Source organism: Lolium perenne, chromosome 5 (genome assembly GCF_019359855.2).
Source record: "Lolium perenne isolate Kyuss_39 chromosome 5, Kyuss_2.0, whole genome shotgun sequence".
NCBI classification, from domain to species: domain Eukaryota; kingdom Viridiplantae; phylum Streptophyta; class Magnoliopsida; order Poales; family Poaceae; genus Lolium; species Lolium perenne.
In genome coordinates, this window is record NC_067248.2 from 218,039,460 (window position 1) to 218,111,548 (window position 72,089).

Consider the following 72,089-nt stretch of genomic DNA (forward strand, 5'->3'; position numbering starts at 1 on the left):
CACGCTGCTGCGCTCCTCGCCTAGCGCCGCATCTCAGGTGCAAAATATGACCCCACCGCCATTCACCATGGGAGGACCACCACCATCTCTTGGGGACACCGACCCGGATCCCATCCCTCGCTGCCATGACCACGCTATCCGGGGCGACACATCGATCTATGGGACCGAAGGGCTCCCCATAGGGAACAAGCCATATTGCGAGAACACCGCCCGGTGCCATTGTTAACCGGGGGGGGGGGCTTAAACCTCTAGATTCCTACGGTGGTAGAGGGGGGATGACAGAGCATTATATGGGGGCGGAAGCTAGGATGGCTTTGATGATCTTCAAAGGTTGAAGTTCGACATGTTTAAACATGGTGCAAGTTAGGTTTATAGATAAATTGGATCGTTTTGAATAAGTGTAAGAAATCGGGAGTGGTGTTTTGGAACATGTGAGCATATGCTATCCTCATTTTCAAGTGCATATTACAGATATTATGAAATTTCAAAAAAATTGAAGTAAAAATTTTGCACGTACATATTTACGTGCTACACGCTTACAAAGTCATTTCAGAAAAAATCGACTTATCATGTGGCCTGTGTAAAATTGAAAAAAATATCAGTGTTGAGAATAAGACTATTCACAAGATAAATTTTATCCTTTTTACATAGACCACACAAAATATTATTTTTTAATGAAACTTGGCGAACTCACATATATTATGGAGATGTACATGTAGAATGTTTTATAATTTTTTTGACACTTCCAAATATAGTTTTTTGGTAGAGGGACCATATACATCCGGGAGCCGAATTGAATTTCTGTAAGGAACCACACTATACACGATTAATGCATGCGGCAGTGCCAAGAATTTACATGGTTACCACCATAGATGGATTTGGAAAGTCGATTTGTACAAATGATATATTGGCATATTTCAAAAATATACACATATACAAAAAAAAATCGTTTATACAATAGCATATAACATTTGATCGCTCTATTTTTAAAAAAAGAAGAATAAATACAACAATGTATAACATGGTTACTTAACGACCAGATTGCATAGCATTCATAGCTTTCTTCTCAATGCTGAAATATTCAGCACTGGCGATTGTCGAGCTGGCCATGGGCTCGGAAAGCAAGCCTTCCATCTCTTCGGGGTTCTCTTGCGCCCATGGATGCTGCATCACCTTCATCAGTGCATCAAGCTTCTCTGTAACCTCCTTCATTGAGGGCCTGTTATCACCACACATATCCAGGCAGTGCTTTGCTATCTCTGCGATCTCTTCAAGGATCTCCATGTTGTCTTCACCTTTGACCTGATCATCTAATATGTTAGCCAGCCTATTCTCCTTCATTGCAGACATAAACATCATTGCTAGACTCTTTTCTTTCTCTGGGGCATCAAGATTGAACGGTATTCTCCCTGTGAGAAGCTCAACAAGAACAACCCCAAAACTGTACACGTCGCTCTTGTCTGTCAAATAGCATGTTTGCATGTACTCTGGGTCGAGATAACCACATGTCCCTTGTACAAGTGTGACGAACTGTGACTCATCAGTTGGTGCCAGGATGGAGGCGCCAAAGTCAGAGACTTTAGCGCTAAGGTTGCCATCGAGGAGGATGTTGGGGGACTTGACGTCTCCATGTAGGATCGGTGTTGAAGCCGACGAGTGAAGGTAGGTGAGCGCATCTGCAGACTCGATGGCGATCCCTAAGCGAGTAGCCAAGGAGATATACCGTCCATGGTTCCCGTGGATGAGATGGAAGAGCGTACCATTCGGGACGAACTCGTACACCAGCATGGGGACTTCCACTTCGAGGCAGCAACCAAGGAGCTTCACAATGTTTCTGTGGTTGATTTGGGATAGGATTGCCATCTCCTTACCGAACTCTTTCTTGTGTTGCTCGTCGATCGTCTTGCATTTCTTGACAGCTACTTCCACGTCACCCTTGAGAATTCCCTTGTACACGGTTCCATGTCCTCCGTGACCCAGAACTTGTTTTTCACTAAAGTTGTCCGTCGCCTGCTGCAATTCTTCCTCGTGGAAGATTTTGAATGCGTTGCCCTCTTTTGACTTCATCTCGTTAAATAATATCAGACCTCCATGCTGCCGAAAGTAACTCTGTTTCATTTTCCGTAGCTTCCTTTTCTCTTGGACCAAGCATGCACATGCTACAAATATCACAAGGACAACAAGCCCAATACTTGCACCTACAATGAGGTATTTGTTCGAATGAACAATCAGTAGCGACCACTTAATAGTATTAGAGTTTTTCCTTTTTGAAAAGCATTATATTAGACTTTACGCATGAGAAAGATACAAGTTACTACCGTTGAGGACTCAAGTATACCGTTTTGAACATGGACGTATTCTCCTAGTGTAAAACTTTGATCATCATCTTGCATAAATATATTTTTCTATCAAAAAATTATGCATTACAAATGTATACTTCATATTATAACAGATCTAATAGATATTTGTTTTTCTGAACAGACACTTCAGAATTCAGATACACAACCCTATTTGTGTTGTACTAGCTTGCCTCAAGATTTCCGTGTTGGCTCATTTATCTCATATGTAGCAAGCTTCTGTTTCTCGTTTTTCTCAAATAAAAAACATACTATATAGTTGAAACTTTGCAGGTCACTGAAACATCAGAAACAAAATGTGCAGAAAATAGTTCGGAATTTTTTTGATACCATGTAAATATAAATAATACTCTTTATTTAAATAAAGTGTTCTTTTACATATTCATTGCACGCTTAGTTTTTCGTGAATCTTGATTCTATTGTACCGTTCACCTACCAAATTTGAAGATTGGAGAAACAAAAAAGAACAATTTCAAACAATGTGAGTGTGTAGGAGAAGTCCCTGGCTCCCTGCCTAGACACATCTTTTCCAAAACATCAATTTTACATGATCAGTGTGGATCCATTTTTGAATAAATATTTGTCTGGTAAGAGACCGACCACGTTTGTGATCGGAGGGAGTAGAAATTCGGCCGAACACGGAATGTTGGTTCTAAAGAAAACAATCCAAGTATCACGCCGGTACAACTTTTTTTTTTCACGTGACATTCGATTAAGTGGAGTTACTTTAGTGCTCACGGAAGAAAGGAACTTACCAACAACGGGCATGGGCTGGAAACCGGAACCGGAACGCGTTTGAATTGGCACGCAAGCGCCATTCGTCATATAATATCCTGGGCTGCACGAGCAGCTGAAATTCCCCCGCGTGTTCTCGCAGATCATGTTATGGCCGCAACGATTAGCATTTTCGCTGCATTCATCAATATCTGTAACAACACGATTGCTAAGATATGCATACAGGGTGATTGGTGAGTTAACTGATGAAAGGAAGTAAATACAGTAGGAAGGAACCTGTGCATCCATCCTTTTCGTAAGGGTTGCCTTGGTACCCATCGGAGCAAATGCAGCGGTAACCTGTCTCCTTGCCGCGGGTGGTATCAACGCATTCGCTATAACCGCTGACACATGCGTAGGAGCTCGTGTTCTTCTTAGCTACCTCGCAAGTCAACGGCTGTGCTCTCCAGTTCAGGACCACTGGAACTCCACCCTTGTATGTATCAATAAACACCGTCGAATTGACATAGCTGGTGTTGAAACTGAATTTATCTTTTTCCATTACTACCACGTAGCTGCAAGGACTATCTTGCCATATTTCGGTGGTGTTGTAGTTTTGGTTGAAATAGCCACTATAATACCGAGTAATGTCTTTCGGGACATCGGCCTCGCAGCAGCCGGCACCAGAACATAAGCCATTCTCGAGGGTGACGTTGTTGGCGCACGTCGCAAAGCAACCTATTACATACTGCACGCGCGTACAAATATATACAACAAGTATCAATATCATAATATTAAACATAGTACTCCGTCCGGTCAATATTAATGTACTTTACTTTATCTAGATTCATATGAATCTAGTTAAGTTTTCTTTGACTAATGCATGTGTATCTAGATAAAGTTGAGTCCATTAATATGAATCGGAGGGAGTAGTATAATACATGAACCACCATAATATATATTTTATGGTGTACCAATAGATATCTCTATGACCAATATGTTTGTCTTTATACATAGTTTTTTTTTAATTTTACATAGTTAAATCTTACAAAGTTTGACTCTGGCCATAAATTATATGCAACATATTTTAGAATATAGGGAATTCCTCTTCAATAGGTAAGATGTTGTAAACACACATGAAGTGTTAATGTGGTCACTGTCCTTTTGTACAAATCTATACTTCTTATAAAACAAAATCCCACTAAGTACAATTAATATTTGTCTATCTCAACATGCAAGCTATCCACATCACCTATTCCCTTAGCTAATCATTTGTCCACCTCATCCCACTAATAGTTCTTATTTATTATCTATCTCTACATGCAAGATATTCATATTATCTATTTTTAACCATTAAACTAGCAATGTCATCTTTTGTTTCCCCTCGATTGATAATATCGCACCCTCGTGTTATATCATTATATAGTTAAGTGATGTACAACTTGAACACCGAAATAGTTTGACAACGAAAAGAACTCTTTGCGAATTAAACTCAATGTTAATTACGTGCTCTTATATATGTAACCACATATGACGTTTTTAAAAACATGCGGCAATGTGCATGCATTTTTCATGCAAGCCATCATTATCATTTGGTTTTTTACCTTATCTAAATCAATCACGTACACCTCTGAAATATAATGATTTTTAAATTTTCAAATACCTATCTATTTCATGGCTATTAAATTTAGTGTCTCAACTCCTATGGCCAACTAAATATTGCATATTCTATAAACCAAGTTTTATGTATTTTATTAGATTTCTTAAAGAGATATCTGCTGCAACGCGCGGGGTATTGTTCTAGTAAGGAAGTAAAGATTATACCATTAAAACAGAGTGCACAACTAGAAAATGTACATGTGTGTTGCTAAGGCGCTTCAAAATGTATTGTATTTTAGCGTGTTATCCTATGTAGTGGTGTATGTGAACATACAACCTCTCAAATGCATTATATTTTAAATTTTTTGTATGCATTCAATAATTTTGTAGACAGCCATGCATGATATTAGGCTAGCAATGAATTTTTTCCTATGGGTCAACACAAGTGTTGTATCTTAGATAAGATAAGATACAACACTAATCTCATTCTTAATTAATATAGTGTGCATACTCCATTGTGAAAGTTCTAATGTGTGATTTTCCTTGTTACAACACTAATTAGCTTGTTCCTGCTTGACGCACCATTGCCATTGTATCTTTTTGTCGAGCTTGATGAGTTAGTCAATTCATAAAAGTAATAGGTCTCTCATTTAGCAACAAACTATAGTCACGCTGGAAGTAAACTGCTGCTAGGGTCAAAATGGCGCGGCTCAAAAGTGGAAAGGTTTGCGGTGGATACCTATGTACCTAAAGACGTGGAAGGGCGTAGCAAGCCACGAAATGCTATGGGAAATTGAAAATAAGCATAGACCCGGAGATTCCTAAATAGGTCAATCTTTTAAACTTCCTGTTGAGATTAAGATCTAATAATTACACATCGAATATCATGCGCATGTTTGGTTGCTCGCAATCCCATTTCTCGCATCCAAGGAGCCAAAATTTCGTCACTTGGTTACCTGAATCGTTTGGAATCTTTGCATCCCACGATTTTTGAAACAACCCAAAACATGAACCATGAGGCACCCTCGGTTCATCTGCACGCCCTGGGAACCGCGGGATACGAGATGTTTTCCCTTAATTCCCGACTCCACTCTCCTCACCTATGAAACCTCCATTCTCTCACCCCATTAGGGGTTGCCCTCCATGGACGGTGTTCCTCCATATCCACCTCCGCCATGCCACTCCCTCCTCGTTCACCGGAAATAGGTGCAATAAATTTGAGCAGTGACCCAACTTGACAAGCTAGCGACTGACAAGGAGGACGATTTGCAAGGGTGCTCAAATCATCTTCCTTGGTCTGCTCGAGGCCTCGAGCAATGAAGGCAGCAACAACGATGGCCGCATCGGTGGCCAGGATCTCCAGTGTGGATGTGGGTAAGGCGCCTACCTTCGTCGGGATGACCCTTGCTGACTTTGCGGAGATTTTTTCTGCCACCGCGGAGGACACTACCCTTGCGGCGGGGGAATCATCGTCCACTGCGACAGCTCTATCTACTGCTTTGAGCGCTTCCTCAGTGCCTTTGGTACCTTTTTATGCGACTACAACGCCCTGATTTCTCCACTATAATTACTTCCAGCCATTGATTTGATTTATGGTTAGGATTTTTTTAGTGCGGTTATCAACGGTTGATTATGCACTTCCCGACGAGTGGCCGGAGTTGACATTATTGTTCGTGTACATGCATGTTGATTGGATATAGGTTCGATGACATCTAGATATTATGGATTCATCATTGCTTGATTTAGGTATTGCCAATGTGTGCACGTGTGATTTTTGCACTGCCCAAATTAGGAAATGCACTATATATGCATGATCAATTGTTGGTTTATTAGTGCATTTCTCAAATTGGACAATGCACTATTTGTGCATGGTCTATTGTAGTTGTAGTTGTACTTATGAGCTTGTGCCCTGTCATGATCTAGTTAGTCTGCATGGTTTCCCGTGAATGTTTTAGTACATTCCTAGGTGTGGATTGGCATGATATAGAACGTGTGCATTGGCATGATATAGAACTTGTGCATTGCATGACTCATAACTTGTGCATTTTCCATATCTATAACTTGTGCTTCCTAGTTCTACTACAACTGTGTATTGTTCTTAAAACTTTGTCTAACAAGGTTCTTAAGTTGGACTTCGATGCGGTGGGGAGGGGCTGGCGTCCACCACCTGGGTTGCAAGACGTGCGCACTGAACCGCTGGACTAGGGCGCTGAAGCCCGCGGTGTCGGGCAGGGTAGAGGTAGTGGTGGTGGCTCTTCACACCTGTGGCCGTCAACCGAAGCTGGGACACATCCCCAAGGCCCTAATTCCTCATTGTTGCTACGCCCAACCGGACGTCAGTGACTTTCACATGGTTGTCATTCCACTGACGTTCTGGCAGGACCTGAAGGAGTAGACCAGGATCCCTCTGCCCCATAGCGTGGCAGTGTTCTCCTGTTATTGGTGCAACGAGTGGGTGCATGTTGCCTATCACCGTGGGCAGATGGTGACGGGAAGGAATTGACAGAAGATCGTTCACAAGTACATTCTTGAGTACAACGACGTGGTAGAGTTCAAGATTTAGGCCTTCGGCTTGAAACAGATGATCTCAACAAGGATGGAAGCTCCACCGCAAGGCGGTACTCCTACCCTAACCAAGGCTAGGCAATGGCCAATGACGATGGTGCCTACATATTTATGCTCTAGTCCTATGTTTGTTGTATGTAGTAGCGGAATATTCTGAACTACTAAACTTCTTTTAAATGTGGGTGGCTTTTTATCAGGGGTTAAACCCTGATTTTCCAGGATCATGGGATGTCCCTGCTAATGGTGATTTTTGGCCAGTTGGTGTTAATTAGTCTGAACCCATGACTTTTAGATGCATGTGGATGATTAATGCCTAAGTGCACTTGTTATGGATATAAGTTTAAACATGCCTACTAATTTGAACTGTAGTTCTTAGCTATGAGACTAGTAATATCACCATATTCAAAGTAGGTAACCACATCACATATTTGCACATAACCAATCATAGTTTTTCTCTTGCAGTAAGTCGAACTACAAACATGGACAAAACCTCATTGCGGGCATCCAAATGAAATGCAGGAACAACCCCAAGCTCGATTTCCACTCATGTTGTATACGGCGGGCCAAAAGCAAAACACGGGAAAACCGAATGCGAGCAACCAAACAGGAGAATATAAATAATTTTTTTGAGGCATGCATAAATTTAGGGTTTGTGAAGCATCATACCGATGCAAAGTAACATAATACAAATAAAATCCGCCAAAGTTATTTAAGTTTGACTTATATATGCATGTACGGTTTCATACTATATTTTTGAGTTTCAGAGAGATTTGGTGCTTTTGTGTGATTAAAGAGCTAAACAATAAAACTATTATATGATATATGCATACTATGGAGCAAATATTCCATCACATTACAAAATAATAATGCACAAGTTCATGTTTCTTACCATATCGTGGTGGCAATAAAAATGGAAGACATTTTCTAAAAATAAAGTATACATAACCTTTGGCAGACTTTGGTGTGGGAGAACAAACTCCTAGTGTGCTACTTGTTTATACAACAAAAACATATTTATTGGCTTTGAAGTATACATTTTCTCAATTATTAATCATTTTTAGTAATTTATAGGTGAATTCACTATTAAAAGCCGGTAGCAGTTTTCTCTCTATGTTTTTAGGTTCTTTCAAAGGATAAAAATCTAAGAAAAAATAATAGATATTTTCAGATAGTATGAGATGCCACCCTTGAGACTTAAGGTTTCTTGCAATTGTAATCATAATCCTAGGTCCACTTAACAAGTATTTTCCACCATATGCGCAATGGGCCCGCTATACGAGCATGTCAGCCCACCAACCTAGCCTAATTATTGTTTAGCACAAACTTACAACATGTTTTTGGACCTCATCTCTAAAAGATTAGCCTGTTAGAAAAGGACACCTGAGACTTATAAGTCGCTTCTGATCTTTCTCCCACAATCGATGCGGTACTAAACCAAACAATTCTCTCGTGCCACATCAGTCATCACATGGGCTTGCTTAAAACAGCGTTCCATCTCACCAACCATGAGTGACTACCACGAGTACACACAAGATTTGTATTCGGGCCACGTGAGCTCTAATATTAATTTTTATTGCGGTAAACACAACATCAGTCTACCAGGATCAAGCAATCACAACACGACGATGGCAGATTTTATAACAAGGTCCAACAAACTTGGCTACTCCCGAAAATGGACGCTCCCGAAGAGGAAGATGGGGCACACATCTTTTTTAGATGCCCGCATGCCGTAGCATTCTGACAAGCTATGCGTGAAGAATGGTTGATCCCGAGAATTGACAACTTATCAGGCGCTCGTGAGAAGTGGTTGGAGGAGCTCCTCTTATCTCTGTCAAAGGAGTTATGTGATAAAGTGTTGATGATTCTTTGGAGAACCTGGTTCGTGCGCAACGAGATAACTCATAATAAGCCAATGCCACTAGTGGAGGGGTCAAGAAGGTTTATCTGTTGTTATATGGCGTTGATACGTCCAATTTGCATCACTATTTTGTATCATAATTTGCTGCTATTCATTGATATATTTCATGTTTGGGCACAATACTTATGTTATTTCATCTATTTTGCATGTTTCATCATTATTGGAGGATCAAGCACCGGAGCCAGGATTCTGCTGGAAAAAGAACCGTCAGAATGCAATATTTCGGAAGATCAAATGTAGAAGGAAATTATACCAAAAATCCTATTTTCCCAGATGACGAAGGAAGCCAGAAGGGGGAGCCGGGTGGACCCAAGGTGGGCCCACACCACAGGGCGGCGCGGCCCATGGCCTGGCCGCGCCACCTGGTGGTGAGGGGGCCCCACAGCCTCTTTCGCCTCCTTTTCTTCGCGAAATCCTTCGTCCCGAAGACCTAAGCCACAGAGGGTACCTCGCGAAGAGTTACAGCCGCCTCTGCGGGGCGGAGAACACCAGAGAGAAAAGAGCTCTCCGGCGGCTGAGATCCGCCGGGGAAATTCCCTCCCGGAGGGGGAAATCGACGCCATCGTCACCGCCATCGAGCTGGACATCATCTCCATCACCATCACCATCATCTCCACCATCATCACCGCCGTCTCCACCGCTGCACATCGTCACCGCCGTAGCAATTTGGGTTTGATCTTGATTGTTTGATAGGGGAAACTCTCCCGGTATTGATTTCTACTTGTTGTTGATGCTATTGAGTGAAACCGTTGAACCAAGGTTTATGTTCAGATTGTTATTCATCATCATATCACCTCTGATCATGTTCCATATGATGTCTCGTGAGTAGTTCGTTTAGTTCTTGAGGACATGGGTGAAGTCTAAATGCTAGTAGTGAACCATGATTGAGTAATATTCAATGTTATGATATTTAAGTTGTGGTGTTATTCTTCTAGTGGTGTCATGTGAACGTCGACTACATGACACTTCACCTTCATGGGCCTAGGGGAATGCATCTTGTATTCGTTTGCTAATTGCGGGGTTGCCGGAGTGGCAGAAACCTAAACCCCCGTTGGTATATCGATGCAGGAGGGATAGCAGGATCTCAGAGTTTAAGGCTGTGGTTAGATTTATCTTAATTACTTTCTTGTAGTTGCGGATGCTTGCAAGGGGTATAATCACAAGTATGTATTAGTCCTAGGAAGGGCGGTACATTAGCATAGGTTCACTCACACAACACTTATCAAAACAATGAAGATTAATTAGCCATATGTAGCGAAAGCACTAGACTAAAATCCCGTGTGTCCTCAGGAACGTTTGGTCATTATAAGTAAACAAACCGGCTTGTCCTTTGTGCTAAAAAGGATTGGGCTACTCGCTGCAATTGTTACTCTCGCACTTTACTTACTCGTACTTTATTCATCTGTTACATCAAAACCCCCTGAATACTTGTCTGTGAGCATTTACAGTGAATCCTTCATCGAAACTGCTTGTCAACACCTTCTGCTCCTCGTTGGGATCGACATTCTTACTTATCGAAGATACTACGATACACCCCCTATACTTGTGGGTCATCAAGACTATTTTCTGGCGCCGTTGCCGGGGAGTGAAGCGCTATTGGTAAGTGGAATTGGTAAGGGAAACTTTTACTGCTAGTGCTGATTTTATTTCTGCCTGCTGCTATAATTCATTATGGAGAGATCTTCTCTCGAATGTTTGTTTGGAAAATCTACTACTACTGCAAAGGTAGTGGATAAGGCGCCAGGTGAGGAAGAGATACCATACAAAATACCTATGAAAATTATTGAACGTGTAGTGGATAACCTTTATACAGGGGATGGAACTGTCCACCCTGGAGATCATTTACTGTTTTTACATGAATTATGCGGTTTATTCAAGTGTGCAGGTATTGCTATGGATGAAGTGAGGAAGAAACTATTCGCTATATCGCTGTCTGGTAAAGCGGCGCATTGGTATAAATTACTGGATAATGGGGATTCTCTTGAATGGAATGATATTGTGCCCCGGTTTTATTCTAAGTTCTATCCTCCAAGTGAAATTCATAAGGATCGGAACCGCATATATAATTTTTGGCCTCATGATGGAGAGAGTATTTCCCAAGCGTGGGGGAGATTGAAGTCTTTAATGCTCAAATGCCCCATTCATGAGCTTCCTGGTAATGTTATTATTGATAATTTCTATGCAAGACTTTCTTTTGAAGACAAGACCCTGCTGGATACTTCTTGTTCTGGATCATTCACGCGCAATAAGGAAAAGTTTAAAAGGGACCTTCTTAATCGGATCCAGGAAAATACTGAAGGATGGGAAATCGACAAAGAAAGAGAATCAGGTATAAATTATGATTACAAATGCATTGAAGCTTTTATGGATACTGATAAATTTCGTAATATGAGTGCTACTTATGGTCTTGATTCTCAAGTTGCTGCCAATCTTTATAAAGTTTTTGCCTCTCATTATGAATTGCCTAAGAAGAATTTTGATAAGTATCATGAACCGTATAAAGAAAAAATTGATGCATCTATTAATAAATGCGTTGTAATTGAAACTGTTGATCATGTTATTCCTGAAGCTTATATTGAAAAAACTCCTTTCCCTGCTAAAATGAAGGAGTACTCTGTTATAAATAGTGCGGTTCATAAAAGTGAAAAGAAACCTATAGAACCTGAAGAACAAATAAAAGTTGAACCTGCTGTTGCAATAGTTAAAGATCTTGTGACTGAAAATGTAGAGGATGGTCATATTATTTTCTGTGAAGATGCTTCTAATATTTTTTCACATCCTAATAAACCCAAGCAAGCTAGTGTTCCTATGCTATCTGTTAGAATTGGTGATCATTGCTATTATGGTTTATGCGATATGGGTGCAAGTGTTAGTGCTATTCCTTATGAGCTTTACACGGAGATTATGCACGAAATTGGTTCTTGTGAACTTGAAGATATTGATGTGGTTATTCAGCTGGCTAATAGAGAAACTATCTCTCCAATTGGTATTGTTCGAGATGTGGAAGTTCTATGTGGTAAGATTAAATATCCTGCTGACTTTTTGGTACTTGGTTCTGCTGCTAGTAATTATTGTCCTATCATTTTTGGTAGACCTTTTCTAAATACTTGTGGAGCTATTATAGATTGCAAGAAAGAGAAAATTTTGACTAAATTTGCTGGTGAATCTTATGAGTTTAACTTCTCTAAATTTACCAAAACTCCTTATAAAATTGATCCGCCTAATGATGATTTTAAAATGGAACAGTGTGCATCTATTGTTCTTGTTCCTACTAATCCTTTGCAGCAACATTTGGAGAATAGCGAGAGTGAAGTTTTTAGGAAAGAAAGAGATGAGCTTGAGGAAATTTTTCTTCGCCAACCTTTTCTTAAGCATGATTTACCGGTGGAAGATCTGGGTACAACACCGCCACCAAAGGAAGATCCTGTTTTTGATTTAAAACCTTTGTCTGATAATCTTAAATATGCTCATATTGATGATAAGAAAATATATCCTGTTATTATTAGTTCTAAACTTACAGAGTTTGAAGAAGAAAGGTTATTGGAAATATTGAAGAAACACCGAGATGCTATTGGCTACACTCTTGATGACTTGAAGGGGATTTCTCCCTCTATTTGCCAACACGCCATTAATATGGAAGATGATGCGAAGCCTGTTGTTGAACCTCAGCGTCGTCTAATTCCTAAGATGAAGGATGTGGTAAGAAATGAGGTATTACGACTTCTTGAAGCTGGTATTATATATCCTATTGCTGATAGTAGATGGGTTAGTCCTGTGCATTGTGTTCCTAAGAAAGGAGGAATGACTGTTGTGTCTAATGATAATGATGAGCTCATACCTCAAAGAGTAGTTGTAGGTTATAGAATGTGCATTGATTTTCGTAAAGTTAATAAAGTTACTAAGAAAGATCATTATCCTTTGCCTTTTATTGATCAAAAGTTAGAAAGGTTATCTAAAAATACTCATTTTTGCTTTCTTGATGGTTATTCTGGGTTTTCACAAATTGCTGTTAAAACTAAGGATCAAGAGAAAACCACTTTCACTTGTCCCTATGGAACCTATGCTTATAGACGTATGCCTTTTGGTTTATGTAATGCTCCTGCTACTTTTCAAAGATGCATGTCTGCTATTTTTCATGGCTTTTGCGAGAGTATTGTAGAGGTATTCATGGATGATTTTTCTGTCTATGGGAATTCTTTTGATAATTGTTTGCGGAACCTTGATAAAGTTTTGCAGAGATGCGAAGAAACTAACCTTGTTCTTAATTGGGAGAAATGCCACTTTATGGTTAATGAAGGAATTGTATTGGGACATAAAATTTTCGAGAGAGGTATTGAAGTTGATAGAGCTAAAGTTGAAGCAATAGAGAAGATGCCCTATCCTAGGGATGTTAAAGGTATTCGTAGCGTTCTTGGTCATGCTGGATTTTATAGGAGGTTTATTAAAGACTTCTCTAAGATTTCAAAGCCTCTTACTAATCTTCTTCAAAAAGATGTACCTTTTGTTTTTGATGATGATTGTAAGGAAGCTTTTGAAACTCTAAAGAAAGCCTTAACAACTGCTCCTATAGTTGAACCTCCTGATTGGAACTTACCATTTGAAATTATGTGTGATGCTAGTAATTTTGCTGTAGGCGCTGTTCTTGGACAGCGAGTAAATAAAAAATTGAATGTTATTCATTATGCTAGTAAAACTCTTGATGATGCTCAAAGAAATTATGCTACTACTGAAAAAGAATTGTTAGCTGTAGTCTTTGCTTGTGATAAGTTTAGATCTTATATTGTTGATTCAAAAGTTACTATTCATACTGATCATGCTGCAATCAGATACCTTATGCAAAAGAAAGATGCTAAGCCAAGGCTTATTAGATGGGTGCTTCTGTTGCAAGAATTTGATTTACATATTGTAGATAGGAAAGGTGCTGATAATCCTGTTGCTGATAATTTGTCTAGATTGGAAAATATTGCTTATGATCATGTTCCTGTTAATGATAGTTTTCCAAATGAACAATTGGCTGTAATAAAGGTGAGCTCGCGAGACAGTCCTTGGTATGCTGGTTATGCTAACTTTATTGTTTCCAAGTACTTGCCTTCGACCTTTTCAGCTCAGCAAAGGAGGAAATTCTTTTATGACTTGAGGCATTATTTCTGGGATGACCCACACTTATATAAAGAAGGAGTGGATGGTATTCTGCGAAGATGTGTTCCCGAATATGAACAGCAGGAGATATTGAGTAAATGTCATGGGAGTGCTTATGGAGGACATCACGCCGGAGATAGAACCGCGCAAAAGGTTCTACAATCAGGTTTTTATTGGCCAACTCTCTTCAAAGATGCAAGGAAGTTTATTTTATCTTGTGATGAATGCCAAAGGGTTGGTAATATCTCCAGACGCAATGAAATGCCTATGAATTATACTCTTGTTATTGAACCGTTCGACTGTTGGGGATTTGACTTCATGGGACCTTTTCCCTCTTCAGAAGGTAACACTCATATACTTGTTGCTGTTGATTATGTTACTAAATGGGTGGAAGCCATACCTACAAAAAGTGCTGATGGTGAGACCTCTTTAAGAATGCTTTTAGATATTATTTTTCCTCAATTTGGAGTTCCTAGATATATTATGACTGATGGAGGTTCTCATTTTATTCATGGTGGTTTTAGAAAAACTCTTGCTAAATATGGCATTAATCATAGAATTGCTTCTGCTTATCATCCTCAAACTAGTGGGCAAGTAGAACTATCAAATAGAGAAATTAAATCTATCTTGCAAAAGACCGTTAATAAAACTAGAAAGAATTGGGCAAGTAAATTGAAGGAAGCATTATGGGCTTATAGAACTGCTTATAAAAACCCCATGGGAATGTCACCTTATAAAATGGTTTATGGGAAAGCTTGTCATTTACCCTTAGAACTAGAGCACAAAGCTTATTGGGCTGTTAGAGAATTAAATAAAGATCCTAAACTAGCTGGTAATAAGAGGTTGCTGCAATTGAGTTCTCTAGATGAATGGAGAAGTGAAGCTTATGAAAATGCTAAACTCTTTAAAGAGAAAGTTAAAAAATGGCATGATAGAAGGATTATCAAAAGAGAATTTAATGTTGGGGATAAAGTCCTATTGTATCGGTCTCGTCTCAGATTCTTTGCAGGGAAATTACTCTCGAAATGGGAAGGACCATATGTTGTTGAGGAGGTGTATCGTTCAGGAGCAATAAAAATTAGCTCTCTCCAAGGCAATGTCACACAAGTGGTGAATGGACAAAGGCTCAAGCATTATATCTCAGGTGATTCTTACAATGTAGATGTTGATGTTATTCGAGTGGAAACACCGGAGGCTTTCATCAAAGGACAAATTGACAGTCCACCAGAACTCGACTTTGAATAGGTAACAGTACTGGTAATGAAAAGTTCGCAATTTACTTTCCGAACAATATTTTTGCTGTTTTTGGAAAATATGAAAAATTACGAGTTCGAAACGGAGTGGAAAAGACGCACGAGGGCGTGCCACCATAGGCCGGCGCGGCCTGGCCTGGGCCCGCGCCGCCCTATGGTCTGGCCGCCTCGTCGCCCCTTTCCGACTCTGGTTCGACCTGGTACTTTCCTTTTGTCGTGAATTTTTTTGCTATATAATCCCCCGGACCCCTGGAGGTCCGTATATCGATTTCTCGACGTGTTTTGTTTCGAGCTGTTCCTGCCAGGATCTGTTTTCAGTTTAGGAGCACCATGGCCTCCAATAATAAGGACAAGGGGTTTCCGGAGGAGGAAGTGAGAAGGGTGTCGTCAAAACAAGAGCAGCAAGCCGTTGGGAGTAAGCAAATCTTGGTGGGATCTGTTGACACTCGACGTTCTTTCTCTCATAACTTGCAGGGATCCTTACCACCTGCTCTTAGCCTCAACTCTTTCCCCGTGTTGGAAGAAGCTCTGCGGACTACTGATGAGTTTTGTGATCGATACCGGGCTCTAAGAAGAGAAGTGGAGATACTCCAGGAAGAAAATTACCGTCTCTGTAGGATGCTGGAATACTATCCGATCCCCATCATAAGGTCAATATCGACAACTTCAGATAACAATGAACATCTTCGAGTCTTAGTGCAGAATTGCCAAGATGAGAAACTGAAGCTGAAGGAGATCTGTAAGAAGCGTGGGAGGAGTTCATTACCACCATCGCCAAAGGAGTAATTCATCATCGGTATTGGCATCCCCTTGGTTTGTTCCAAGCTTGGGGGAGTGCCGCGGTATCACATCATCACTATCTTTTACTTTTTACTGTCAAGTAGTGTCATATCATGAGTAGGGAAGTTATCATATAAGATGGGTTGCAGTGTGGAAGTATCTCTCCTTTAGTTGGTTGTCTATGTATCCCTTGGTGTGAGTTGTCGTTATGAAATATTAATGAGAAGTCTTATCATTTACATATTGCACACCTTATTTTAGTTTGCAATTCTATTATATGATTTACCTTGTTCTTAGTATTGGTATCACTTTGGGAGCATCGAATAAATCTATTTGGTTTTGGCAAACTTAACATTGGTCAATAGCAACAACACTTTGAGGTTTAAGTAGAAAAGAGAAATACATGTAGTTGTTTCATTGTCTTTCTTTCTTGTTAGCTCATAGCTTATTATTCTGAAGCTAAAATTGTTTGTGCTTACAAGGAAGATGCATGATTGTTTCTATCACATGTATATTTGTTTGTTTCCTTCAACTCTTATGCTTGCTAATTAGCCGTGCTAGCCAAAGACCTGTACTGAGAGGGAATACTTCTCGTGCATCCAAACCTGAACCCAAACCTATGTCATTTGTGTCCACCATATCTACCTACTACATGGTATTTTCTGCCATTCCAAGTAAATACTTCATGTGCTACCTTTAAACAATTCAAAATTTATTACTTCTTATTTGTGTCAATGTTTTATAGCTCATGAGGAAGTATGTGGTGTTTTATCTTTCAGTCTTGTTAGGCAGCTTCCACTAATGGACTAGTGGCTTCATCCACTTATCCTATAATTTTGCAAAAAGAGGTGGCAACGGGGTTCCCAGCCCCAATTAATCAACTTTCATTAATAATTCTCTTCACATGTTTTGCTCTGATTCATCAGTAAGCAATTTAATTTTGCAATAGACACTCCTCCATGGTATGAGATTGTTGGAAGGCACCCGAGGATTCGGTTAGCCATGGCTTGTGTAAGCAAAGGTTGGGGGGAGTGTCATCCTTAAATAAACTAAAGTACATGTGTAAACAAAAGAGAAGAGGGATGATCTACCTTGCTGGTAGAGATAACGTCCTTCATGGGAGCCGCTCTTTGGAGGTCTGTTTGGCAAGGGGGTTAGAGTACCCGCTACCAGTCGTTGACAACAACAAACACCTCTCAAAACTTTACTTTTATTCTCTTTATATGATTTCAAAACTGAAAAAGCTCTAGCACATGATTTAATCCCTGCTTCCCTCTGTGAAGGGCCTGTCTTTTACTTTATGTTGAGTCAGTAAACCTATTTCCCTCCATCTCAAGCAAGCATTTGAGTAGTTGTGATCAAACCATTATATTGTGATTTACTTCATCATGTCTTTTACTTTTCCTTGTTTAGTACAAGTTTTATCTGAATGAATATAGCTTTGCAAGTTATCAATGATCATGAGGAGACTATTATGATTGAGTATGCAAGTTGTGCAATATAAACTTTAATATGAGAGCATTGCTCGATAGATAAGTATAACCTGTTAATTGTTCTCTGACCAAGAACGAAGTTTGCCATCACCAACTATGATTTCTTATGCACCTTTATTTGTGATTACCTTATACTTGTTTCAAGTTGAGTTATATGAGGAAGTTGTTTACTAGAATGTCTTGTGTGAATGAATATGATGCCTCTTGTCCGTATTTTATTTATCGACTCTTCACTCCATAAATATGTGGTCCTGTTTACCGAGTTCAGTTCCGCTTGGGGACAAGCGAAGTCTAAGCTTGGGGGGAGTTGATACGTCCAATTCGCATCACTATTTTGTATCATAATTTGCTACTATTCATTGATATATTTCATGTTTGGGCACAATACTTATGTTATTTCATCTATTTTGCATGTTTCATCATTATTGGAGGATCAAGCACCGGAGCCAGGATTCTGCTGGAAAAAGCACCGTCAGAATGCAATATTTCGGAAGATCAACTGTAGAAGGAAATTATACCAAAAATCCTATTTTCCCAGATGATGAAGGAAGCCAGAAGGGGGAGCCGGGTGGACCCAAGGTGGGCCCACACCACAGGGCGGCGCGGCCCATGGCCTGGCCGCGCCACCTGGTGGTGAGGGGGCCCCACAGCCTCTTTCGCCTCCTTTTCTTCGCGAAATCCTTCGTCCCGAAGACCTAAGCCACAGAGGGTACCTCGCGAAGAGTTACAGCCGCCTCTGCGGGGCGGAGAACACCAGAGAGAAAAGAGCTCTCCGGCGGCTGAGATCCGCCGGGGGAATTCCCTCCCGGAGGGGGAAATCGACGCCATCGTCACCGCCATCGAGCTGGACATCATCTCCATCACCATCACCATCATCTCCACCATCATCACCGCCGTCTCCACCGCTGCACATCGTCACCGCCGTAGCAATTTGGGTTTGATCTTGATTGTTTGATAGGGGAAACTCTCCCGGTATTGATTTTTACTTGTTGTTGATGCTATTGAGTGAAACCGTTGAACCAAGGTTTATGTTCAGATTGTTATTCATCATCATATCACCTCTGATCATGTTCCATATGATGTCTCGTGAGTAGTTCGTTTAGTTCTTGAGGACATGGGTGAAGTCTAAATGTTAGTAGTGAACCATGGTTGAGTAATATTCAATGTTATGATATTTAAGTTGTGGTGTTATTCTTCTAGTGGTGTCATGTGAACGTCGACTACATGACACTTCACCTTCATGGGCCTAGGGGAATGCATCTTGTATTCGTTTGCTAATTACGGGGTTGCTGGAGTGACAGAAACCTAAACCCCCGTTGGTATATCGATGCAGGAGGGATAGCAGGATCTCAGAATTTAAGGCTGTGGTTAGATTTATCTTAATTACTTTCTTGTAGTTGCGGATGCTTGCAAGGGGTATAATCACAAGTATGTATTAGTCCCAAGAAGGGCGGTACATTAGCATAGGTTCACCCACACAACACTTATCAAAACAATGAAGATTAATTAGCCATATGTAGCGAAAACACTAGACTAAAATCCCGTGTGTCCTCAGGAACGTTTGGTCATTATAAGTAAACAAACCGGCTTGTCCTTTGTGCTAAAAAGGATTGGGCTACTCGCTGCAATTGTTACTCTCGCACTTTACTTACTCGTACTTTATTCATCTGTTACATCAAAACCCCCTGAATACTTGTCTGTGAGCATTTACAGTGAATCCTTCATCGAAACTGCTTGTCACACTCAAGTCGTCACATGTTGCAGTTTTTGTCATTAAGGTTGGCTAAAATTCCTGTGGAGCTTGGCTCAGTCGAGTTATATGGATACATTGCAGCTCGGGATAATCTGAATCCATTGCTTAATTATATCGTCAATTTTAGCAGGGATGATCCCATCATCGTGAAGCAGGTGTGCACATCTATATATGTCTGCAATTATTTCAATGAATAAGTCTATTAATAACCTATCATTGGAGGTTCATGGCATCGGATGGCAAGGCAGGAGCTGGTATGATCCTACGGGCACATGATGGGACTATCATTTTCTCTGCATGTAGATCCCTCGAGCAGTGTAACTCCGCGCTGGAGGCGGAGCTTTGCGCCATTATGGAAGGTACCGCTCTAGCAGTAGAACGTTGCCAGCAGCCAATCATGATCGAAACAAACAGTGCGGAGGTTTTGCGGATGCTCACGACTACTGCAAGGGATCGTTCACCCTTGGGGCATATTGTCGCTGAAGCCAGACCCTGAGGGCATCTCCAACCGCGCGACCCAAACGGACGCGCTGGGCCGTCCGTTTTGGGCCGTTTGGGTCGCCGCCCGGACACGCGGACAGCGCCCCGCGTCCGCGTGTCCGTTTGGGTCGCGCGCTGCGTTCAACGCGCGGACGCATCGCATAAACCGGAGAAAAACGAAAACAAAAAAAGAGGCAAATTTAAACGAAATTTCATTGAACATATGCCCTATTTTGCGCAAATTTAGTACATAGCCCCTATATGGGCTTTTAAATTTAAACTAATATAAAAACCCTCTATTAGGGTTTGGTCGGCGGCGCGGTGGCCGCCGGTGCGCCGCCTAGCCCCTGTGGGCGTCGTCGTCGTGGACGACGTCCCCGGGCGGCGAGGCGCTGTTGTGGCTCGACCGCGCCGGGGATTCCAGCCACGGAGACCACAGGGCCTCCTCCCACGGCGAGTGGGGGTCCGGAGCCACCCGAGGCTGCGGCGGCGCACGGAGCAGCGCCTCCTCCCCGAGGCGCTGTCGCCCTCCGCCAGGCGCGGCGCTCGGCCACCCGGCGCCGCCACTCCTGCCGCCGCTGCTCCTCGCGGCGCTCCTCGTCGGCGCGGCGCCTGGCCTCCTCCCGCCGCGCCGCCTCCTCCTCCTCCCGTCGCGCCTGGCGTAGAGCTCCCAGCCCTCCGCCTCCTCGACCTCCTGCCGGGCCGCCTCCTCCATCTCGGAGGTGCGAATGGCCTCATGGAGGTCTGGCCATTTCGCCTCCTCCTCCGCCGCCGAGATCATCAGGGCGGCGCGGAGGTCCGGGTCCTCCTCCGAGGACTCCGGCTTCGGCTCGAGGAGGAGAGGCGGCGGTTGCGGCAATGCCGCACCGCCGCGGGCGGCCTCTCCGATGTGGAGGCCGCGGTGGTTTCCTACCCATGGCCGCCACCCCGGCGGCCGACGGCGGCCGCTGCTCGCCTCGTCGTCGTTCGCTCCGGGAGCGAACCGTCGCTCCGGGAGCGAACCGTCGCTTCGGGGCCATGGCGGCGGTTTTGCTCGGGGAGTGGAGTGGGGACTGGAGTGGATGGCCAGATCCCCTCCAGTCCCCATTTAATAGTCTCCCTGGTCACCGACAGGTGGGCCCAAGGGAGACGAGGCGACCAGCGCGCGGACGCGAGCGGACGGCGCGTGCCATCCGCGGCCACGCAAACCTAGCCCAGATTTGGGCCGGGTTTGCGTCGTTCCGGACGCCGCGGCCGTCCGCTTTTGCGGTGCGTCCCCGCGCTGGACCGCGTTTTTGTCCGGCTCGACCCAAACGGACGCGCGGGCGCGGTTTGGGTCGCGCGGTTGGAGATGCCCTGATGAACTCAGAACAAGTGGCTGGTATTGTTAAGATTTCTAGATCACAGAATGTAGCAAGTCATTTGTTAGCTCGTTATAGTAGATTGAATGGCCATACTGCTGTATGGTTAGGGATAGGGCCAGAGCCTATTCTGGATGCCGTGTTGAGGGATTGTAACACTTCTTTATATTCTTAATACAATCCCTTTGACCCCGCAAAAAAAAAGAACATCACAACAGTTACAAAGGGTGGTAGCTATATATGTGTGCTTTGACTAATCCGACATATCACAACGTCTAGTATTATTGAGTCAAGATTTCGCTTTGAATGTTGAGTCAAGATTTCGCTTTGAATGTGTTTCGGATGACTTTACCAAGGCATATTTAATTGCTCGCCAAGTCATTCGCACGTCTGTCCGGACCAAAAATAGGGTATTTTATTTGGGAAACGATTCTAATCGGGTGACCGATCCGCGGCAGCGATCGGTTGTTCCTACTCACGGCGCTGTTTCATGGTGGCCCACCACTTGCTGTGCTCCGACGCTCGCTCTTTTCCCTTTGTTTTGATCAATGAACCTACTTACCTACGCGCATTGAGTATCTCAAAAAAAAAAAAACCTACGCGCATTGAGCCCATCGATCGACAGCTGCCTCACACGCACCCGTTGGCCCAGCATGCTCTGCTGCTAGATAGCACTAGCACAACTAGCACCGAACGTCATGTTCCAGCCCTGCTGCTCTGCATGCAAGTATGCACCGTGTGATGGCTGCTGCTAGCTAGCTACTAGTACATATTAGCCAACTATATGTTGTGATTCGATGCAAAACTACAAATTAGCCAATAATTTAGCTACTCCTCTTATCCGTAAAAGTGTCGAGGATATCGCACTAACCTTGTACAAAGTTTATGCGGAGTCACCAACGCTTTTTTTTTAGATTAGAGGAAGTACAATAATTTTGGCTAGTTTTTGTTGTGAGGCCTTTTCGTAATTTTATATACGTGTCTTTTAATTGTCGTCCACGGCACACCTTAGCAGCCTCGTCGGTGCCACCACCCGCCTAAATGATGTCCCGAGTTGAACTCTTATTGTTGTACTTGTTATTGTTTAAAATAGTTGGTTATTTTTGTTGGAACATGTATATTTTTGCATCACTAATCAACTGTAGAAAATTTTACACGATGAATTCTTAAAGTTGTAATAGTTATATATTTTTATTGTAAACATTGGTGGTTTTGTTGGAATTGGTAATGATTATTGTTGGAAACGAGTCTACCGCAAAAGAATTCGCACTATAAACTCTTATTGTTGTATTAATTATTTATTTTTGTAGAAAATAGCTAGTAAATTTTGGTGGACTCAGTGAGGATTATTGTTGTCAACCGCAAAAGAATTCACACTATGAATTGTTAATGTTGAAATAACTATATATTTTTGTTGTAAAAATTGGCATTTTTTGTTGGAATTGTCAATAATTATATATAACAAGCGAGATGATGTAAGGTTTTGTAGGAGTTTGCAACAAGTTGTCTTATCCTCGAATTTTTTGATGTTGTATAAGTGTTTTTAAAATGTAACAAAAGTCTATTAATTTTTATTGTAAACTAACATGAGAGATGTTGTAAGGTTTTCTGAGCGTTTGCTACAAGTTGTATTTTCCTTGGATTTTTCGATGTTGTATAAGTGTTTTTAGAATGTAACAAAAGTCTACTAATTTTTATTGTATACTCAGATGCGAGATGTTGTAAGGTTTTCTGAAAGTTTCCTACAAGTTGTATTTTTCTCGGATTTTTCTTTGTTGTATAAGTATTTTTAAAATGCAGCAAAAACCTATCAATTTTGTTGTAAAATCAGATGTGAGATGTTGTAAGGTTTTCTAGGCGTTGTAAATCAATTTTTAGCACACACATGTTGTTTAACCACTTTTGTAACATGGTTTTTTCAGATGTAACATTAGATTTGCTGTATGCAAGTTGAGGGATTTTGTTGCAATATTAGGGATAAGTCACTTTCGTGTAATTTTTGTGTATAACGAAGTACTATATTGGTTTAGGTGGATAATTTTGTACCACGGGTTGATTTTGCAAAAAGTGAGCAACTAAAATGCAAATACGTGGCATAGGTGATGATGTGCTTTGGATGCTGATCGGATGTTGAAAAGGACAAATGATTTTTTAGGTTTAGCATCGAGCGGCCTATGCCTTGCGTACAACTTGCAACTGTGCCTTTTGGTGCACCAGTGCGTATAATATGTTGTATTCATATGACAATGTTCAATTTTATAATCTTCTGTTGTACAACTTCGATTCTTTTTCTATGGTTTTAACTTATATTTTCAGTTTTCAAGTCATTACTGCCTACCCTGTGAGATACTCGTGTACCTTGTGAGTGGAAGTATAGTGGACGTTTTTTTAGTGAACTGACACGTAGTGCCCAGCTAGCTAGCGGGCAGGCAGTAGCTAAGAGTAAGCCTGCATGCAATCAAGCAATTAAGTCATTCACTCCCTTTGTTAACGCACATGCATGCAGCAGCGATACAGACGGAGAGCGCAGCAGGAGCGGGGCAAAGCGACTTGACGAAAGCGTTGTTCTGGACCAACAGATATGACCGATCAAACGGCTGTCGTAGACCAATCCCTGCGCATGGATCGGTCGGCCGACGCGGAGCGTGCGCCATTTTATTTGGCTATAAAATCACAATTCCTAAAGCAGCCAAAACCTTGCCCCGGTAGGCACGTTTGATCTATGTGTTTCTAGCTAGCAACGCGCTAACGTGACCTTGCTTCTAATCTATTTCATCACAATCCTCCTCTAATCTAACAAACCATGTTTCGATTCGAGAAGAGTTCTATGTGAAAAAGACGCGCCTTGATGTTGCGGTTCCATTCCCACTACCGGCACTAGTTTCTCCGAGTGTTTGAAGGTCTATTTCGTGCTCATATATGGAGATTTTTGGACCAATTTTGTCAAAATCATCACGTGCATTAGACCATTTAAAATTTTCTTCGAGGAGTAGGTTCATCTCACAGTTTCTCACAACTTACATTTTCTAAGTTTCCATTTTGAATTGATCTACATTTTCGAATGTGTCCCACAGAGGGGACTTGAGGCCGTAGGCAGGGTCCTCCACGAGGTGTCCGCGCTGACGCATTCCCATCCTAAATTTGTGCTTAGAAATGGGTCGACGTGAACACCTTGGTCTGTTTGGATCGGGTGCGGGGGCTAGGTTTTTCATGTTCTCTTGTCCGCGCAGACTAAAATAGACATGGTCGGTCTGTTTGCGTCGGGCCGATGAAGATGCCCTAATACATGTCGCCTCCGTAGAAGGGACTGTGATGATACCTTCTGCAACACAGACGATGGATATGGTCATCGAATGGTGGCGGCTAGCAACGTCTTCCACACCAATGATGAGGGATCCTTCTGAGGCTGGACCTTGCTGGCCGTCACCTCGAAAGAAAATCCCTGCTCACGGTGACGTCCGCATGAGGTCCAAGCATGAGAGAATCCCTTCTCCCCTCCCTGGTGTGGAAGATGCCCATGGCCGACACAATTAGATGACCTTCACCACCCACGACTTTGTGGAAGATCTCGCACCATCACACTACCTTCTACGGAGGATGGAGAAGATTACGACGAGACATGCATGCATTAGGACGGTTTTGCATTTTTTGAATAAAAAATAAGTTAGAGGAGCACACAAAGCACAATCGTGTGACGATTAAGAAAGGGCCACGACACAAGGATGGGTACACTGCCCCGTGTCTGTACTTTATAATTCCACTGTCAAATATCATTTTGTTTGTCACGTTTGAATATGTGAGACGTATTGAAAAGCAACGAAACATATTGGTTTCGTGCATCGGTTGTCCCGTACACAAAACAAAGTTATTTCTCCTCTATCATTATGCTAGTTGGCGGTGTTGTTGCCTCTTTTGGCAGCTTCGGTCTATATGTTCATTGTAAGGTTTTGAATGAATGAAATAAAAGAGAACGTATGTGTTACTTTTCGATGCAGATACCGGGTCTCAACCTCTTTTTAGAAAAAAATAACTCAGTAGATAAGAGAAACTGGAGAAATACTTACAGAGGAACTCATCATATAAGCAAGAGTATTGCACCCGACGACGATAATTGTGTTATTCACTTCAGATATCCAGAAAGGCGAGCCGGTGAGGTCCAGCCAACCATTATTGATCTCCATGGTGCCTGTGGATGGGACATAGCACTGCGAGGAGATCGTGGGGGCCTTCACCCAGGCCATGCCCTCAGCCACGGAGATCTTGGTCAACTCGAGATTCCACTTAAAGGGCTTCATGGCGACGCCCCCGGTGGTATTGCAGCTGAGGGTAAAGCCGGGGTGAAACGAGCAGTCATCGCCGATGCCGAACGGGAACGGGATGTCCACGTCGCCGCACTTGGTTGGGCAGCCGAGACGCTGGCCGGCCGATACATTGGCAGTGGCCAGCACCCAAATCGCCGTAAGGCAAAGAAAAATATGGCCAGAAAGAAGAGGCCGAGAACAACCCAGCTTCATAATTGCTGTGAACGGGGTGGCAGTGTGGTGTGGATGGATGGGTGCACCGGAACTACTTAAATAGATGGATAAAAAGGGAATCATTCAATTAGTTATCGCACATGAGAGCAACTTTAATACTCTAGTATAGTTGGTTGTTTTTTTTAAATAAGATGTCATGTCATCTATAGTCAACATGTAGCTAACAAGTACAATAGTTGGTATAAATTACTTTCTCAATAGATGACCTATATTTCATTCATACAATTTTTCTAGGAGCACGTGCTAGAGCTAGCTCTTACATTCTCTCTCCTCTTCTGTCTCCTCAAATTAGACACAAATATGTTATTTTAATCATTGTAGTCAGCTGACTAAAACTTATTGTACTTGCTCTGAGCGATTGGTTGACTTTCAAGAATGCGGACGCGTAATATTAGTAACTCAACCTGTACGTACACGAGAATAGGTCATAGGGTAAAACCCATCTAGGGTTTCGTCCCTTCCCGGCGACTTTCATAGTGTGCTTCGTCTTCGGTTGCTTTGGAGCTTTGGAGGCGTGGTGAACTACGGCGCCCCGCTAGCGAGAGGTTTCTGTTTTTTGTTTAGATTGTTTTTCAGTGTCTTTTTTTGAAATGGTGAGGCGGCAGTTACATCCTGGCGGTAGAATAAGGTCATCCATGTCCTATCATCGCTCCGGTGATGCGCCTAGTATTGATGGAGGGCATGTGGAGTTGTGTGTCCGGCGGATCTCATGCGATCCAGTCCGTCTTTGTGTTCGTCGGTGTGGTTACAGTTTTAGCTCTTTCGATCTACGGTTCTCATCATTGGCAATGGTGTTGATCTGTTGTGTTGGTCCTCTGGGGTCTTACCACGATAACTTTCCGTCCATCTACTACAACAAACTCTAGTTCGACAAGCTTTGCTTAGCTCCGGTAATGGAGGGGCGAGAACGGCAGCGGCCCTTCGGCTCGCTTCAGTGCTCGTAGTCGTCGCTAGGTGGTCCTAAGATGTTTGTAATCTCTATTACTTTTGATGTTCCTTGTACTGTTGTTGATGATTATTAATAGATCAGTGGTCTTTTTTGCAAAAACAAAAAGCTAACGCGTGTTCTATGTAGGAAGTGTGCGCTATTAGGGGGCGCTAATTATGTTAGTTTGGATATTTATGAAAGAACTTACACTATAAACCGTGGTTAGGAGTATGTGATAAAAGAGAAGTTGTGGTAAGTGATGTACTGCCTCCGTATTAAAATAACTAAAATTCTAGGTTTTAATCAAATGTAAAATCAAACATCGTTACATTCAACTAAAAATATTTTAAAATGGTGTTAATATTTATATCGTGAAACTTATACGAGATGAAAGTATATTGTATGATGAATCTAACGGAACTAAACTGATATGGTACATGTCGATGTTTGCACAAATTTGGCAAACTTAATATAGTTTGACTTGTGATAAACCTAAAACCTCAATTATTTTGAAAAGAGGGAGTGCATATATACAACACCAACAGTTGTGTCTATTAACTGAAGATAAAATATGGGGGCGATTAACAGAAGGGGATAATGACATTTTGATCTTAATGTGTGATATTTGTCATAATTTAAGACGAATTCTAGAACCATGTCAAGACTAGTACTATGGTCATATACTATCGTTTTCTTGGATTCGCAAAAGGAAAACTTCGTTTTCTTGGTAATCAATCATTCAATTTTACAGTAGCCACTAGTGGAGAAGAGGCCTTTGGTCCCAAGCAAATGTCCCACTGCTGAACCAAACCGGGTCCAATGCCCCCATTGGACCCGGTTCGTTTCTGCCCAGGACGACCCCACCCGCTGGCGCCTGTCCTGTAGCGGCCTTTGGACCCGGTTTGTCATACAAACCGGGACTAAAGGGTCCACCGCAGGGCGCGGCAGGCCGTGTCAGTCGTGGGGAACCCTTTAGTCCCGGTTTGTATGACAAACCGGGTCCAAAGGCCCCCCTCTGGCTATATAACCTTGCCCCTGCCCAAGTGTGAGCCACACTTAGCCATTTTTTCACTATCTTCACAAGAGGGGTGTATTGCTTTCCTCTCTTCTTCACATGCACAAGAGGTGTTCGATGAAATGCTTAAGAGGATTTGCCACTTGAGTTTACACAAATCAAGCCACACTTAACTTGCTTTTTTCTTCTTCATCGAGGTTAACAACTTTATCCTTTTCATCTGCAATTGATAAAATGCATGTGTATATATACATCGTGATGTTCTGTAATGGTTTTGATCCGCTTAATTATATCATGCAGATGAATCGGCAATGGATGTACATTGACCGACGGTTTGACGAGTTCACTGCAGGCCTGGATAATTTTATGGCCGTGGCGGAGGCAAACAAACATGGTGGCTTCATGTATTGTCCATGTGTGGACTGCAAGAATACCGTAAATTACGCTCGCTCGAGTCTCATTCACAGCCACCTTCTGCGATCCGGTTTCATGCCCAGTTACTATTGTTGGACCAAGCACGGAGAAAGAGGGGTTATGATGGAAGACAATGACGAAGAGGAAGAGGATGATGACGGTTATCCCAATTTCCCTGAATACGATGATACTGCAGAAGGCAATGAAGACAATGAAGTAGAAGATCAAGAGGCACCAGATGAGCCTGCTGATGATGATCTTGGCCGGGCCATTGCTGATGCAAGGAGAGAATGTGAAACTGAAAAGGAAAGGTTGGCCTTCGACAAGATGATAGAAGATCACAACAAATTGTTATACCCAACTTGCGAAGATGGCCATAAAAAGCTAGGCAGACAAAGAGGATATATTCTTTCCCTACAACTTCAAGTGAGTGTTATATATAACATACATTATGCTTGTGCACCTTCCACTTTATTCTCGTAATCATTGAGCTATGCTTGTGCAGTTTCCACTTTATTCTCCTAATCATTGATCTTCACCTTGGAGTCGTAAACGTCATGGACTCGAAACGTAAAGAATATGCGGAATGGGCGGACATGGCTGCCATCCTCCAGAGGTAGTTTCAATCAATTTCGTATTGGCATCTTCATCTGCTCTAATTCGAAGATATCATCAACTAATCAATTACTCATTTACTCATTATTTTTTGCCGGGCAGGGCTTGGAAACGGTTCATCAATACTGTTCCGGGTGAATGGAAACCGGAGCTTACATTTAGAGATTACCCTGTAAGTAGTACTATATATATAGCTATGTCCGTGAAACTTTATATATGATATTTACTTTCAATACGATGCTTGATTATTAGTTTGATCGAACTATTTTTTCGTAAAGTGTATGAGGCAGGAACAAGGGAATAACTTATGTGGATACTACGTCTGCACCTTCATGCGTGACATGTCCTGTCCCAAGGGTGGGGATGCCCAAATACAACACACTCGTGTACGATAACAAATTTTCACAATTAATCTTAATTAGTACCATCTATTGTATTGAGTTCCATTCATATATTGATCTCCTTTTTTAAATATAGATGACACGCCTGCGGGACACTCTCATAACAGCGGATCAAATAAAAGCAATTCAAGAGGAAATCGCGGGATTCTTTATTACCGAGGTCCTTACCCCAGGTGGAGAGCACTATCGGAAGATCGTGACGGCGGAGGATATTCGTTCAGGACATGTTGTATTGTAAATATGCATGCATTACGTGTACTGTGTTGACTATGTCGTGTACTGTTGACGATGTCTATATATATTCATGACGATTTTTTGTGGTTTCTTGAATGATATATATATGCATTGCTGAAACTCTGCCGCGGCAGAGAAACGCCCTGTTTCTCTGCCGCGGCAGAGAAACGCTGGTACAGCCCAAATCTGTGCCGCGGCAGAGAAATAGCAATTCTCTGCCGCGGCAGAGAAACATAGGCCCGGTTCGTACCACGAACCGGGACCAAAGCCCTTCTACTGCGAGCTCCCTGGCCGCACCACGTGTCGAGGCCTTTAGGCCCGGTTTATCTTTGAACCGGGACTAAAGGGTACCCCCTTTAGTCCCGCCTAGTTGGTCCCGGTTCGGGAACCGGGTCTAAAGGCCCAAATGGACCGGGCCTATTGCCCCGTTTTCCACTAGTGAGCACACTAATATTTGGACAGATATCCATTGCAGACTAATGACTTGGAGAGACATGTAGACTTGGACTTGGCTAGTCTGTGAGGGAATCTTCCAACTCTTTTTTTGAACAAGGAATCTTCCAACTCCATTCATCCATTTGTTGTTCCTAGAGAAAAAGCATCCTAGGACCGATTCGCGAGACGTATCTCATCCTTTCATTTATTTTTTCATATATCATTCCTTCGCAAAAACCCGTCGCCTGATGTTTACATCGACTCAACGACACTGTCTCCTATACTTACTCTCCTGTCATTGTTGCCCAAGACATATATAGGAGTAACGGGTTAGTAACCAGAGGATTTTTCTTATATCCTTGTGACCCAGCTATCCGTGATCCGTCACGATAGTGAGGTCGTCGATAATTGATGCGTTGTTTTGGTCTGTATTCGGAGATTTCTTGTCTTTTTTCCCATGCACGGAAGATTATTCCAACTTACAACTACAAGCCGTGAATGCAATCCCAACTCATCTTCCCATCGAATGACACGAGATGTTTTTGTGGTTGTGCTTAGTTGCAACGAAATTACAGTAGTTTTTTTGTTCGAAAATACAGCAAAATTGGTGTCTAACGACTTGACGTGTGGTGCTTCAGCTCTGTATGACCGCATCCCAAGTCTCCGTAAGTGACATGTAGTCTGTAGACTGTAGACCACGTGTTACCCGACCAAACCCTGATCTGGTCCATGCCGGCAGTTTTTCCTACCGAGTTGCCATCACGATGGAGCAACACTCAGTGTTGAGAAATAATAGTAGCTTGACGTCGCGTTGCTGACCATATTTAGGGCATGTTCAATGCACCGCTCTAGAGCTACTGCTTCACACCTTTAACTAGGTTTGGGTGGTCTAAAGTAGGTTCGGATGAGGAGGCAGTCTCCTCTTCAGGAAGTGGGATCTTAAGACTTAAAAGCATGCTTTTTAGAGAGAGAAAGAGATACATAGAGTCATATTTGTGAGGTCCCGTTTCTCTTTTTTCTAACTAAAGTTGTAGCTTTCATTGGAGATATAAAATTGAGCATGTTGTTTCTAACAACTTTTTTACATGAAGCAGCTAGTTGTGTATGCCACCATTGCTCATGCCCTTAAAACTTAATACTCCCTCCGTCACACAAAACATGTCGGAGCTGTAGTGTAAAAATCATTCGCAAAAAAAAAGGTGTAGTGTAAAATCAATTTTGCAATTCAACCCTTCATATTTCGAAAACGTTACCATCTTGTCCCCAATCGGATCTCCCATCTTCCTGCTCGCGGAGGACTCGCGCCGGCGGACTCGCGCGAACGTCGCAGCAGAGTCGAGCGCCGGCGGACTCCCGCACCTCTCGCCGGCAGATTCCCGCGCCACGCACACTCTGGCGCCGGCGGAGTCACACGCCCGTCGCAGCCTGGCGCCTTCAGAGTCCCTCCCTCCCTCCGCGCCGGCGACCTCCCTCCGCGCCGACGACTTCTCGCGCCTGGCGCCGCAGGTCCAGCGGCCTCACGCGCTGTGCCACCGCTGCCGGAGCCGCCTTCACACGCTCTTACCTTCTCGTGCAGGTACCCATTCCTGACGACTCCTGCAGATGTGGAATACACAATACTATCCTATAGATCATGCAACTGAAATTGTAACCTGCTAACAATTTTCCGTTCACGGTAACATAAAATTCATAATCATGACGAATACTAATGGAAAGTAACTTCTAAGAAGATCAAAACGAATCCAAATGTTCAGAGAGAGAAAAGGTTAAGTGACTCTTTTTAAGCATAGGTAAGATAAATTAACCTAGAAGAGTCAGACGATTTCTGATTTGCTGATTTCTAGGAGATCCAACAATAACAAACAATTAGAGTGAGACCAAAATTCAGCTGCATTGAATTTTGTAAGATTGTATTATGTCTCACAAATTGATGCAAAACTGTTTGGGGTACAAGGGATATAAATAGTAGAGCCAACCGACTAAGCCTAAAACCCTAGCTTGCGTTACAAGTCTAGCTTAACCGAAACATATAATCTAACATCCCCCCGCAGTGTCAACGTGGGGTTCAATCACGTTGAGACTGAAACGAATGTCATGAAACGGCTGTGTCGGCAGTCCCTTGGTAAAGATGTCGGCGAACTGCGCTGTAGTGGGAACATGAAGAACTCGAACTTGGCCCAAAGCAACTTTCTCCCTGACGAAGTGAATATCTATCTCAATATGCTTTGTCCTCCGATGCTGAACTGGATTGCTGGACATGTAAACCGCTGAAATATTATCACAATAAACCATAGTGGCCTGCTGGATGGGACGATGAAGTTCAGCCAACAACTGCCGTAGCCAAACTGTCTCAGCAACTGCATGTGCAACAGCTCGATACTCAGCTTCTGCAGACGAGCGTGAAACCGTAACCTGTCGCTTAGAAGACCATGAAAGCAAATTGTTACCCATAAAAACACAGTATCCGGACGTGGACCGACGAGTGTCGGGGCATCCAGCCCAGTCCGCGTCAGAGTATGCTGTCAAACTGGTAGGTGAAGTGGTGTTTATGTGAAGGCCATAATCTAATGTTCCTTTTAGATATCTAAGAGTGCATTTCATGTGATTGTAGTGAGGAACTCGTGGATCATGCATATATAGGCAGGCTTGTTTGACAGAATAAGATATTTCTGGGCGTGTTAGAGTAAGGTATTGTAGTGCACCCGCAATGCTACGGTAGAGAGTTGGGTCTGAGAATGGTTCGCCATCAGCAGAGAGTTTGGCGCTAGTGTCAACAGGTCTACGAGCAGGCTGACAGTCAATCATGCCTGCGCGGTTGAGAAGATCTAGAATGTACTGACGTTGGGAAAGAAAAAGACCATTAGAGTCACGTGTAACAGCGATGCCAAGAAAATGATGAAGCACACCAAGATCAGTCATAGAGAATTCAGAGTTAAGCAGTGTAATAATATGATCAAGAAAAGTCTTAGTGGAAGCAGTGAGAATGATATCATCAACATAAAGAAGAAGATAAGCTGTGTGTGTGGAAGTGTGATAGACAAAAAGAGAGGTGTCGGTGAGAGAGGGAGTGAAACCGATTGTTTGAATGTAAGTTGAAAAACGTTGGAACCAAGCCCTAGGGGCTTGTTTGAGGCCATAAAGAGATTTTTGAAGGAGACAAACATGATCGGGAGCAGAGGAGTCTTCGAAGCCTAAAGGTTGTTGACAATAAACAGTTTCTTGGAGAGCACCATGAAGAAAGGCATTTTTGACATCGAGTTGGTGAATGGGCCAAGAAGAGGAAGTGGCGATGCTAAGAACAGTGTGAATAGTGCTAGGCTTGACAACAGGAGAGAAGGTCTCGTCGTAGTCGATGCCGTGCTGCTGAGAGAAACCACGACAAACCCAGCGAGCCTTGTAGCGAGAGAGAGTTCCGTCGGAGAGAAATTTTTGGCGGAAAACCCATTTGCCGGAAACAATATTTGCACCGACAGGGCGAGGAACAAGGCGCCATGTATCATTGTGAATGAGAGCAGAAAACTCATCACGCATAGCAGCAGCCCAGTTAGGATCGAGAAGAGCACTTTTGTAGGTTTTAGGGATGGGGGAGATCGGAGAAGTGGTGGCATGAAGATTGAGACACGGCCTTTTTGGAACGTGAAATCCCGTTTTGGCCCGAGTGCGCATTGTGTGATCATTTGTGGGAGCTTGGGTAGGAACAGCATGGGGTGGTAGAGGTGGAGTGGGATGAACAACGACGTCAGGCGCAGCGGATGAGTCAGACGTCGAAGATGGTGGAATAGGTGGAGAAGGAGCGGCGGGGAAGATGGGTGTATCGGGTGGAGCTGCGGACGCGGCAGAGGAAGCAGCCGACCCCGCTGTCGCGGCAGTGGAGTCGGCTGAAGGGTCTGCCGCGGCAGGCGAGGAGGGCACTGGGGTGGCGGTAGGAGACGGATGTATGGGTGTAGTAGGAGCGGTGTAGTGGTGAGGAAACCTAGCGGGGTGAGCGATGGGATGATGTAGGGTAGGCGATGGGTCAATGGGAGTTTGGGAGGGTGTCCGTGTGGAGAAAGGGAAGATATGCTCGGAAAAAGTAACGTGCCGAGAGATGTGGACGCGGCCGGAGACGAGATCCAAGCAGCGATAACCCTTGTGTTCATCAGAGTATCCTAGAAAGACACAGGGAATGGAGCGAGGTGATAGTTTGTTGGTGGAGATGGCGGCAGTGTTTGGAAAACAAAGACAGCCAAAGACGCGAAGTTCAGAGTAGTTGGGATGACTAAGGTAAAGAGAGTAGAATGATGTAGAGTTTGGGTTGGACTTGTGAGGCCGGATGTTAAGTAAGTAGGTGGCCGTGCGTAAGGCTTCGGCCCAAAATTTTGGTGGCATTGAGGAGTGGATTAAAAGGGTGCGAATGATGTCGTTTATTGTGCGAAGCGAGCGTTCTGCCTTGCCGTTTTGAGGTGAAGTGTATGGGCATGAAAATCGGAGAAGAATGCCATGTTGAAGAAAGAAGTTTCGGTTTTGAAAGTTATCAAATTCTTTGCCGTTGTCACATTGGATAAATTTAATGGGAAGAAAGAAGTGTGTGGCGACATATTTGTGAAAGTTTAGGAAAATGGTGTGTACGTCTGATTTGTTGCGTAAAGGAAAAGTCCAGACAAAGTGTGTGAAATCGTCTAGAACGACTAGATAATATTTAAAGCCAGAGACACTAGTATGGGGAGATGTCCATAAATCGCAGTGCAAAAGTTCAAAAGGAAAGGTACTAACAGTAGTAGAGGAACTAAAGGGCAAGCGAACATGTTTTCCTTGCTGACAAGAGGGACATATGGAGGTATTATGACTATCCTTATTACAATTTATTGAAAATTCGCTAAGTATAGAAGACAAGGTAGCGTTGTGGGGGTGGCCGAGACGGTGATGCCAGAGGTCGACGGACGCCGCCATGGAGGTGGGTGGGTCGTGGGTGGCGGCGCCATGGAGAGTGTAGAGGTCGCCGGAGCTATTGAACCGAGCGATCTCCACTTTGGTCTGGTAGTCCTTCACAGATAAACCAAACGGATCAAATTCCATAGAAACAAGATTGTCATGGGTGAACTGACGAACAGAAATTAAGTTTTTGATTAGCGCGGGTGCAATAAGGACATCACGTAGGAGGAGTTGTTTGGTGGGTGTAGGGATGGTGGTTTGGCCGGTGCAATATATAGGTATAGTAGTGCCGTTTCCTAGGACTATGGATGAAAGTTGTGTGGTGGAAAAATTTGACAGCATATTACTAGAAGCAGACATGTGACTAGAAGCACCGGAATCGAAAATCCAGTCCATACCTGAGTTTCCCTGGGCAGCGAAGTTGTTCATGGCCTGCAAGAACGCAGATTGGTCCCAGCTCGGTGAGGGAGCGGAGGTCGGTTGATGCAGCGGTGCAGTTGGAGCAGGCGGCATGAGGACAGGCGAAGGCTGAAACATCTGGGGGTGCTGATATGGCATGTATGGCATCCCCCCGTCGTAGTAGGCTGGGGCGGCGTGGTAGGCGTTCGGCGGGGCACGCTGGCCGAGGAGTCCAGGGGAACCAGTGTGGGGGTGAAGACCCAGCGCCCAGGCACCTGTGTAAGCTGGAGGAGCACCGATCGGAGAGGGGGCCGCCCAGGGCATGGACCAAGCCTGAACCATGCCGGTCCAGGGATCATGAGGAGGGCTCCAGGTAGGCGGCGCGGCAGGTGCTGGCGCAGGCGTCGGTGCCGCCGGTGGCGGGCGCCAAGCGGGAGGAGCGGCAGGCGCTGGCGCGGGCGTCGAGGCGGCTGGTGGAGTGACAGATCGCGGCGGCCAGTACATCGGATTCTTGCCCTTGTAGTTGGGGCTGGGACGCCAGCCAGGAGGAGGCTGCCCGGCGGAGGCTGGAAACGGTACCGGGGGTCCTGCCGCGGCAGTGGGCTGGCTCGTCGGGCCTGCCGGTGCAGGAGTAGGCAGCAGGGGCGGCCGGGTGGAGGCGGCGAAGACGTGAGGCCGCGCCTCCCGCCGTGTGAGGTCATCATCGGCGTTCTGCAGCAGGGACCGGATCTCCGCGAAGGAAGGGCGAGGCCGCATGAAAGGAATCATGGCCGCTTGAGTCTTGAACCGGTCGCTGAGCCCTTGGAGAAGGATGTTGATAAGCTGGCGATCAGGCATAGGATCGCCTAGTTCGCGGAGCTCATCCGCCATCATCTGGATGCGCTGACAGTAGACGCTGAGCGAGGAGTCCCCCTGAGGGGTGTTGTGGATCGCGGAGTGGAGGTTGTTGATCCGGGCGTCAGCGTTGTCCTGGAAGAGCTGGCGCAGGGACGCCCAGAGGGCGGCGGCGGTGGCGGCCTCACGGAAAACGAGATTGAAAATCTCCGTGGACACGCGTGTGTAGATCCATTGGATGATGGCGAGATCATCTGTGATCCAGCGAGCGTCATCAGGACGAGGGGCGGCGTCGGCGGCGACGTGGTGACGGAGGTTGCAGCGCCCGAGGTGAACCTCAAAGAGGTGGCGCCAATGGTAGTAGTTGTGTTGGGCAAGATCTAAAGTAATAGGTATGAAGGGGGTGACATCGGCTATGGTGTCTGTGTAGGAGAGAGGAGTAGCCGTGGGAGGGGTAGAAGAGGCCGAGGCCTCGGCGGCGGCGGCGGCCTTGGCGTGCTGGTCGAAGTAACCAGGCGGCGGCGGCGGCGGCGGCTTAGGCGGCGGCGCCATAGGTCAGGATCGATTAGTCTGATACCATGTAAGATTGTATTATGTCTCACAAATTGATGCAAAACTGTTTGGGGTACAAGGGATATAAATAGTAGAGCCAACCGACTAAGCCTAAAACCCTAGCTTGCGTTACAAGTCTAGCTTAACCGAAACATATAATCTAACAAATTTCAGAGTATTGAATTTCCAATGTGCAGCAGCTCTGGACTTGTAGTGCCATTTCAGCAAAAGAAACTGCCTCCTCGAAATAGGCTTTCGCCCCGCTATATTAATATAGCAACCGACCGATACAACGAGACAGCTGGAGCCGCAGCACAATCGAACCCAAACGAAAAAGAAAAAGAAAAGAAAAAGAAACTAATGCCGACACCGGCAGATTGACGAAAACGGGGATGACTCCGCAACCGCTGCGCCCTCCGGAGAAGTACCACCACGCTCCTAGCACGCCGAGACGCCGCATACCAAGCAGCACCTTCAACAAGGGAACGGCGACGACGCCGCTGCTGCCCGGACTAGGCCTAGGGTTTCCCCCGGTACGCGGAAGGGATTGGGGAGGGATACATCCGACGCCCTTCAGGAAGGAAGGCGGCACCCGCAGGCGTCGCCGCGCCGGAGTCGGGCATGCCGACACAGATTTCTCCTGACCACCAAACCCACCACCCTGAACGCCCCGACGTGCTCCACCAAACAAGCCACCAACCAGCACACGCCACCACGGTCTTGTAGTCACCCTCGCCGTTGCACTGTGGTCACCGGGACAGGGCCTCAAGGAAGAGATGACAAGCAGCAGGGACGGGGATAACGGTACCGCAACCGGGCGGGAGGAACTACCTCCACCGCTTTCGCGGTCGCCGGCCGGACATGGCAACGAGGGCACACCAGGCCCGAACTGGCCTGGCCGGGCCCAAACTGGCCCGTAAAGCCCTGCTGCCAAGCTGCAGCAGGCCGGCCGCAGCGCCGTCACCACCCATCCGCCGCCGCCACACCATCTCCGCCGCCAGGGAGCACCGCCAGCGCACCGTAGACGCAGGCAGCCCGCCGAGCCCATTTGGGCCCCGCCTGGGCCAGATCTGGGTCGAGCAGGGACCGCCCGCGCCGCCCGCCTGCGCATCTCCGCCGCCAAGCAGCAGCGCCGCCGTCCCTCCTCCCACCCGGCGCGCGGGTCTCAGCCGCCGCGCCGGACCGCCGCCACCCGAGCAGCACCGCGCCGCCAAGGAGCCCCCGCCGCGCCGCGGGTAGAGTCAGCCCCGCCGCCGCCGACACCACGCGCGCAACGCCCGGCGGCCCACGCCGGCGGCGACGGCCGGGAGAGGAAGGGTAGGAGGCCTGGGAGTTGGCGGCGGCTAGGGTTCGCCCGTCGCCCGTCGGGGGGGCGAGCGAGCGAACAGTTCTTTTTTTCCCTCTCCAAGGAGCTTTTTCTGCTTTAGTAAAAGAAACTGTAACAGGCTAACCTGAGTCTGATAAGAAAACGTCATGTTGCACTTCATTTTAAAGAAACAGCTTCAGCCAATTTCTGAGATTTCTTCACACTGCAGGCAGCTCCAAGCCATTCCATCTTTGTTAGGGAGTTACTGATATTGTAGAATTTCTACGGGTGGTGTGAGCATATCATGAAGTAACCTGGGAGTTGATGATATTGTAACACATCCACGGGTACCATGGGTTCATGACCAGGTTTCTTGCCTCTCACCTGCCAGTAAACTGATACCCTATTTCGAGGCCGTTAAATCACTCAATGTCTAGAACCTATACCATGTAAACATTAGGCAGGTATTGCTGAATAATACCAGAATAAAAATCTGAAGAACATGTTTTGCTTCAGTATAACATGCCTAATAAAAATCTGAAGAACATGTTCTCCATACAGTGGGAGTAGAATCTGCCTGACTGCTAGGAGGAAGTAGATGCCTGTAGCATCTCCCAAGTTTTAATGCTAAATCTTGCAGCTCTTGTGCTTGTGTGTTTGCGTATGTTGGTGGCTACAGGAAGAATGTTCTTGGGAGAAGTGTGTGTACAACATACCACTACAGAATTTGCAGCACATCTCTTGATTTAAATCTGAATGCATTCCTGTACTCTAAAACAATACTAGAAAAGTCTGGCTTAGCCATCTACAAGATGTGTTGGTTGCTCATTATCTACTCCAGTAGTATCTTAATTCCATGAGTACATATGATGATGAACCTGATGAAGCTCGGTTGATGAACCTGATGAAGCTCAAGATACGGTGGCTGATGAACCTGATGAAGCTCAAGATACGGTAGCTGATGAAACTGATGAAGCTCGAGATATGGTGGCTGATGAACCTGATGAAGCTCAAGATCACCAGAGGTCTCGATGGTGTACTAGATCTCAACTCAAGCCCAGCACATGATGGTGTACTAGATCTCAACTCAAGCCCAGCACATGATGAGCCCGATGTTCCTCAAGATGTAGTAGCTGGCCAACCTAATGGAGCTCACGATATGGTGGTTCATCAACCTGCTGAACAAATTCTACATGTTGAGCATCCTAAAAAAAATCTGACAAATGAAGAGAAATATGCTGCTTATTTTGCTTTGGAAGTAATTAAGAGTAGAGACCGAGATTTTCAAACAAAAGACAAGGAACTTGTAGCAAGCTTGCAGAATACAAGTGTACGGACAATCGAGCGAATTTAGAGAAAAGCTTAAGATCAGCTTGCACAAGGTCAACCCGTTGATGTGTCGAACACGAAGAAGGGCAATAGTGGTAGAAAAAGGAAAGATTTGGAACTATCGAGGATAAAAACAATACCACTAAACAAAAGAAGGACAATTTGATCTCTAGCAAAAGCTCTCGGTGTTAACCGCTCAACATTACACCGGAGGCTTAAGTGGGGTAAGGTTAAGCGCATCGTTGATACTCTAAAGCCTTCGATGACGCTAGCTAACAAGATACAGAGGTTGCAATTATGCGTCTCTATGTTGGATGAGAACTTTGATGAGAAGTTGCCAAGCAAATTCAAGGAAATGGACAACATAGTCCATATCGACGAGAAATGGTTCGATACGACGAGAATGAGGAACACATCCTACCTATACCCCGAAGAACCGAAACCATTATGCAGTGCGAAGAACAAAAATATCATTGGAAAAGTGATGTTCCTCACGGCTGTTGCCAAGCCAAGATATAGTGAAGATGGTGTAGTCACATTTGATGGAAAGATTGGCACATGGGCTTTTTGTCAAGAATATGCCGCATCCGCCGCCTCAAGTACGTCTGGGACGACGACATGCCCTTCGCCGACGCCGCAACGAACCGCGCCGCCGTTGTGTGCTATGCTCCGGGACTGCGAGTCCCGCGCCGCCCGGGGGAACCGCCTCATCCGGGCCGGGTACGGCGGGTGGCTGCTCTACACGGCGATCGCGGTCGGGGACGCCGGCTTCGTGCGAGAGCTCCTCGCCAGCTGGTGTTCGGCAAGGGAGAGTACGGTGTCACCGACATCCTCTACGCTGCCGCCAGGAGCAGGCGACCGGAGGCCTCCTCAGAGGAAGAGGAATCAAGGCAATCGAGAAAAGTTCAACCCTGGACAGAAAAGTCCAATCTTCTTAGTCGGGAGCGGCGGGGCGAGCTAGACGTCAGAGGGGAGCGTCGCGGGGGCGATATCTGGCGGAGGGGAGCAGCGATGGCGAGCTATGCGGTGGCGCTCGTCGGCGAGGGAGAGCATCACCGGCGGGCGGAGCGAGCGAGCCACTGGGATGAGGGAGGAAGAAAAGGGCGAGTGGGGGAGGGATGGCACGTTGTGTCGGGGATTCCCCGAGGGCGTTTCTGCAAATTCGCCGGTCCGACAATTTTAACGTGACGGAGGGAGTATAATAGATCCAAAGGCAAGGGTTTAAGGTTGCGGCTCTTTTTTAAAGAAGCCTGTACAAATATGTTAGATTTTCAGCAGGCTAGGTCCATGTGTGCATGTGGTCCATTTAAAAATTCTGGAATTTTAAAGCGTTGACAAGATGAGTACCATACTATAAAGAGATAGAGAGGTGATTAGGTTTTCCTGCCTCCTGTCGCTACTAATCTGTCTCGCATCCTATGGCCTTAGAGCCATGGAAGCACGGTGAATCCCGATTCTAGTTGGTGGGAGGGATCCATTTTTTTTAATGTTTTTGTCAGTTTGTGTTCTACTCACGAAAATGTGGTGGTGACACGTCTAGCTTAGCCGGAGGGCGTGTAGAGATTTGTCTCGGGCTGATCTCAATGGATTTGGTCTGTGTTGCTTCCGATATATGTTTTTTTATTGGCGATGGATGTACTCTCGTGTGTTAGTCCTTTTGCGCCTTAGCACGGCAATTTCTCATTTATCTACTACAACAAGTTTCGCCATGTCTCTTTCAGTAATCACTAAACTACAACACCGGTTTTTAGTATGTCTAAATCTTTTGATGTAACCGGTGACCGATTCATCATGTTTTTGCCTAACCAATGTAAGATGTGACAACTTAATCTCATTATCACCACTATAAAAACATTCATGGAATTTATTTTCTAGATGATACCAAGTATTAATAGATTCATAAGGTAAAAGGGAAAACCATGAAAAGACGGCACCAGTTAAACACAAGGGAAGTAAACACATTTTCAAAGGCTATTGCCTGCCAGCTTCTTCCAGTTGTGCTAACTATTGATTAACATGTTCCAAAGTTGTTTTGCTATCCACCCCATTAAATTTAGCAAAATCAGACACCTTGTAACCTTGAGGTTATGGTAAAGCATGTAAATATTCTGAAGAAGGTTTTTGATACATCCAGCTTACGGGATTCGGCTCAATTCTGAGTTATCATGGAACGTCTTCTAGCATTCTGATCTAAGTGTGGCCATGTTTTTGCCTATGGCAGATAAATTTGTTTGTGGTAGTTGTGCAGGAACAATAGCATTACTAGTCTCCTTCTAGTGACGCGTGTAGCATCGTCGGAGGGCGTGTGAAGGCTTATCTCATGCGGATCTCACTGGATTTGGTCTCGGTTGCTTCTGATATATGCTTCACTTCATCGGTGATGGCTGCTACTTTTGTGCGTTGGTCCTTCCGCACGTTAGCACAACGATTTCCCGTTTGTCTACCACAATAAGTTTTACTACGACAAGCTTTGCCCGACTACAATGAGGGGGTGACGAGGATGGTGGCACGCCTCCGGCTCTTTCGAGTTCTTGTAGTCATCGCTAGACCATGAAGGCCTGTTCTTACTCATCTTAAAATATTATCTATGGGATGTTTGATATTATTAAGAAAGAAAATCATATAAACTATGTTCATAACACCTATTTATGTAAGTAGATAAGTGAAAATTTTAAACCGAGGTATCCTTTGAAGTTTCATAGAATATGAGTATTGATGTCTTGATGGTACCATCATACTCATAATTCATGGAATATATTCATTCTTAGTTTAGGAGCTATTTCTCAAAGCAAGAAACTGCAAGACCTTGTGAAGATAAATTCGTATGAGAGAGTTGTGATAGATAGCATGTCATGCTTTTTGATCAAGGAAAATGATAAAACACATTATGTGGAAAGATTTCGTAAACCACTGAAAACTTCAGTGAAGCTATTTCACGACAAACCACGAACAAAATGTAAGAAACAGTAGACCGACAAAAATTTCTAATATGATCAATTTTCGAGAGTGCAAACCTTATCAACTCTTTGTATATCACAAATATGAGCACATTTAACCTGGACCAGGACCTGAGTGTGTATTATCAGCCACCTGCAATAAGACATGGGCAAATACAAAAGGACGGTGCATGTTAACAAAACAAAGTGGGCAAACCATACAAAGGCCACATACCTCATTGACAGTATTGGCCAAACCATAGAGAGGCACCAAATGAAGTTACATTAACATATAAACACACAAGTGAAGAACACAGGTTCAAAATACAAGCAATCGATAGAATATAAGTACAACTAAGGGAAAAGGCTAACCTGCCCAGTGCCTGCACTTCGTTTAGGGAAATGCAAGACAAGTAAAATAGTGTATTTCTTGCCCACCACTGCAAACACCACAAAACGATAGGCATGGACATTGCAGAAATGTCCTGTACAAGAACGAGACAAAACTTCTAGAAATAAGGAGACATATACCTCGCAGACTCGCAGTCACAACAAGTAGAAAAGAAACAAACTGCTGGATAAAAAAGATCCTTGAAGAGTTGAACATCTATGTGAAGCACTTGATAAATTCCACAATACAATTAAAACCCCTGCAGGCAATAGTCAATAAAACAGATAGTCATTATTAGAGCCAACTGGACTTTATGACATCAAACTGTGCAAAACAATGATGAGAGTAGAAAATTTCTTACATACTTCTATCTCATTATAATTTACCTCCAATAGTCTTAACATTGCAGAAAAAGTCAGTAACAGAAATTTCCTGTATCTCCATATAAACTGCATCCCCTTTCTCTGCGTGAGCTACCTTTTTAACCAAAAAATGATATCAAAACAGCTCCACTGTCTAAGAAAACGTAAAAAAGATTATCAAATATAAGTGTATCATACACAAATTTTAGCACGAACCGTGAGTACAGTAAAAAAAATTTGCCAAAATTTTAAAGTGAAGCAGGGCAGCCATCGTGGTGATAGTACCGTACCAAGAACAGCCAAGATTGGAGATCCAATCAATCAACAATAGTCCAGAACTTTGCACACTGACAGTAGGTAGATACATAAGATGTCATATACTAAGAGATGAAGTGAACAAGTGTTTAATTTCTCCACATCATATCCATTCTGACCTGCGAAATGAAACAAATACTTCAAGTGATTACCAAATGCAATACTAATGTTAATACACACATCTTCACACGCTATAATTCAGTCAAAATTCACACAAAGTAGCTTCCCAATGAACAAGAATAGTTAAACTATGAACGAATTTCTAAATCATCTATGGAAACAAAATGATATAATAACTTATAAGACTGATTGCATAACATGTATTTTTCAGAGGTTTGCATATTACTCGACCATACAGCAGTTGTACAAACAACCAGTGTAAAACTAAAATTGTGGATAGGTTTCACTGAACAACATTAGAAGCATTGTGGAATGAGTAAGCAACAAGCCATGCATATATCCTTCGCACGCAAAGAAGAGAAGCGAATCCAAATTTAAATGGAGGCCTCAGGCATGGGAATTTTTGATAAAAAGGATCACCTGCACCAACGAATTGCCAGAAAAGACCACCTGCAAAAAAAAATGCCAAAAAAGACCACCTTCCTGTGGCGGCAGGGCGTGCCAAGCGACACGTGGCACCTGCCGCCGTTGATAATGGCGGCAAGGCCTGCCGCCACTGTCCCTGGCAGCACGTTAGTAAGCTGGCCAGCTCCGTTAGCAGGCGTTGAGGCAGTGGGCCATACCGCCATCGGCGTTGGCGGCAAGACTGCATGGTGCCATGGCCGGCCTGAGCGGTCCTGTTTTTAATCTATCCATCTCCTTGCATTTAAAACGGACGGAACCGAGCTAGCTAGGTACTGAGTGCAAACACTAATTGATCCATTCACCGGTACTATATTAAATCTGCCTTTTTTCTACATACTCCTCATATCAAGGGTATCTCCAACGGGACGACGCAAATTAGACGTCCTAAATGTCCGCGCGCCTTCGTTTTGCGTTAGCTCAAATGGTCGAAATCGATCGCGCGTCTGTTTTCGTTGGGTGGCTCCAGCGGCACGACACATTTTTTTTCGATTTTTTCAGCAAAAAAACATAATTTACATAGTAAAGAAAGGGAAATATAAATATAAAAACTAACGTCTGCGGCTACTCGTCGTCGTTGTCGTCAATCACGACGAAATCCGGCACCGGCCTCGGTTACTCGCAGTCGCGCAGCCTACTACTGGCCGCGGAGGGGCCGACGCCGTTGTCGAAGCGCGAGCGCTTCTCGCACTCCACACGCCGGGCACACCACAGATTGGTCACCCCGTCCTGCATGCGGCGTTCGAGGGCCTCGGCCAGAGAGGAGTCCCACAGGACTGTTCTGGCCATAGCCGCCGCCTCCTCCTCCATCGCCGCCGCTTCCTCCTCCGCCGCCGCCTCCTCCGCTGCCGCATGGGCCGCCGCCGCCTCATCGTTCGTCTCGGACGCCGCGTGCAACCCCGTCAGCTGGGTGAGAAAGCGGGCTCTGTCCCTAGCCGCCTCCACCACCGCTTCGTCTCTGGCGGCGATGGCGCCCGCCAGCTCCTGGTTCTCATGCTCGACCCGCACGGGAGAAGGGGCCCTCCGCTGGAGCGAGTCCAGGTAGGTCGGAGCACAGTAACCCCCGAGCCATGTCGATCGCATAGCTGCAGGCCCGGCCCTGAGGGAGGGCGGGCGGGGCAGCCGCCCCGGGCCCTCAAATCCAAGGGGCCCCAAGTCCCAGCTTTCTACAGGTTATGCTGAAGTGGAGGAGATGTGACTGATTTGCGGCGGCGCCATTGGAGTAAGACAGAAGTTTCTGTCGAAGGAAGACGACGACGAAACGTTATGCTGCTTTCTAGTGGGCTGCAAGTTGGGCCTATTATTTCCCGTTTGTTGGCTTGATCTTTTTTTCTTCTTCAGTTCATTTGGGCCCTTTAAATTTTAGTTAACTGTAAAAGGATGGCTAGGGTGGGCCGGTGGGATAGATTCTGGGGATAGACCATGGCAAATAGGTTGATGCAGGAATGTAGACTCTTCACTTCAAAGAACACCCTAAAAAAACTTGAAAGAAAGGAAATGTATCCATGTCAAAAAAAAGGGAATAGCACATTGTTCTTTTCAGTCAAACACGTTGGTTGATTTGTCTCATGGTTTCCCAAGGAAACATTTCAGGCCATTGTTAGAGTTTACATGTTTATCCTTACCGTCAATATTTATATATTATTATCGCCATGGCTTTGTACTTACTAATGTTAGAACAACTCTTCAAAATAATTTGTATAAATTATTGTACTTCCGCTATCCCATGAAACTTATCTTAACTTTGTACATTTAAATTTAGATAGAGATAAAATAAATTTCATGGAACGGAAGGAGCATATCAATATTGTTTTCGCATGCACTTTTCATATGTGCAATATAAGTTTTAGTATTTATAGGGGCCCGTGTTTTGATTTCGCCCCGGGCCCCAAAATTCTCAGGACCGGCCCTGCAGAGCTGTTGGCCTCCTCCTCCGCCAACCAAGCCTCGACGGGCGTAAGGCGTCCCCAACCAGGGTGTCCAAGGACGCGACCAGAACGAGCTGGTGGCCGAAGCACTCGAAGCGGCGGGGCACGGGGGCGTCATCGTCCGCTGGTGGGGCCACCGGAGGGGCTGCCATCGCCGCCCGCGCCTCCGCGAGCTCCGTACTGGCGTCGGCGAGCTCGTCCATGGCGTTGGCGATCTCCGAAATGCGTCGGCCTGTTGGAGATGCCTCCAGCGGCGCTACGCAAACGGACGCTGAGCGACCGTTTGCGTCCGTCGGGCCAAAAAATGAGTCTTCTCGAACGCGCCAGCGACTGGCGCCGATGTGTTGCTTCCGCAGACTGCGCCAGGGAAATGCCGATGTCTCGGCTGCCAATCGGGCCCACCTCCGCCAACAAAGTTAATGGCGACGCCACGCGTCCACGCCACGTTAATGTTTAAATGGAGAAGAGGAAAATAAACTAGTAAAAAATGCGTCGCCCCGCTGGAGCCAACCCCAGACGCAAACGGACGCATGGATAAAAACGGACATTTTAGCATCACGCCGCGACGCAAACAAACATTCGCGGACAATAAAATACGTCGCGCCACTGAAGATAGAGAAAGGGCAGATTTAATATGGATCGATAGTATTCCTGGTTAGCTAGTGCTGCTCCGTTTTGTCCGCTTTAAATGCAAAGAGATGGCTGGATTAAAAACACGACCGCGCCAACCAGTGGCGGACCTAGAACTTTCTAGAAGCCTGGGCAAACATGCCTCACATGCCATTTTTTAGGATAAAATGCTATAGAACACCATATGATACTAGGGGTGCCGCCACCGTCAAGCCCGGGCGGCCGCCCAGGCTGGAGGGATGGTGGATCCGCCCATGGCGCCAACGACAGCAGACCTGCAATGGCGCCATGCAGTCTTGCCGCCAGCGCCGGCGGCGGCATGGCCCACTGGCTCAACGCCTGCTAACGGAGCTGGCCAGCTTATTAACGTGCCGCCAGTGATAGCGGCGGCAGGCCCTGCCGCCAACATCACCGGCGGCTGGTCAGCGGCAATTCGGATAGGCCTTTGTCGAGAGCAGGAAATGAAACTATGTTGAAAGCTGTTATACAGGCGATTCCGATTTATGTGATGAGCTGCTTCCTTTTACCAGTGGCTATTTATGAGCAAACGCGGAAGCTGATTGCCAATCAGTGGTGGGGAATGGAAAATGGGAAGCGCAAATTGCACTGGAGATCATGGGAATGGCTATCATCTCCCAAGTCTATGGGGGCGATGGGATTTCGTGACATGGAGATATTTAATCAGGCTATGCTTGGACGTCAAGCTTGGCGGATGGCTACGGATCCTAATTCTCTGTGTGCCCGTGTTCTAAAAGGCAGATACTTTCCCCATGATTCGTTTTGGGATGCACCGTGCCCGCGGTCTGCTTCATACACGTGGAGGAGTATTCTTCATGGGCGGAAACTGATTCATCTGGGTGCCCGTTGGGGTGTTGGTAATGGTGCTACTATTAAGATTGAGCAAGACAACTAGATTCCAGGAACCAAGGCTGAAATGCTAAGTACCCTGACCCCTCTTACTGAGAACCAGACGGTGGATTCCTTATTTGAGCCTGGCTCTTTATCATGGGATGCTGATCGTGTTAAGTCCACATTTGTTGATGAGATCGCTACAAAGGTTCTGCAGATTCCCATCAGTCGTCATGGTGGAGAAGACTTTCTATCATGGCCACATAGCCGTTTTGGCGTTTAGAGCATCTCCAGCCGCGTCCCCTAAAGCGTCCCCCAAACCGCGCCGGATCGAGCGTTTGGGGGACGTGTTTTGTTCGTGCCGCCTTTGGGGGACGTCGCTCCCCAGTCGCGTCCCCCAAACGCCGCTCCCAAACATTAAAAATAATTTAAATAGATAGAATAAAACTCTTTACTAATATTCAAATCGGTTCAACATAAACAAAATACATATAAAACTTCGAAAAAACATAATTAAATTGTCAGCATGTGTTGCGTCGTCGGCGAAGTAGTCGTTGTGCAGCATGGCATGCCCCTCCATCCTCTGCCGGGGCTTCGACTTCCTTCTTCCCGGCCTTGATCCTCCGCGGCGCGGCCTCTTCCTCTTCTCCGCCTCAGCGTCAAGCATGTCCTGGAGGGACGCGATGATCAGCAAATGCTCCTGCACGTCGTCGTCGAAGGCTTGCTCGTCCTCCAGCAGCAGGGCAACCATCTCATCGTCGCTGTCCATGGCTACAGCAAAATCAATGGTTAAAATTGCGCCGAGGCAGACGACGGAACAAACAGCGGCCAATCGCGCCTACCTGGCAAGTCGTCGAGCACCTTCTGTGCGCGGAGGTGGGGCGGATTTGATGGCGCGTTCTGGGACGCGCTGGCGACGCGGCGGCGGCGCCACGACCGGCGGGAGCCCCAGCCGCGACAACGGTGCCGACTCTCAGCAGAGATCAGACGCCCAAACGGCCGGGAAATCCAGCGGCGGCGGTGGGGTGGGAGGCGCGGGAAGGAAGGAGCGACGAGAAAAGAGGCGCAAACCAACGGTTTATGCAAATAGTCGCCGACATGTGGAAGCCCGCCTCGCTTTTCGTTGTGTCCGGCGTCCCCGGTGAGTCCCCTGTGGGACGGGGACGGGCTCGGGGCGCCGGACACCGTATGGGGGCGCGCCGGACAAAAATGGGCTTTGGGGGACGCGGCTGGAACGGTTTTTTTGTCCGGCGCGCCCCAAATCCCTTTGGGGGACGCTTTGGGGGACGCGACTGGAGATGCTCTTATACTGTCAAATCGGCTTATCATCTTGCAAAGTCTGAATCGGCGTTGGTGGCACGAAGCGCCAAGGGGCGTGGCATGGTCTCTAACACGGCTGCAGAGGAACAATTCTGGAAGGCGTTGTGGAAGGTTGTTGCACCTGGGAAAATGCGGATCACATTGTGGAGGTTTGCACACAATTGCCTGCCAAGTGGAGATCAACTCCAACGTCGACAGATTCCGGCCTCACCTGCATGTATTCACTGCTCATTTCAGGAATCGGTGGAGCATGCAATGTTGTTCTGCCCTGTTGCAAGGGAGATTTGGAGTGAAGTGAAGAAAGGATACGATGTCCATCTGAACCGTAGAGGATTCATTTCTCCAAAAACTTGGTTAGCTGAATTTCTTGTAAACAACGGAGCTACCCAAGCAACAGTTTTGGCAGTGACTTTCTGGCATATATGGGATGCACGTAACAAGTTGAGAGAGGAGGGTGGCTCCATTAATCCCCTCAGTATCTATTATATTATTAAAACAACAACAAACCAATGGTTTAGATTTATCCCCCCAAAACAAAGATTAAGGAACGGTAGAGATTTATTATGTATAGCATGGCACGAGAGCCAACTCAAAGGGCCGCACATTTGCAATCTAAAACGATGCGGCACGTGCAATCTCAAAATAAAATGTACACGGTTCAAGAAATAAATTTTCAATGGTACACAGATACGTGTCTAAGATCAACACGTCACGTCCAATCTAAAAGATACCGCACAGCAATCTGAAATCTAGATAAATGACTCAGCTACAAGATAGCAAATTTAAAAGGTACACCGATAGATGCCTAGGCACGCACGTCCAATCTAAAAGGAGATGCATATATAACCGATCGAAATAAATAGAGAGACGGGATCGCTTGCATCTCGCGGAAGGCAGGTACCAGGATATCTCAGGACGAGCTGCGGCCGGTTGGCGACCCTGCAGGACGACGCCGGCGATGACGCCAAGGCTCCGGCCGACGACCAGAGGACAGAAAAAATCCATGAAGGAGCTGCCCCTGCTACGGTCTCCCAGCACGGCAGCACTTCGGTTGTTACAACACGAACGTGTGAACAAGGTGCTGCTATGCTGCTAGGCCAGCTCGAGTCCACGACGCCATCATCGTCTCATCTCATGCGCCTAAAAAAAAGCTTCAATGATCTCCCACGGATGGATGCAATGAACGACCATCGATCGGCCGGTCGGCCTGATATTCGGTAGATTGATATTGCCGGCGGCTCATGAGCAGCATTCATGTTTAACTAACGGTTGATCTGTGCATAGGTGCGGAGCGATGGACACGATCATCATCAAAGTGCGAGAAGCTGAAGCTGTCAGGACTCAGGAGGCCATGGGCGAGATGTTGCTCGCAGAGCTTCACAGCGCCATCCCCGTCGTCATCATGCGCCCCACCTTCTTCAAGGACCCCCTCCTTGGATGGATGCAAGGAACGAGGTACCGTCGATCTGCCGTACATTCTTAGATTGATCGATCACCGGCGGCGAGCGGCAGCGCAGTGAATCAACACCGGATGAGTGCATGGGTGCAGGACGATGAACACACAGTACGAAGCAGAACCTGCAAGTTCGCATAATTGATACTCGGCCACGTCTGCGGGACGTCGTTGCCTTGAGCTGCGCCGCGGCGTCCTGGCCGGCCGGGCATCGTTGCCTTGATCTGCGCCGTCGCGGCACGAGCACGCGGCGTCCAGGAACGGGCGGGCGTCGACACCTTGAGCTGCACCGCGCCGTCATGATGAGAACACGGTGTCCAGGACGGCCAACGTCGTTGCCTTGAGCTACACGCGGCGTCCTGGCTGGCCGGGCGTCGTCACCTTGAGCTGTGCGGCGGTTGCACGAGAACGCGGCGTCCAGGATGGCCAGCGTCGTCGACTTGAGATGCGCCAATGCGGGACTAGCACTCTACGTCTAGGACGGCCGGCGTCGTCGCCTTGAGCTGCGCCCCGGCGGCAGAGCACGCAGCGTCCAGGACGGCCGACATCGTTGCGTTGAGCTGCGCCGCGGCGGCATGAGCACTCGACGTCCAGGACGGCCTACGTCGTGGCGTCGAGCTATGTATCGCTGCTGGGTTACCTATCCATGCTCGCTATTTTCTGATCTCTATTGACACACATGCATCGCTGCGCGCTATCTGTTATGCTAAGTAGCAAACCGGCCAAAACCGTTGAACCCGTCCAAACCAAACCGTACGAGACCCCTGATTATATGCCGGTTTCAGTAACCCGTCCAAAACCAGCTAAACCGCGAATGCCCAGGTTTATGGAGGAGTATCAAAATCAGTGAAGCAAAGAAATCTAAAACTGGATTTGCTCATATGCCCATATAAGAGCAAGAGGTCGTCCGATGTGATAAGATGCAGCCTACATGCACAGATCGAGGAGATGGAGCACCACAGCTGAACGAAGTAATCAAGTACGAGTAATATCCACAGGTCTTCATGTGTGTTTAGATGTTTCCATCTTAACCATTACCGCAGCTTCCTTATTAACAAAATAAAATCCATGTTCATTTTCTGTAGTAATCTCTGATTTTCTGATCTAAATTCATATGTGTGTATGTTATCAATAAACAAAAAATTCTTCAACGTAGTTCTGAAGGAAACAACAACATGTCCACAAAGAAATTAAGCGAGCTAACAGAAGATGACAAACATGCAATATTACAGGAAGGGCGGCGAGGTTGTTTGATTAGACCAATTCGACTATTGTTAAATTACTACCAGGATATATATTTTCGGCTCCTACAGATAAAATTATGTGAAAATGATCATCATATATTTTTTCAGTTGTTTCTATGAATTCACTAAGGATCAATATGCTCTACAAGAACAGTCACAGAAAGACCAACATTGATCACTGCACGAAAAACGCGGGCAGGCGCTGCCTGGCAGTGTGCCCCAAGTCAGCAGGTATGACAGTAGTCATATTTACATTTATAACTTCCATGTGATATTAGCGACTTATATATTATTTGGGTTACTTTGAAGATGGTCCTAGATTCTCACCAAGATTAAGTCAACAGAATCAATGATAGCATTGCTTACCCATGAATGTCAGATATCCAAGATGCAAATTGAGAGTCAATTTGTACTTCAAGATTATCAGTAAACCTATAATTTAGAATTTATTATGTAGAGTGAAAACACAGACTCAAATCATGACTAGATTTCACTTATCATTCAGGTGAATATTTAATAGAAAATCACATTGTTCTTAATGTCACTCAACAATGTGAAAAAATAAAGGAAAAATCCACTGAACAGACTTAACAAGCCTTCTGTTATTCCGTTAGAACTATTATATTGATTGTTTGGCACTGCCAAAAGTCAGTTTGCGCTAGAATAATGTACTCTCAGTTTCTTTCGAGCGACAAAACACGTTTGTGCAAACCCATATACACATCAAACCCATGAATATACTTTACGACCATAAATAGTAAATATTGCCGACTCACTTCGCGCAACCAGTGATGCATCTATTGGATCAGAATACAATTTAGGATGTCTCAACAATAACATTAGGACAAATCATGACTGCTGATCCTAACAAATACGACAAGAGTTGCATTCTGTGATGGAATGAGAAATACACATATAAAGTCTCAATTGGTATATATATCTTGGAAGTTATATATAACACATATGATATGAATTATGATTCTACAAACACCAAAGAACTACATAATGGATAAAGGCGAACCATGACACACGTGATATGAATTATGATTCTAGCCGCGCAAATGCGCGGGCCCTCTGGCGCTTCAAAGGGCTTAGATTCTAAGGTAGGGGTGTCAGCCGTGAAAGCCTTTGGTACTTTAGTAAGGCGAGCAGCCCTTAAACAAAATCAAAGGCGCGACCATCCCCCCTTCCCCTATTTTTGCATTTCATTCTCTATTTGGCCCGCCTCATGAAAAATGATAGGCCTATTGATTCGAAGTAAGTAAAATTAAAGCCTATGTTGAGCTCATTTTGACACACTTATACAAGCCAATACCTGCTCACAGGCGTGAGACCTCTCGAACCATTTCTTGGTCTCCGCCGCCGGATGGTATGCTACAGCTCAATGTGGATGCTGCCTTGTTTTCTTCTTCAGGCAGGATGGGCGCTGGTGTGGTTGCGCGAGATGATATGGGTGAGGTCGTTGCGTGTATAGGTAACAGTTCCCCTGATGTCGTCTGCCCCGAGCTGGCTGAGGCGATGGCGATCAGATTGGCACTCTCGTGGGCAAGGGGTGAAGGCCTCGATAATTTCATTATTGCCTCCGACTGCCTTTCGGTGGTGCAGCGAATCATCTCCAAGGACAGGGATCGTTCTGCTTGTCGAGCTGTAATTGCTGATATCAAGAAGCTGGCTTTGAACTTCTCGGTTTGTTCTTTTCAGCATGTTAATCGTGTGCAAAACTCTGTAGCACACAAGTTAGCTCGCGCTTCTGAATTTTCTTGTTTGTCTGTATGGCGTGGTGTGCCCCCGGATTATATCCAGGTGGAAATTTGTAATGACTCTATTTCTGGTTGATTAATAAAGCACACCCAGTCTCTCAAAAAAAACACCACGTGTTGCGAAATTTTGACATAAAGGACCACCTGCCCCAATGAATTGTCAAAAAAGACCACCTACGAATGAAATTGCCAAAAAAGACCACCGCATAGTGGCGGCAAGACCTGCCAGGCGACACGTGGCACTTGCCGCCAGAGCTCGTGGCGGCATGTCCTGCCACCATAGCCTGTGGCGGCACGTTAGTCCCGGCAGTATCGCCGTTGCGTGGAGACGGAAGGTGAGGGCCATGCCGCCCCAGCTCCTGGCGGCAGGGTGACATGCAAGCGTGGAGGGACCTGCCGCCACGGTACCTGGCGGCATCACTCTGCTGTCTAACAAATTCAGCCAAATAATATTTTAGCTTCAGAGTGTCCTGTAAGGCTGTAACGCTGTGCTGTAAACTGTAGGAGGTCCTGTAACTTGTATGCATGTTACTGAGAATGTGCACATTCGATTGCCTATATATTTTTTCATAGTACACGGGGTTCGGTTAGATATTCCTATTTTTAAGGGGGATCTTTAACGGGGCGACGTAAACGAACTCAGAAATTGTTTGTGTCCGTACGGGTCTCAAATACGTTAGGAATTAGGTCCAGCGGCCCGACGCATATTGACCAGACACGTGGCTCATATTTCCGCTTGGGATACATCACGGTGGATGCTGCGCGGACGCCCCAAGCGTCGCGGTTGCCTCTTCTACACGCGCATTGATGGGCGGCAGCTGGGCTTCTGCGCCGCCATCATTGGGATCGTGTTCCGCGCGCGCCTGGCCTTAAAAGTCGACCGGCATCGTCTCTGTCATTGCCCACACCAGCGAAACCTCCAGTCCCACCTCTCACCGTCGCGCGTCACCGCATGACCTTGGGAAAGAAGAAGCACGACTCTGAGGCATCCGACAGCGGCACCAAGAAGGCAGAGCGGACGCACGGGTGCCGATGCCCGTCGAGGTGGTGCGGCTCACGCAGAAGAACTGGACGATGTGCGCCGGCTGGCGGGAAGTGCACCTGCTTGGCAGCTCAGCCACCTTCGGGTGCCTGTCCCGCCCGTGCCAGGAGCGCCGAGATCCGGCGCAGGTGGCGGTACCTACCGCCGGACCTCCGCACTGGTCCATCCTTCGTCTTCGACTTCGACAGCTGGCGCACCTGGCGCAAGACCGAAGAGGATTCGAGGAGGAAGGCTGGCTTCCTCGGCGACAGTGACTTCTTGTTTGACCATCCACCGCCGCCTCGTCGTTGAACACGAGAGCCGCCGGTGCCTCCATAGGACAACGACGACAGCGACGCGCTGGCCTACCACAACAAGGAGACTAAGGATGACAGCGACGACTTCATCACCTGCATTTTCCACGAATGGCAGGCGGCCATGGCGGAGGGCCGGAAGTTCAAATACCCGACGACGATGACAGACGACAAGATCGAGAGGCTCATCGTCCTCGTCTCGAAGGTGGGCCGACCGGTGCAGCCGTTGCTACTCCGCTGCCGTGGGCGGCTCCACCACCACCGCCGGCGGCACCGGCGTATGTTCCGCCGGTTCCCAACTGGTCGTGGCCGGTACCGAATTTCATCGTGATCGATGATGACGAGTAGGCGCAGGCGTTAGTTTTTATATTTTAATTTTCCTTTCTTTACTATGTAAATTATGTTCTTATGTTGAAAAATACAAAATCAAAAAAAAAGTGTCGTGTTGGTGGAGCCACCCTGGCGCAAACGGGCGCGCGGTCCAATTGACGCAAACGGACGCGCGCAGACATTTTAATCATCCAAAATGCGTTGCCCCGTTGGAGATGTCCTAAAAGATTGATTGATAGAAGATGATTTGCTGAGAGCGCTGTCAGTGTACATGTATGCAGAACGGTTGCTGTCATCGTATGTACGTAGCACCAATTAGTGTACTTCAAAAAAGTTCGTCGAAGTACTCTTATAAGGGAAAGTTTGTTGATCTGAGTTACTCCTAAGTTAGTCACGTAGGTTGCCGCCAGGACTATGGGGGCAGAGCCTGCCATCCTTCCATGTCACCCTGCCGCCGGCAGCTAAGGCGGCATGGCTCATCTTCCATAGCTGCGCAACGGAGATGTTGCATGGACTAACGTGCCGCCAAAGGCTATGGTGGCAGGACATGCCGCCACGGGCTCCAGCGGCAAGTGCCACGTGTCGCCTGGCAGCTCTTGCCGCCACTATGCGGTGGTCTTTTTTGGCAATTTTATTCGCAGGTGGTCATTTTTGACAATTCGTCTGAGCAGGTAATCCTTTATGTCAAAATTTCCACGTGTTGCGCGCCGAACTACAGATCATCCGCCTAACCACCACAAAAATCTGATGTCACGCCTCCAAATATCACATAGCGGTGGCGCACAGGGGAGGGAGAGGTACGGACGTACCTCACGGCCGAAGTGGTAGCGAGATTGGTTGCCTGAGGGGTGGCCGTTTCCCGGAATTGTTGCCGTCACACAGGGAAAGGAGGCGAGTAGTTGGGCATGGCGGCAGCACCTAGGGTTCGCCCTATGTCAGGTGAGGTAGGCGATCTTCCATAGACGCTTTGCGGTGTCGTCGTTGCTCGAGGCGAGGTCTGAGGGAGGCGGCGGTGGTAGAACTGGAGGGAGGCGGCGCAAAAGCGGGCCGGGAAGGGAAGGAGGCGCTGGGGAGAAACGCATAGAAGTGGAGATTTGGATGAGATGGATCGTCCACTTTCGTGGACTGCAGTTCAGGAACGAGGCCCAGTTAACCCGGAGCGTCCTAACTAGTTTCGTGGAGTAGCAGTCCGGTACGTGCCCCATTTAACACGATTCAAGGAAGCAAGATTCGATTAGCAACGATTCGGGTGGGACGTGCTATTAGGGATGTAAACGGATCGGATCGGATCGGATATTGCTCTTACCATATCCTTTACCATATTTTTGTAACGGATTCGGATCGGAGCGGATAATGGTCGGATGCGGATTCGGATGCGGATTATATCGGATTACGGATATGGAGCGGATTCGGACCGGACTCGGATCGGAAACGGATTATTAAGAAAATATACGCATAAAAAATTAAAAGTGTGCCTTTCTATGTAAAATATGCTTGTAATTATAGAATATAGCTAAATGTACACACTATTTCGTACAACAAAGCAATTTATGTACTAATAGCATACATATTTTGACCAATGAACTAACTATATTGTCTAAATATTTAGGGTTGGGCTAATTTTCTCGGATTATCCTCTTTGTAGACCTCGGATAATCCGCAAAAAATGGCGGATAATCCGTATCCGTCGGATAGTATCAATACCATATCCTCTACCATATCCGCCGGATATCCGTTTGATCACTATCCGCATCCGTATCCATATCCGGCGGATTTCTAAAAATGCACACCATACCCTCAAAAACGGATATGGAAGCGGATTCGGAGCGGAAATTATCCATACCATTTACATCCCTACGTGCTATACACCGACCTGGTCGGTCGGTGCAACGCACCGCACACCCCAGCAACTCGGGGCGGTTCAGTGGGCAGCGGCCCATCCCAACAGGTAAGCTTTTTTTTTTTCTTACCTTTTTGTTGTTTTATCTTTTCTGTTTATATTTCCGTTTTTTAAATCTAACAAAAAAATTGGAAACACAAAACTATTTTTTGAGATAGAATATTCTGTAAATTTTGAACATTTTCAAAACTGAACAAATTTTAGAATTCGAATAATTTTAAATTTGAACAGTTTTAAATTTGAACAATTTGAACAGTTTTACATTTGAACATTTTTTAAATTTGAACAAATTTTAAATTTTGACATTTTAAAATTTTAAACAATTTTTGAATTTGAACAAATTTCATATTTAAACGGTTTTCAAATTTGAGCGGTTTTCAAATTTGAACGATTTTCAGAGTTGAACATTTTTTAGTTTAAACATTTTCTCATTTTGAACAATTTTTAAAAATTAAAATTTTCGAATCTGAAAAAATATAAATAAAACCGAAAACAGAAAAAAGAAAAAATAAACCAGACAAGAAAAAAGAAAAAGCAAAAAACGAAGCTGAACAGACCCAAATGGGCCTGGCCCATACCCGACCAGGGGGTGTGCAGTGGCCGGTAGCTGTCAACACCCGGATTTTTAAGTCCGAATGCCTATTATGTCATACATCGCAATCCCAGGAATATTGTTGTTGCGAGGCATAATAGTTAAGTATCACAGTCATCATTCATTACAAACCATAAGTCTTACAAATTGGAATCACATGATCCATATTACACGAATAGTGATCTATTGATCAACGAACAAACACAAGTTCATAGTTCAACATAGCGGAAGCGTAAGATACAAGGACTCTCGAGTCCACAGGCCAACGCTTGACGTCGGAAGGCGCTTAGTTGTCGTAGGCATCCTGCTGGTCATCTCCTTGTTCATCTTCATACTCTGGCCATTTGAATAGCCAGGGACAAAGCCGTGAGTACGTTGAGTACTCGCAAACTCAATCTAATGTAAGTGCTAGACAATCTAGTAGGGTTTGCTAAGCTCTAGTTTATTTGCATAAAGCTAATTTTAGTTCACAAAGTTTTGAGAAAAGCTTACTCAAGTGCTAACTAACTCAAGTGGGAACATTAGTGTCATTCCCACCATTCAAGTGGTGATTTCAATTCAAGTCACCACAAGTCATTTCACCATCAACCTTTTCAACATCATTTTCAAAGATATGACATCGGAAACTGTATGGCCTTTCCAACCGTCCGTAACCGTGGACGCGGCTATTCGAATAGGTTTACACTCTGCAGAGGTTGCACACTTGTGCCACAACATTTGATTTCATCCGTCGGGATTTCCCCGAATAATCGTAACACAGTACGCGGATCATCAACCATAACCTTTCACTTACGAACCCTAGTATGAGCACCTCTCCCCATGAGCTTGGCCTCCCAGTGAAGACCAACTGTCAGCACAGGAGCTGCCACGAGGCTTGGGCCGGACATTCACCTCATTTCGCATCATATCGTATCGTTTCTTTTGTGGTAGAGGCAGCTTTCGGCATAACCCCGATGACGCTTGTTTAGAGGGAACCCATACTAAGACGCATAAACTTCCAGTTAAGCCCTACCCATAATCAGGTATTGTGGGGGTACTTGAGAATTGGAAAGGTATCGCATTCAAACCAACATCATGTTTTATCAAAAATCACCATCTTCTCTTGGTCATATTCACCTTCAAAAAAAAATCATTCAATGGAATGCATCTTCATTCCAAGGTTTCAAAATCCTTTCAAAAACATAAGATTCCCATCTAGAGTAGTCACATTTAGTCTATTAGCACTAGCTCTAATTCATGAGGGGTGCTATCTTGCCTTGCGTGGAAGAGACTAACTCACTACTCTAGTACCCAACTTGTACTTCGACCAAAGTTAACTATAAAAGTAAATCATTTAGAAAACAAGTAAAAAAACTTGGGGTGGGTTCACCTAAGAAAAGATAAGAAACATGGTGCCATGCCCCAAGGGGCTTTGCACTTTGCAAGGATAAAAGCTTGCATAGTAATTTAGCTTGCCTTGGTAGTTCTCAAACTGTTCCTCCTCCTCCTCCTGGTAGCAACCTTCTTCTTCGGCGTACTCTCCGGTGCTACCGTCTAAATTTGAATACGAGTATAATTACTCCCTAATTCAATGGCTATTCCACACATCACAAATAAACACACAACTACTCTATGCACACACATAAATAAACTAGGGTGCATGGGTGGTGGGATTTAAAGTAGAATTTGTATTCCCTATGTAAATGATAGTTTCCATAGGGTTCTTGAGGAATAATTTCCTCTCATTGAAATCTTCTTAAGATTTAATTTCTCCAACAATCATGGATGAACTCATATTGACCTAAATCAAATGTTCATCATCATCATCATTTGGGAGAATGATTTAAATGAGGTGGAACACCTCATACCATTTACTAACACTACATTTGATTTAAATCTCAAGAATTTCATATAAGAGAGTTTGGAACCAGGGGTCCAAACATCCCATGAATTCATGTGAGACAAGTTTAAATGAAGTATAAGACTTCACACCATTTATTTCTAATAGTTTTGGATAATATCAACTAGTTAAACTAGTCAAAATATCCACTCATTAAACCATGGCATGATCATGCAAAGTGACCACACCATTTTATTGCATAAACAATTAGTGTAAGTCCAAAGTGAGCTATTAGAGTTGGAATTAACTCAATATCTATTTTGGTTGATTTTTAAGAATTATTTGAATAGGGAAAAGTCCCTGGCTTGTTATTTTTGTCACATTAATTCTACAAAGAAATTGACCATGAGGCCAGTGGCATTGGATAGAGAATTTCAGTGGCTTCCTAACAATGTCAAATTCACTAAATTTGGTTTAGCCAATTTGAAATGGTTGAGTTTCAAAGTTTGGGCAGTATTGAAATTGGGTGAAATTGATTTAAACGAATTTTGAATAAAAGGGCCGGCGGGAAACCAACGTGGGCCGAAACTGTTTAAAAAGAGGAAAACGGCCCAGCAGCGCATCCAGTGCGCGCGGGCCTGCTGACAGGGTGGGGTCCACCCGTCAGCCTCCTTTAAAACCCGAAACGGTACTGGGCGACGTGGAGCGTAGGATTGGAGAGTAGATCGACGGCTCAGAGCCATCGTCTTCTCCGGCGAGATGCTGAGGTTCTGGCGGCGAGCCTAGGGGGTGGGAGAGCTAACCAGGGCTCCCGCGGTGGCTGGCAGTGTGCGTGATGTCGATGGGGCCGACGGCGCAGCTCCTGGCACCGGCGGCGTCTCCTGGATCGGCTCCAATCGACGGCGGCGAGGTGCGGCACTGGCGGGCTCCGATCTTCAAATTGGAGCAACTCCGGCGACAATCGAGTGAGTGGTTGGGTGGAGGAGAAGCAGTGGAGGATGGTGAACGAGATGGTGTGCTCAACTTCGTCCAGGGAACGCTGTATTTATAGCTGGCCAAGGGTGCGGCGTGGCCGTGAAGAAGTCGACCATGGCGCGGCTTCTCTGGCAAGCGATCGAGCTAGGCGAGGTGGTGGCAGTGTTCTACGGCTCCTGGCGACGCTATTGGCGGCGACAGCGGGGTCGGGCGGTGGCTAAACTGGTCGCATTGCTTCCGTGTCTGCCGTGTTGGTCGCGGGATCGCGTTGTCGTCTCCGGCGACGGCGGGCACGGGTCGGGGTCGAGGGCATGTCTGGTGGCTGCGTGGCGACGCGGCGATGCTCAACGGCTGGTCAGCGAGTCCAGGGCGTGCTCGTGGTGACGGCGCGGCGCGTGGCCAGTGTGTGCCCGCGGCGTGCACATGCGCGACGTGCGCGGCGTCCAGGGCGCCATGGACGCGTGCTGGTCTCGGCGTTGTTGAGCTCCTCCTCGACCAGGGCTGGGCTAGGGTGGCGTAGGAGAGGTGGTGGCACACGGTGGCGCAGGGGCCAGGGTTGGGGAAGCAAGGGGAGAGGGGGTGGTGCGGCATGGCCGGCATGTGGCCGGCATGGCCATGCCATGCTTGCTCTCTCTCCCTCCTTAGCTCCACTATGCTTTATTTAGGGTTTAAGGGGACCAGGGAGCATTGTAGGATAGCTTTGGTTTAAATTTGGATGAGGTAGATCACTATTTGCAATAGTTGCAAATAGTGCCCAATTTTGGAAAATGCAAAATTATCCAAATTGGAAAAAGTTCAAAAGGTGAAAGTTTGTGATATGTGAAGGTTGAGATAAGTTGTAATTGACCAGAGATGAATTGAGGTGGTGGTGGAAAAATTAGATTTCAAAATTTGGCCAAAATGGCTAAGTGGAGATTGTTGACAATGTTAAAAAGTCCAGACTTTGGATGAGCATAGCTAGTGATCCAAGATGAATTTGGCAGGGTGGTCTTCATCAAAGTTGTTCACCTTGATGTTGGCTTTGAAATGGTGCAAAGAGTTAGCAAAGATTGGTTTGGGAAAATTGAATTGCAGGGGCTCAAAGTGGTGATCAGACTAAAATTGGCAGATTTGGCCATCATCACATGTGAGTGGGAAAAGTGTTTGAAATTCATTTGAATTGTGCAACCCTGGTTCCAAAAGTTGTAATAAGTGTTTAATAACATTATTCAACTAATGGTGAAGACCAAATAGGTCTAGGGTCAAAATTTATAAAAATGCCATAGAGCATAAGTGAGGGTTTTTAGGGTTTTGTATTTATTGGAACTTTCTTCCACTTTGATTTATTTGGTTGGTGATCTTCATATGATCACTCTAGGGTTTTAGAGCACATCAAGATACAAGTAACAACAATCATCATGGCATATCACTCAAATGCACAAGTCCTATGCATGGTACTATATGCAAAAGAAAAGTTTTTGTTGGTTTGAAATTTTGCTTTCTGAATTCTCTAACTTTCTTTTCATTGAAATTTGGGGTGTTACAGTAGCCACCGACCTGGTCGGTGTATAGGTTTTGCCGATTCGGTTACTGAACTGATCTAGAGCGCATCTCAAAAAACACTGATCTGGAGCTTTGGATGAGCTGATCCGATGGTCTAGGATGTTTAAGGCCCTGTTTATTTTGGCTGGAGCTTGAGCTTTTACTGCTTTTGGGTCTTTAAAAGCACAAGCCCAGCCAAACACCTAACTTCTAGGCATGGGCTTCTACAAGCGCTTCTCACATTTACACTTGAAACCCATAAGCACGTCCCAGGGTACTTACTGCAACTTCCCGTGGCTTCTCACTTACAAATCGAGAAAAAAATTGCATCTTGAGAAAAAAATTCAGATGCTTAGTTAATTTATATTTTATAGTAAAATCTTTTTAAATAGAAAATAATAAGGAAAATAATATTTTTTTTATTATTAAATAATAAGTAAAATAATATTTTTTATTATTAAATAATAAGGAAAGTAATATTTTTTTTATTATTTTCTATTTTACATTTGACCAGTTTACAAACAGTTCTGGGTGCAGTTTGCCAAACAACAATTTTACATTTGACCAGCCATCCAGCTCCAGCTAGATGCAGTTTGCCAAACAGCAATTTTACTTTGACTAGCCATCCAGCTCCAGCTGCTTCTCAGATCTTACCAGCTCCAGCTACTTTTCGTTCAGCTGCAGCCCAAACAAACAGGCACTAAACGCTATGGTAGCTTCTAGCTATGTGAGTTTTACTCTTACCTAATGATAGCCCACGCCACACCTAAGTTTGAAAACGTTGTCGGGCTTGTTTTGATGGGCTTAAAAGATTGAAGTTGTGCATGTTTAAATCAAGATTTTGGCTCTCGATTTATTTTTTCCGAAGGGACTCGGGATTCCCGTTTACCGCGAAATCCCGAATGGTCAGCAGAAACAATAAAATCAAATTTAATATTTTTTAATTTTTAAAATCACATTGGCCGATCGGCAATCGAAGAAATCTTGAATTTTACATTCAAAATTTTTGAATTCAAATAATCTTGAAAAAAAGCCCACTGGGCCCATTTCCCAAGGGTGCTTGGTAAATCCATTGACCGGTGATACGTCTCCAACGTATCGATAATTTCTTATGTTCCATGCCACATTATTGATGTTATCTACATGTTTTATGCACACTTTATGTCATATTCGTGCATTTTCTGGAACTAACCTATTAACAAGATGCCGAAGTGCCGATTCTTGTTTTCTGCTGTTTTGGTTTCAGAAATCCTAGTAACGAAATATTCTCGGAATTGGACGAAATCAACGCCCAGGGTCCTATTTTGCCATGAAGCTTCCAGAAGACCGAAGAGGAGACGAAGTGGGGCCACGAGGTGGCCACACCCTAGGGCGGCGCGGCCACCCCTTGGCCGCGCGGCCCTGTGGTGTGGGCCCCTCGTGCCGCCTCCTGACCTGCCCTTCCGCCTACTTAAAGCCTCCCTCGCGAAACCCCCAGTACCGAGAGCCACGATACGGAAAACCTTACTGAGACGCCGCCGCCGCCAATCCCATCTCGGGGGATTCTGGAGATCTCCTCCGGCACCCTGCCGGAGAGGGGATTCATCTCCCGGAGGACTCTACACCGCCATGGTCGCCTCCGAAGTGATGAGTGAGTAGTTCACCCCTGGACTATGGGTCCATAGCAGTAGCTAGATGGTTGTCTTCTCCTCATTGTGCTTCATTGTTGGATCTTGTGAGCTGCCTAACATGATCAAGATCATCTATCTGTAATTCTATATGTTGCGTTTGTTGGGATCCGATGAATAGAGAATACTTGTTATGTTGATTATCAATCTATTACCTATGTGTTGTTTATGATCTTGCATGCTCTCCGTTATTAGTAGAGGCTCTGGCCAAGTTGATGCTAGTAACTCCAAGAGGGAGTATTTATGCTCGATAGTGGGTTCATGTCTCCGTGAATCTGGGACAGTGACAGAAAGTTCTAAGATTATGGATGTGCTGTTGCCACTAGGGATAAAACATTGATGCTATGTCTAAGGATGTAGTTATTGATTACATTACGCGCAATACTTAATGCAATTGTCTGTTGTTAGCAACTTAATACCTTTGGAGGGTTCGGATGATAACTTTGAAGGTGGACTTTTTAGGCATAGATGCATGCTGGATAGCGGTCTATGTACTTTGTCGTAATGCCCAATTAAATCTCACAATACTCATCATAATATGTATGTGCATGGTCATGCCCTCTCTATTTGTCAATTGCCCAACTGTAATTTGTTCACCCAACATGCTGTTTATCTTATGGGAGAGACACCTCTAGTGAACTGTGGACCCCGGTCCAATTCTCTTTACTGAAATACAATCTACTGCAATACTGTTCTACTGTTTTTCTGCAAACAATCATCATCCACACTATACATCTAATCCTTTGTTACAGCAAGCCGGTGAGATTGACAACCTCACTGTTTCGTTGGGGCAAAGTACTTTGGTTGTGTTGTGCAGGTTCCACGTTGGCGCCGGAATCTCTGGTGTTGCGCTGCACTACATCCCGCCGCCATCAACCTTCAACGTGCTTCTTGGCTCCTACTGGTTCGATAAACCTTGGTTTCATACTGAGGGAAAACTTGCCGCTGTACGCATCACACCTTCCTCTTGGGGTTCCCAACGGACGTGTGTTGTACGCGTATCAAGCTCTTTTTCTGGCGCCGTTGCCGGGGAGATCAAGACACGCTGCAAGGGGAGTCTCCACTTCCCAATCTCTTTACTTTGTTTTTGTCTTGCTTAGTTTTATTTACTACTTTGTTTGCTGCACTAAATCAAAATACAAAAAAAATAGTTGTTAGTTTTACTTTATTTGCTATCTTGTTTGCTATATCAAAAACACAAAAAAATTAGTTACTTGCATTTACTTTATCTAGTTTGCTTTATTTATTGTTGCTAAAATGGCTACCGCTGAAAATACTAAGTTGTGTGACTTCACAACCACAAATAATAATGATTTCTTATGCACACCTATTGCTCCACCTGCTACTACAGCATAATTCTTTGAAATTAAACCTGCTTTACTGAATCTTGTTATGCGAGAGCAATTTTCTGGTGTTAGTTCTGATGATGCTGCTGCCCATCTCAATAATTTTGTTGAACTATGTGAAATGCAAAAGTATAAGGATGTTGATGGTGACATTATAAAATTAAAATTGTTCCCTTTCTCATTAAGAGGAAGAGCTAAAGATTGGTTGTTATCTCTGCCTAAGAATAGTATTGATTCATGGACTAAATGCAAGGATGCTTTTATTGGTAGATATTATCCCCCTGCTAAAATTATATCTTTGAGGAGTAGCATAATGACTTTTAAACAATTAGATACTGAACATGTTGCTCAAGCTTGGGAAAGAATGAAATCTCTGGTTAAAAATTGCCCAACACATGGACTGACTACTTGGATGATCATACAAACCTTCTATGCAGGACTAAATTTTTCTTCGCGGAATTTATTGGATTTAGCTGCTGGAGGTACCTTTATGACCATCACTCTTGGTGAAGCAACAAAGCTTCTTGATAATATGATGATTAACTACTCTGAATGGCACACGGAAAGAGCTCCACAAGGTAAGAAGGTAAATTCTGTCGAAGAAACCTCTTCCTTGAGTGATAAGATTGATGCTATTATGTCTATGCTTGTGAATGATAGGACTAATATTGATCCTAATAATGTTCCGTTAGCCTCATTGGTTGCTCAAAATTCTAGGCCATATCCTGCTAATGGTAATTCTTATGGTAGATATGTTTCACCTAATGAGGAAAAGATGTTAGAAATTGAAAGATCAACCAAGAGCTTTATGCAATCACAATATGAGCAAAATAAATTATTTACTAAAACCATGAATGAACAATCTACCTTGTTGAAGAATATAGGAAATCAACTTGAAAATCTGAATATGGAGATTTCTGGGTTGCAAACTAAACTTGCAAATGCTGAAAACCGAATCTCATACATGTCTGCGTCACAATCTTCTTTAATTAATAAAATGGCTGCTAAACCTGAGGATATTGAAAATAAAATTGTTACTACAGCAAATACCATCCAAGTTAGAATTAATGAGAATATAAGATTAATGGCTGAATTGCGTGCTAGGTGGGATAGAGAAGAAAATGAAAAACTAGCTAAAGAGAAAAATATAGCTAAAGTTTGGACTATAACCACCACTAGTAATGCTAATGCTACACATGTTGCTGCACCTCCTACTATTACTAATAAAAGAATTGGTGTTAGCAATGTTTCCACTTCTAATGCAAAGCGCGAGAAACTGCCTGAAACTGCTAAAACTGCTGAAACTGCCTGTGATAAAACTGCTGAAATTTTTTCCAACCATGGGGATGATGATCCCATTGCTGTAGCTCATAATGATTTAGATTTTGATGATTGCCACATCTCTGAAGTTATAAAGTTCTTACAAAAACTTGCTAAGAGTCCCAATGCTAGCGCTGTAAACTTGGCTTTCACAAAACATATTACAAATGCTCTCATAAAAGCTCAAGAAGAAAAACTAAAACTTGAAACTTCTATTCCTAGAAAGCTAGAGGATGGTTGGGAACCCATCATTAAAATGAGGGTCAATGATTTTGATTGTAATGCCTTATGTGATCTTGGTGCAAGTATTTCTGTTATGCCTAAGAAAGTCTATGATATGCTTGACTTACCACCATTGAAAAATTGTTATTTGGATGTTAATCTCGCTGATAATGCTAAAAAGAAACCTTTGGGGAGAATTGATAATGTTCATATTATGGTTAACAATAACCTTGTCCCCGTTGATTTTGTTGTCTTGGATATTGAATGCAATGCATCTTGCCCCATTATATTGGGAAGACCTTTTCTTCGAACCGTTGGTGCCACTATTGATATGAAGGAAGGTAATATTAAATATCAATTTCCTCTCAAGAAAGGTATGGAACACTTCCCTAGAAAGAGAATGAAGTTACCTTATGATTCTATTATTAGAACAAATTATGATGTTGATGCTTCGTCTCTCGATAATACTTGATATACACTTTCTGCGCCTAGCTGAAAGGCGTTAAAGAAAAGCGCTTATGGGAGACAACCCATGTTTTTACCTACAGTACTTTGTTTTTATTTTGTGTCTTGGAAGTTGTTTACTACTGTAGCAACCTCTCCTTATCTTAGTTTAGTGTTTTGTTGTGCCAAATAAAGTCGTTGATAGTAAAGTTCATACTAGATTTGGATTACTGCGCAGTTTCAGATTTCTTTGCTGTCACGAATTTCGACCTGCCTCTCTGTAGGTAGCTGATGTCTACTTCCCCCTCCTTTTCCTGTAGACAGTGTTGGGCCTCCAAGAGCAGAGGTTTGTAGAACAGCAGCAAGTTTTCCCTTAAGTGGATCACCCAAGGTTTATCGAACTCAGGGAGGAAGAGGTCAAAGATATCCCTCTCATGCAACCCTGCAACCACAAAGCAAGAAGTCTCTTGTCTCCCCAACACACCTAATAGGTGCACTAGTTCGGCGAAGAGATAGTGAAATACAAGTGGTATGAATATATATGAGCAGTAGCAACGGTGCCAGAAAATAGCTTGCTGGCGTGTAGTTGATGGTGGTAGTATTGCAGCAGTAGTAACACAGTGAAACAGTAAACAAGCAGTAGTAACGCAGCAGTATTTAGGAACAAGGCCTAGGGATTAGACTTTCACTAGTGGACACTCTCAACATTGATCACATAACAGAATAGATAAATGCATACTCTACACTTTTGTTGGATGATGAACGCATTGCGTAGGATTACACGAACCCTCAATGCCGGAGTTAACAAGCTCCACAATTTGTTCATATTTAAGTAACCTTATAGTGTAAGATAGATCAAAAGACTAAACCAAGTACTAACATAGCATGCACACTGTCACCTTCATGCATATGTAGGAGGAATAGATCACATCAATATTATCATAGCAATAGTTAACTTCGCAATCTACAAGAGATCATGATCATAGCATAAACCAAGTACTAACACGGTGCACACACTGTCACCTTTACACACGTGCAGGAGGAATAGAACTACTTTAATAACTTTGCTAGAGTAGCACATAGATAAATTGTGATACAAACTCATATGAATCTCAATCATGTAAAGCAGCTCATGAGATTATTGTATTGAGGTACATGGGAGAGAGATGAACCACATAGCTACCGGTACAGCCCCGAGCCTCGATGGAGAACTACTCCCTCCTCATGGGAGCAGCAGCGGTGATGAAGATGGCGGTGGAGATGGCAGCGGTGTTGATGGAGAAGCCTTCCGGGGGCACTTCCCCGTTCCGGCGGCGTGCCGGAACAGACTCCTGTCCCCCAGATCTTGGCTTCGCGATGGCGGCGGCTCTGGAAGGTTTCTGTGGGTTTCGTCGAACGCATCAGGGTTTTCGCGACGGAGGCTTTATATAGGCGAAGAGGCGGCGCAGGAGGGCTTCTGGGGGGCCCACACCATAGGGCGGCGCGGCCCCCCTCTGGCCACGCCAGGGTGTGGTGTGGGGCCCCCAGGGCTCCCCTCTGGCGGCTCTCGGGTGTTCTGGATGGTTCCGGGAAAAATAGGAACCTGGGCGTTGATTTCGTCCGATTCCGAGAATATTTCGTTACTAGGATTTCTGAAACCAAAAACAGCAGAAAACGAGCGGCACTTCGGCATCTTGTTAATAGGTTAGTTCCAGAAAATGCACGAATATGACATAAAGTGTGCATAAAACATGTAGATAACATCAATAATGTGGCATGGAACATAAGAAATTATCGATACGTCGGAGACGTATCAGCATCCCCAAGCTTAGTTCTGCTCGTCCCGAGCAGGTAAAACGATAACACAGATAATTTCTGGAGTGACATGCCATCATAACCTTGATCATACTATTTGTAAAGCATATGTAGTGAATGCAGCGATCAAAACAATGGTAATGACATGAGTAAACAACTGAATCATATAGCAAAGACTTTTCATGAATAGCACTTCAAGACAAGCATCAATAAGTCTTGCATAAGAGTTAACTCATAAAGCAATAATTCATAGTAAAGGCATTGAAGCAACACAAAAGAAGATTAAGTTTCAGCGGTTGCTTTCAACTTGTAACATGTATATCTCATGGATAATTGTCAATGCAAAGCAATATAACAAGTGCAATAAGCAAGTATGTAAGAATTAATGCACCGTTCACACAAATGTTTGCTTCTTGGGGTGGAGAGAGATAGGTGAACTGACTCAACAATAAAAGTAAAAGAATGGCCCTTCAAAGAGGAAAGCATCGATTGCTATATTTGTGCTAGAGCTTTGATTTTGAAAACATAAAGAGAGCATAAAAATAAAGTTTTGAGAGGTGTATGTTGTTGTCAACGAATGGTAGCGGGTACTCTAACCCCCTTGCCAGACAAACCTTCAAAGAGCGGCTCCCATTTTATTTTATTTTTGGATGGCACTCCTTCCAACATTTCTTACACAAACCATGGCTAACCGAATCCTCGGGTGCCGTCCAACAATCTCATACCATGAAGGAGTGCCTTTTTATTTTAGTTTTATTATGATGACACTCCTCCCAACCTTTGCTTACACAAGCCATGGCTAACCGAATCCTTCGGGTGCCGTCCAACAATCACATACCATGGAGGAGTGTCTATTTTTGTTAATTAATTTGGGACTGGGAATCCCATTGCCAGCTCTTTTCGCAAAATTATTGGATAAGCGGATGAAGCCACTAGTCCATTGATGAAAGTTGCCCAACAAGATTGAAAGATAAACACCACATACTTCCTCATGAGCTATAAAACATTGACACAAATCAGAGGTGATAAATTTTGAATTGTTTAAAGGTAGCACTCAAGCAATTTACTTTGGAATGGCAGAAAATACCATGTAGTAGGTAGGTATGGTGGACACAAATGGCATAGTGTTGTTTGGCTCAAGGATTTGGATGCATGAGAAGTATTCCCTCTCGATACAAGGTTTAGGCTAGCAAGGTTGTTTGAAGCAAGCACAAGTATGAACTAGTACAGCAAAACTCACATAAAAGACATATTACAAGCATTATAAGACTATACATCGTCTTCCTTGTTGTTCAAACACCTTACTAGAAATTATCTAGACCTTAGAGAGACCAATTATGCAAACCAAATTTTAGCATGCTCTATGTATTTCTTCATTAATGGGTGCAAAGCATATGATGCAAGAGCTTAAACATGAGCACAACAATTGCCAAGTATCACATTACCCAAGACATTATAGCAATTACTACATGTAGCATTTTCCATTTCCAACCATATAACAATTTAACGAAGAGGAAACTTCGCCATGAATATTATGAGCTAAGAACACATGTGTTCATACGAACCAGCGGAGCGTGTCTCTCTCCCACACAAGCATGATGTAATCCAATTTATTCAAACACAAACAAAAACAAAAGCACACAGACGCTCCAAGTAAAGTACATAAGATGTGACCGAATAAAAATATAGTTTCAAGAGAAGGAACCTGATAATTTGTCGATGAAGAAGGGGATGCCTTGGGCATCCCCAAGCTTAGACGCTTGAGTCTTCTTGAAATATGCAGGGATGAACCACGGGGGCATCACCAAGCTTAGAGCTTTCACTCTTCTTGATCATAGTATATCATCCTCCTCTCTTGACCCTTGAAAACTTTCTCCACACCAAACTCGAAACAAACTCATTAGAGGGTTAGTGCATAATCAAAAACTCACATGTTCAGAGGTGACACAATTATTCTTAACACTTCTGGACATTGCCCAAAGCTACTGGAAGGTAATGGAACAAAGAAATCCACCCAACACAGCGAAAGAAGCAATGCGAAATAAAAGGCAGAATCTGTCAAAACAGAACAGTCCGTAAAGACGAATTTTAAAATGGCACCAGACTTGCTCAGATGAAAATGCTCAAATTGAATGAAAGTTGAGTACATATCTGAGGATCATTCACGTAAATTGGCATAATTTTCTGTGTTACCTACAGAGAATTAGGCCCAGATTCGTGACAGCAAGAAAACAGTTTCTGCGCAGTAATCCAAATCTAGTATTGACTTTACTATCAAAGACTTTACTTGGCACAACAAAACACAAAACTAAGATAAGGAGAGGTTGCTACAGTAGTAAACAACTTCCAAGACACAAATATAAAACAAAGTACTGTAGCAAAATAACACATGGGTTATCTCCCAAGAAGTTCTTTCTTTATAGCCATTAAGATGGGCTCAGCAGTTTTAATGATGCACTCATAAGAAATAGTAATTGAAGCGAAAGAGAGCATCCAGAGGCAAATTCAAAACACATTTAAGTCTAACATGCTTCCTATGCATAGGAATCTTGTAGATAAACAAGTTCATGAAGAGCAAAGTAACAAGCATAGGAAGATAAAACAAGTGTAGCTTCAAAATTTTCAGCACATAGAGAGGTATTTTAGTAACATGAAAATTTCTACAACCATATTTTTCTCTCTCATAATAACTTTCAGTAGCATCATGAGCAAACTCAACAATATAACTATCACATAAAGCATTCTTATCATGAGTCTCATGCATAAAATTATTACTACTCCCAACATAAGCATAGTTATTCTTATTAATTGTAGTAGGAGCAAATTCAACAAAGTAGCTATCATTATTATTCTCATCAAGTGTAGGAGGCATAGTATTATCATCATAAAAATTACTCTCCATAGTAGGCGGCACTAAAAGACCAATATCATTATAATCATCATATATAGGAGGCAAAGTATCATCAAAGAAAATTTTCTCCTCAATGCTTGGGGGACTAAAAATATCATGCTCATCAAAGCCAGCTTCCCCAAGCTTAGAATTTTCCATATCATTAGCAACAATGGTGTTCAAAGCGTTCATACTAATATCATTGCTACTAGCATGCAAATAAGATTCCATGGTTTTTTTAATTTTCGCATTAAACCATTCATGTCTTGACTCAGGAAATAGAATAAAAAGCTCACAGATGTTGTCCATTATGCCTTACTAGTGTAAACAAGAAACAAAAAGTTGCAATTGCAGGATCTAAAGGAAATAGCTTTGAGTACTTACAACGCCGGGAAAATAGCTTAGTAGCCGAGATCCGGAGTGTGAGTACCTTTTACCTTTCCTCCCCGGCAACGGCGCTAGAAAAATAGCTTGATGTCTACTTCCCCCTCCTTTTCCTATAGACAGTGTTGGGCCTCCAAGAGCAGAGGTTTGTAGAACAGCAGCAAGTTTTCCCTTAAGTGGATCACCCAAGGTTTATCGAACTCAGGGAGGAAGAGGTCAAAGATATCCCTCTCATGCAACCCTGCAACCACAAAGCAAGAAGTCTCTTGTGTCCCCAACACACCTAATAGGTGCACTAGTTCGGCGAAGAGATAGTGAAATACAGGTGGTATGAATATATATGAGCAGTAGCAACGGTGCCAGAAAATAGCTTGCTGGCGTGTAGTTGATGGTGGTAGTATTGCAGCAGTAGTAACACAGTGAAACAGTAAACAAGCAGTAGTAACGCAGCAGTATTTAGGAACAAGGCCTAGGGATTAGA

At 44.7% G+C, this 72,089-nt stretch overlaps 2 protein-coding genes and 1 long non-coding RNA gene across 3 annotated transcripts; all 3 read right to left on the reverse strand.

Annotated features, from left to right (window-relative positions):
• Nucleotides 1–992: 992 nt before the first annotated feature.
• LOC127301947 (wall-associated receptor kinase 3) lies at nt 993–25,922 on the reverse strand. Its single transcript, XM_051332258.1, has 4 exons — nt 25,456–25,922; nt 3,369–3,819; nt 3,113–3,283; nt 993–2,198 (listed from the first exon to the last, which is right to left on the reverse strand). The coding sequence occupies exons 1-4, from the start codon at nt 25,903–25,905 to the stop codon at nt 1,030–1,032; spliced, it is 2,241 nt and encodes a 746-aa protein (XP_051188218.1). The 5' UTR covers nt 25,906–25,922; the 3' UTR covers nt 993–1,029.
• A 6,080-nt stretch (nt 25,923–32,002) lies between these two features.
• Nucleotides 32,003–32,887, reverse strand: LOC127304097 (uncharacterized mitochondrial protein AtMg00810-like). The gene has a single exon (XM_051334807.1). The coding sequence runs from the start codon at nt 32,885–32,887 to the stop codon at nt 32,003–32,005; it is 885 nt and encodes a 294-aa protein (XP_051190767.1).
• Nucleotides 32,888–42,078: 9,191 nt separating this feature from the next.
• LOC139831364 (uncharacterized) lies at nt 42,079–43,029 on the reverse strand. Its single transcript, XR_011746075.1, has 2 exons — nt 42,767–43,029; nt 42,079–42,675 (listed from the first exon to the last, which is right to left on the reverse strand). It is a non-coding gene; the product is annotated as an uncharacterized lncRNA (long non-coding RNA).
• Nucleotides 43,030–72,089: the final 29,060 nt, after the last annotated feature.

Coding starts and splice junctions, on each gene's coding strand:
- LOC127304097 (XM_051334807.1), bottom strand. CDS start 32,887: ATGACTGATCTTGGTGTGCTTCATCATTTTCTTGGCATCGCTGTTACA.
- LOC127301947 (XM_051332258.1), bottom strand. CDS start 25,905: ATGAAGCTGGGTTGTTCTCGGCCTCTTCTTTCTGGCCATATTTTTCTT. Junction 3,820..25,455: donor CTTATATGATGAGTTCCTCT/GTAAGTATTTCT, acceptor ACGCGCGTGCAG/TATGTAATAGGTTGCTTTGC. Junction 3,284..3,368: donor CGAAAAGGATGGATGCACAG/GTTCCTTCCTAC, acceptor GTGTTGTTACAG/ATATTGATGAATGCAGCGAA.